The sequence below is a fragment of the Pteropus medius genome, unplaced genomic scaffold (assembly GCF_902729225.1).
Source record: "Pteropus medius unplaced genomic scaffold, Ma_sr-lr_union100, whole genome shotgun sequence".
Lineage (NCBI taxonomy): Eukaryota > Metazoa > Chordata > Mammalia > Chiroptera > Pteropodidae > Pteropus > Pteropus medius.
In genome coordinates, this window is record NW_024350325.1 from 2,401,771 (window position 1) to 2,462,718 (window position 60,948).

Sequence of the window (60,948 nt, forward strand, 5' to 3'; positions counted from 1 at the left end):
ACATTTTAATACATCTGTAACAGAACATTACATATCCATTAAAAGTAGTATATTTAAAAAATAATGAATTTAGAAAATGTTTGTTAATATATAATGCCTATAATAAAAAACTATAAAATTTACATATTGAACTACTCTGTCCAGTGTGATAGCCACTAGCCACATGTGGCTTTTGAACATTTGGACTGTGGCTAGTCTGAATTTTACACACACACACATATTTTTATGTTCCATGTTTAACTTTCTTTCTCTCAGTTTTTAACATTTGTTTATTTTATTTATCTGAAGAATTGCCCTGAAATCTGGCTATGGAAAATACCTTGGTATAAATTCAGATGGACTTGTTGTTGGGCGTTCAGATGCAATTGGACCAAGAGAACAATGGGAACCGGTCTTTCAAGATGTAAGTGCTAGTAATTATAAAAGTTGCTTGTCAATTTAATTAAGAGAAAGTCAAATTACTCTAGACTAGTGATTACTAGTCGGGTAGGGGAAGAGCGGGGAGATGGGTGGGGTAAAGGGAGTCAAATACAGGGTTTAGGGGCAGGGTGAAGTGGGTAAAGGGGATCAAATATATGGTAGCGGAAGGAAACTGGACTTTGGGTGGTAAACACACAATAGAATATACAGATGTCAAATGATAATGTACACCTGAAAATTATATAATTGTATTAACCAATGTTACCCCAATAAACTTAAAAATTTTTAAAAAGAAAGTCAAATATTATTCAGTCATAAGAAAAGTTGAAATACTGCCATTTACAACAACATGGATGGATCCTGAGATTATCATGCTAAGCAAAATATGTCAGATTGAAAAAGTTGAGAACCATATGATTTTACGCATATGTGGAATATAAAACTGAGCAACAAAAACAAGACAAACAAAAATTCATAAACACAGATAACAGTTTAATGGTTATCAGAGGGAAAGGCGGGGGAGGCAGATAAGATTAAAGAGGTCAAATATATGGGAACAGAAGGATATTTGGGTGGTGAACACAAAATTCAGTATGCATGTGATGTATTATTGAACTATACACTTGAAACCTATATAATTTTATTAAACAATGTCACCCCCAATAAATTTAATTTAAATAAATAAGAAAAAAACCAATGTGAACTCATAACCTTAAAAAGATCTCCAAAAATAGTGCAACAAAAATAGCAGTAGTACTTTTGCTTATCATCATTTGTGTCCACCCTTAATACCTAGATTTGGGTCTCTTATTTTCTATTAAACAACCAGGACTCATTAGAGGGTGGCCAATTTTACATCTTGGAGAAGGAAATATCTTAGCAGAAATTAAGTATACTTTTATAAACATTAGAGACTGTGATAGTTCAGGAATATCTTAACAGAAATTAAGTATACTTTTATAAACATTAGAGACTGTATTAAGAGGACACAGCTTAAGTGGGCGGCCGCTGGCCAGGTTATGATAGTTTGTGCATAAAATAATAAATAGTGATAATAATTCATTGAAATTAATTTAGTCTGTAAACATTTTTGAGTTATAATGAAGCTCAAAGAGAAAAGCACATGGTATAGAAAAAATAGTTTTAATACAAAAGAAGGAATAAGATATTAATTTTTGTTAATTTTAGTAAGCAGGCAAGTTCTAAGATACTGGAATTTTGTTTTAAGTCTATGTCTGTTTATTTAGAATACATAAGTTCTTTTTTCTATTTGTGTAAGCAGTAAAGATTGAACAAAAATATATGAGAGCTAAACAATCCCCTAAAAGGTAGATACTATATCAAGAACAGGAAGGACCAGTGGGCACCAAGTGGAACAAGAGTTTGGTAGTGGGGTAGCAGCAGTGGTAATATACAATTACAAATGCAAAATAGATGATAAATTAGCCAAGATGATAAATTAGCCAAGCAAACCCCCTCCCCCACCAAAAAAAAAGACTTAATTACTTAGGTTTATTCCCTCATCCCCTAGGATAAAATCTCTGGTCACTAACTTTTAAACTCTTTTGACTCCAGTTCACTGAGAAAAACAATTTTACATGTAGCCCAGTAATACACGTATGTATAAATGAAGCAAGGGTTGTACTTAACAATACTTATTTAACTATATGTTATATACTCTACTATTTTCTATTCTGTTTTACCTCTCTTTCTGTCTCCCCGCCCCCATTCTGGTCAAAGACCTACTAAATTGATTTCATGAACCACTCATAGATTGCAACCCTTTGTAAATGATCCTACTAAATTACTGAGATACTTATGATAAAAATTATATCAACAGAAAAGGCCGTTATAAGGTCAGGATGATGAGTCACATATTACCACTCATTCAGAACTTAAGGGAAGTTCATTTCACTTTATGTTTGGGAAAGACACTAAGTTTTAAAAATTTAAATTAAATAAATGAAAGCAACTTAAAAGTCCCTGACGTGACAAGTAAAATTTTATTGCAAAAAGTGACTCAGCTGAAAGGTCATCAGCCGAGGTTTAAATCACCTTGGACTATATAGCTCATATCTAAGCTCACTAAGAGTCATCGGATGACAGAAAACCCAGCCCTTGCCACCTTGAATAAGAAATTAAGTCAGATACATGTTATTACCATTTTTGTTACTGGATATAAGGTTATTAATACATTTTGTAATAATTGCATTTTAATATTTTGTCTGAAGTTCCAAGTTATGCAAAGTTTTCCAAAAGAATCAACCATGTACAAGTTAATAATTAAACCTTGTTTTGTAAGAGAGTTTAATTAATCAAATTTATAATCTAGGTTTAGATACACAAGAAACTTAGTTTTCAAAGTTTTATTTATCAGAATCAGTATAATACATTGAACATTAAACAACTAAAAAAGATATGAGTATTTCCATACACAAAAGTCCCTCAGACATTGATTCTTAAAGTTCTGAGCAGTAAATTAAAGGCACTAAAGACTAGCTTTTATATGATATATTCTTATCTTGTCTAATTATTAAGAAAAATTCTACTTAAAACAACTATTTGTATAAAGTATTGTGCATTATATTATAATTTTACATTGTCTTTAAAGCTAATTTTTTTCAAACTCAACTAAATTAGTTATATCCTCCATAGATCTTTTAAACCAAAAGAAAGAATTTTATTTTATCTAGTTAGATTTTAGTCCTACTAATAGAATATACTAAAAACATTTATTGTGGTTATCTTTGAGTAATAAGATTATAGGTGATTTTAGTTTTCTACATGTTTATTTTCCAGGTTTTCTCCAAATTCTTTTATCCTGATTACTTTTAGACTCATGGAGAAAAAAATTAATTTAGTCTCAAAACATAAGAATTCTTTTGCAGGTATTCTCATAACTATTTTTTGTTTTTATTTTATTTAGGGGAAAATGGCTTTATTGGCCTCAAATAGTTGCTTTATTAGATGCAATGAAGCAGGTGATATAGAAGCAAAAAGTAAAACAGCAGGAGAAGAAGAAATGATAAAGGTAATCATGACATTTTTCTATAGACTAATACATATCTCCCATATGGTATGACTGTAGCTCTTTAAAATCTTGAATAGTCATTTACTATCACTTTAAAGGTTTATTTTATAACTTTTTATAGTATACTCCAAATAAACCCTTTTTTAAAGTATAAATCCTAAAACTGATGGCTTATTTGCACCATGTGGTAGAAAAATTACCACATCTGTGAGCTACCTTGCTATTATTTCCATGTATTAGTATGTTTTTTCTGAATAGTTCCACATGCTTTTTAGGCCTATATTTTTTTCTTGCCTGCATTTTAAAATTTAATTTTTTAAGTAAATGATATGGTCATATAGTTCAAAAATTTTTCAATATATGTATATATAAACATGTTTCCCATCTCCTACAGGCTTTTAGAGTTTCTGTACAAAAATATGAATATGTTGTAATTTTCTACTTTTTTACACTAAGTTAACTTCCTTTAGACATACTTTTAGACATTGATTTTTTTTCCTTAACATTATATCTTCGAGATTTTCCTTTATCATTATGTAGAAAGTTTTCTCTCTTCCTTTTTATTAGCTACATAATAGTCCATTTTAGGGATGTACCATAATTTAATCAATTCTTTATAAATGGAAATTTAGGTTATTTCCAGTGTTTTGCTGTTACAAACAATGCTGCAACACATAACTTTGAAAATGCATCATTTTGTAGATGTGCAAGTATATCTGAGGATAAATTCCCAGAAGCAGAATTACAGGGTCAAGAAGTATAAGCATTTGTAATTTTGTTAAATACTGCCAAAATGCCCTCCGTATGGGGTTGTACTAACTTACACTCCCAACATGTATGAGAAGGTGACTAGGTTGTTTTGAGTTTAATACTTGAGCATCTTTATTGCTATACAGTTTAAAATATAAAAGTCATAGAACTTTCAGAACTTTAGCCCGCAAATTCTGGATCTTTTGATGAATAAGTCAGTCTTTTTTTTACATGAGGAGAAACATGAAGCACAGAAAACAAATCCTTTTAATATATCAGTCACTAAGCCGGAAATAGAAGTCCTTTATTCCAGGCTAAATTCCCTAATCCTATTAGTTTTACTTCATTATAAAAAGTCGTATAGACATCTTCATATCAAGGTAAAATTCTGAATAAAACTGCAAAGTGGATAAATCAGGTAGTTAACTGGAATTTGATGAAAGCCTTTAAGGTTCAATAACTGCCACCTCTTTAACGCACTGTTTTTTCTTTTTCTTAGCATTCCAATACTGAGCATTATGAACCACACCTCATTTGACTCTGCTGGAGAGTCACAGGTTGCAGCTTGTCTGATCCAAATCTACTGTGTGCAATGCATTAGAGAGGGCCAGAGGAAGACTCAAATAAATTGGGAGGCGGGGTTTCCTTTTCTGAAGTGGCCTTAATCCTTATAAGTAAAACGTAAAAATCCATGTTGCATTTTTCTCTGCTACCAGCATAATTTGAAAGCATCTGTCAAGTGTCTGTATATGCTTTGTGTTAAATTCCATGTCATATATTTGATTTTACTTTTTAAATGTCCCTGATTTTCATAATAGTCAGTTTTAGTCTTATAGTATTCTTTTTACTTTGCAAAATATCAATTATCTTTTTAAAGAAGAATGATAATACCAGTAATTCTTCATCATTTAGCATTGATTGATGGAGAAAGAAATACCACTCTAGACAGCACGAAAATTAGAAATTTCAGTATTATATCTTCCGTAGTTTTCTCAAAAGACATTTTGCCACCAGGGTCACAAGTAATTTTCATCTAAAACTTAGATAATCCTGTTATATTTTGAAAAGTCTAAGTCATAATATTTTTCAGGTACAGAAACAAAACTAAAGTAGCTGCAGACACTTTGCTGAATGGAGCACATGCACTACCTTCTTTAATCATAATGTTCTGTGAGATGGCTATTTCTTTTGAACTCCACAGACGAGGAAACAGCCTTTGCCCTTCCTTACATCTACACCTGTTTTAACCAGTCAGTTCATGAAAGTCACACAGCTAGTTATGGTAGAGACAGGATGTGTTCCCAGGCCCAACTAACTCTAGAAACTACTCTGACATTTCATACTGCTCTGCTTCTCAGGTCATTAGAAAAATGCTGGTGGATTTCTAACTTACCTATTTTTAATTTTATTTATTTATATTTGATTTTATTGTATCTTGTTTAAATTATTTTTCATCTGGATTACATTATAAAAGTATGATTACCAAAGACACAATGCAAATATATGTGCCGTACTTTGCACTTATATGGGGGGAAAAAAACACTGTGCTGTATTTATCATGAATTACAACCATTTTTTTATGTGAAGTATTTATCTATTTCCCTGGGTCTGTTTGGTTAATCAAGTACCTAGAAGCTCTGAGCCATGATAATCCAGGACTCTTTCCGCATTGCAGGCTCTGCTGGTGTTTCAGCCGTCCACCTTTATGGTGTGGCCTTATCTATAAGAACACGTTTCTTCTTGCCGAAAGTGGTGTGTCACAAGCCCTGGCCTGGAATTTCTCCAGGTCTTCTAGGACTGCTCTAACCAAAACTGTCGTACACATATAACTGGCACATGCATTATTGGTCACCGCTTTCTAAGCACTCTTGGAATTGAACTCTGAACTGCAAAGATCACTTTGGATATGTGGGTACTTTGGATTGCAAATTGCCAGTTTAAAAGACCTAAATACCGTCCCCTTCCTTGCCTTACTCAGTTAATCCTAATTACTGTATCTGTATCCATTTATGGCATGTGATAGTAAATATCAGTCAAAACTTATGAGGATATAAGGAGGATATAAAACAAATTTTGTTATGTTAAATGTTTTAATGTATTTGGTAATAGCTTATGCAAAGTAAAATAGATACTATCAAACTTTCAGTATTATAAAATAAACACTAATAGGGATAACTTGGTCCTAAATTTACTTTGAGGCCAAAATTAATTAGTTCAATTATTGCCAAATTACTCAGCAGGATCTGATCTGTAAAACGTTTTTCAAATAATTTTTCTGTAGTGTTTCTGATGCAAGGGCTCTAGAGAAACATATCATAGTAATTATTTATACAAATTATATATATATAAATACATCTAGAACCTGTCTTTTTCTGAATCTAATTGCTCAGTAAGTTAATTCTCTTTTGCATAAGAAATCACCTAGAATGTTTTTATGTAATAAGTAAAGTGAGGAAGGAGTAAGATAAATGTGTCACTTGTTGGGTTCTCATCTTGAATATCCAGATTAGATCCTGTGCTGAAAGAGAAACTAAGAAAAAAGATGATATTCCTGAAGAAGACAAAGGAAATGTTAAACAGTGTGAAATCAATTATGTGTATGTATTCTTTTCCTTTTAAACCTCCAGATTTGACAGGGAAGTGCTTCTCGGGGAGCCTAAAATACAATACCTGAAGGACAGGAAGAGACAGCAGAATGTAAACTCTAGAACAAAGCACCGAGCTAAATGCTTTCCTTTTCTCAAGCCTTCAGTTTCCCTAATTATCCTGCTAGCTTTCAAAGCTAAAGTCACTTGAGTTAGTCTATTCTTCCTATTAATTAATAGAATGGCTATAACTTAATGTCAGTACATAATGCCAACCACATACTGTTCCATAGCCAGGACACAGGGGACTCCAGCCAACATTCCCTGGTAGAAGTGAGGCTTTGTTTCTTCGGGGAAGAAGACACAGTGATGAATCTTGGACATAAGCAGAATATTGCCTTTGGAAAGAAGAGAAAATTAAGGAAACTAACATATAACATTTGAATGTCCTGTTAATGACTCAACTTCTGTGACAGATGTTTTATATATCTCATTGACATCTGATATTTAAAGACAAGATGTCCAGTTTAATTAATTGAATATTTTCTACTTTACTTCTTGAATAATTTAATCAGTTGTTTATTCTATGCTATATGGATTATGCTGCCCACTATTAAATATTTTTATTTCTTAAAAAAAAAGAAATCGAGGCTTTGTACAGCTACCCAAACAGCTGCCCTTTTGATGCACACTAAGGTCATCTTTGTAGTTGAAAAGCTCTATATTTTTAAAGAAATACAATTAGATGTTTTTTAATAAATGAAAAACATTTTTAAATTTTAAGTTCATTAGTAAACATGTAATCAAAGTTTGAGATATTTTTCAAGAAAGACATTTTCTTAACAGGAAGAAATTTCAAAGCTTCCAAGACCACAAACTTAAAATAAGTAAAGAAGACAGTAAAATTCTTAAAAAGGCCCGGAAAGATGGATTTTTGCATGAAACACTTCTGGATAGGTAGGTATATTTTTACTTATTTTCAGCTACTTTCAGTAGCCAGTAGAAGTGGTATATATAAAAACGATGTTCTTTTTGGATTATTATAGTTTTCAAATTTTTGTCTTTATTTCTAATTTGTGAATATAGTAATATTACCTAAAAATGACATAAGTTTGGGAAAAGACAACCAAAAAAGAATATATAAAAAAGCCAGATTCCAAGTACTTACATATTTTGCTATAAGAAATTAAGATTTAACTGATCTTCATAACTTTATTTTGATATTGCCATCATCTTTTTATAACTATTAGAACAAGGGCTAGGAAGAAGTAGTTTGACAAATTTCAAAATTCAGTGGGTTCTATTAGAATAGTAGAGTTCTTAAAAATTAAATGGAAATAGTTTTAATATTAGTAAGTGTAAAATTAAATAAATGAAAGTGAAGCACTTTTATTAAGTTGAATTCAGATGTGCGAAGGATAGTTATCCTAGTACATTATTAATATTTATTTATTACTATTTCTATTTAGGTAAGTAATGTCCTAGATTAAACATAAAAAAAAAATAGGTTTAGCTGTGAGCTTACAACTATAAATCAAATAAGTGCCAAATTGAAAGAGAATTTGGTAATCTCCTGCCACTTATTCAAGTCCTGTGTTGCAAAATTAGCCCTTTAAAACATTTCTTTACATTACTTGATAAAGACAATGCTTTATCATATATTCCTGTTAACTAGTTGATCAAATTTTTACCTTAAGTCAGTAAATGATGTAAGAATTTTTTCCACTTCAGCAAATTAGCATGTAGTATCTAGTTCTAAGAAATCAAGAAAGGGATATAAAAATAATCAGGTTATAGACTCAAAAGAAATAGGAGATCTGTGTCCTATAACTTTTATCACTTATGAAAATATAACATTGCCACTCTTTTAAATAGAAGTTGAGGGCATGCTTAAATTCAGAGGTAATTAAAATTGCTATTGTGATTGAAAAAAGTCCTTAGGCTATATTTGTTGGAGATTAGGAAAAGAATTTCATAAGAATAGAATCCATTTAGTATAAAACATAAAATTGAAAGGTAAAATTTTAATTAAAATATTTTAATATAAATGTTATAGTAATATAGTAACCAAAGTTGAGAACAGTTTCTAAACATGAATTTAGCAGCAATTGACTATATATAGCATGTTTTACATAGATTAATTTTTATTATTTGTCTTTGTTTAAACAGGAGAGCCAAATTGAAAGCTGATAGATACTGCAAATGACCTGGATTTTTATGGGTTTTTTTCTTTCTTTCTTTCTTTTCTGAATAAAATAATCATTGGAAATGTTTTTGCAGAGTTCTTGGGTTGTTATGGAATTATTGCTGAACTAATAGCTAGTTTAACCAAGATTAATCAACTTTAATTGAGATTCTCCATGGGTGTACTTTTTAGTTAATATGGAAATGAAACTTAGAATACACACTTAAAATCCCACAGTTTTTTCTTTTCTGGATTTCCTGTCATAAATGAGGTGCTACTCTATGAAACATGTTTCTTGTGCAGCTTACTTCTGGAATCCATCTTAACTGCTTTACAGTCTTCCTTTATATTACTTGATACAATAGATGCTTAATCGGTACCTTTAAAAGAAAGTGAGAAACTCCCAGTCCAGTTAGCTAGCAGGCTTTGATTCTACCTCTTAAATATTGCCCAATTCACATACAAGCCAAAAAAATATGAGAACAAATGGGCTGAGCAGAGAGAAAGAAATCAGACATTAGGCAGTGAAATGGGAACAGAAAATATTACAAAAGAGCGAGTAGGCTCAGAATGGAGGATGAGAGTAAAATTAAGGAAATCCCCTACTTAGGACAGTTGAGCCACAATGGACTTTTATGTACTCAATGCTCTCATACTCGTGTGGGATGGGACAGGAGCTATTAAAGAGTTTCAGACACGAAGCATTGTTGACGTCTGCTACGCCAACCCTGTTTTATTCCTAGCCTGTCTTTCTGAGCCCCTGAACACAGTATTCCAGATGTCATCTAACTCTGTGAGTGTTTCAGATTCCAGATTGTGTATCAGATGATGCCTAGACTTCTGATATACAACCTGGATTCTGCTTCAGGAGGACTTAGGTTAGCTGAAGCACCTGTATGTTTTCACAATTTCACATTCAGCCAGTGCACAGCTGGGATTGAGAGCTGGCCTGAGCTGCCAGACCTTGTCTAGTTCTCAGCCTTTATATTTTATCTGTCACCAGCTCCAGTTACATGGCCTCTCTACAGCAAGATAGCTAAGCTACCAATATCAACCTTATAAAGCAGCTCTTGCCCGAATTGGCCATCTAGCCTGAATTGGCACTCCAGTTCCAATAGCTGGATATTCCTCCATTTGTGTTCTTTTTCTGATTCTTAGATTGGGGACATGTTTACTCCTCTGACCCTCCAACCCAGTGGTTCTCAACCAGGGGCGATTTTGTCTCCCAGGGAACATTTCACAATGTCTGAAGACATTTTTGGTTGTCACAGCTAGGAGAAGAGATTCTATTAGCATCTAGAGAGTTAGAGACTAGGGATGCTGCTAAACATCCTACAATGTACAGAACCGTATCTCCCCACAACAAAGAATTATCCAGCCCACAATGCCAATATTGCCAAGGTTGTAAAACCTGCCCTAGGGCTTAGTCTACTCTTTGCTTCTGCCAGATCCCCCGCCCCTAAAAATAAATAGTAGTTCAAATTTATACACCTAAGAATCACCTAGGGTACCCGTAGATTTCCAAGACCCATCCCTACGGATAGAGGCTTAGCCAGTCCAGGATTGAGCCCCAAAACTGACATTGTAACAAGGTAATTCTGAAGCAAGTGACCTAAACCAGACTTTGAGAAACACTACCCTCAAGAGATTGAAGTCTTGTCTCCAACACTAGCTCGGTCCCTAAGGCCATCTGCTACTGATCGATTTCCCTGGAACAAACATTCTGTCTGGATTTCTGAATATAGTGCATTCCTGGATTTCTTGTTACCATGCTTGCCTTCCTATTCCCCCAGTTCCTGCACCCATTCCAGAGAGCAGAATTATTTACAGAACTGATTCCTGACAACTAGGAAGATAACATTTAAAATATGCATTGCCTGCCCTCATGGAGTTTATACACTAGTGAAGGAGGACAACAAATGAATAAAAAAAATTGCAGGTGACAGATAAGTGTTCCTTCTCTGTTTATATCATTGCACTTTATACAAACCTCAGTCATAGCACTGAAGTCATTCTGGGAGAGTGGCAGAGGTCAGGAATGAATGCATATAATATTTATATACCATCTGGCCACATTTTTCCATCTTATACATGAGATGGAAATTTTGTTTAAAGCACTATCAAAATTTGGCTAACCATTGTCCTGATTTACCAGTCCGCTAACCTTATCTAAAAGAAGGTTATGCAGGGAAAGACAAATACCACGTTATTTCACTTAAATGTGGTATCTAAGAAACAAAGTGAAACAAGACGCATACAGAGAACAAACATGGTTGGCAGGGGAAAGGGAGTAGGAAGGAAAAGTGAAATAGGTGAAGGTTATTAAGAGGTACAAACTTCCTGTTATAAATAAGTCATGGGGATGTAATGCACAATGTAGGGAATACAGTCAATAATATAATAATATCGTGACAGTTGATAAAGAAATTAAATATGGTAACGACTTATGGTAATCATTTTGTAATGTATGAAAGTATTGAATCACTATGTTGTACACCTGAAACTAATATGATATTGTATGTCAATTATAATTTCAATTTTTTAATTAATATATAATGAAAGCACTAACCAAAGAAAAACTTCCTCACACCCAACTTTGCTCACATTTTTCAGATTAGATGATTTCAGTTTTTCTATCTTCGGGTTAACTGACCTACTATCTTACCATCTTCAAACTGCTGTAAAACTCATCTGGTGATTCTTTTCATTTCAGACACTTTTTCACTTCTAGAATCCATTTTATCCTGTTGTTATTGTCATAGTTTCCTTTTCTCTGCGGAAACTTCTTATTCATTCATTGGGAAGGTTTGGGGAGGGTTGTTTTTGTTTGGGGGCAGAGTTATAATAGCTACTTTAAAAATCCTTGTCCACTAATTCCCACATCTGAGTCATCTAGGGGTCAGTCTCCACCGATTGCCTTTTGAGTGTGTTTCTTCATATGTCTGATATAACTAGATTGTATTCTGGACATTGTGAATAATATGTTGTAGAAACTGGATTCTGCTTTGTTCTTCAGAAGAATTTTTTGTTTTTTGTTTGTATAATAGGCAGTTAATTTGGTTGATCTCAAGCTCCAAATTCTGATTTCCCCAATGATGGGCAACAGCTGAAATCTCTATTCAGTTCTTTTTGTTTTAGCAGGGCTGGTTGAAGTCTTCCCCAAGGATGAGATCGGTGAGAGATTTGGACAATGTGGCTACACTGTGGCTCTCTCCTATTCAGGATTTCCTCCTCCCTTTCCAGATTCTTTGGTCGCTCCAAACGAACTCTTTCCTCTGATTCCTCAACTAGTAAAACTTAAAGTTTCTATATGAGTTTTAATTATTCTTAGTGGCAGTGGTTGGAGCCTGTTCTAAGTTGAAAAGAGTTAAAAAAAAAAAATACAATTCCCTTCCTAGTGGAGTTAACTCCACTCAAGTTCTGCAAGCTTTTGTTCACTCTTCATTCCCTTTAGATAATTTGAAATATTTTGTCCAAAGTTTAAGTTTTTGTATGAGAAGGTGAGTGTAGTACAACCTACTCCGCCGTGACTCGCTCAGACTCTTCATCAGTTCCTTGCCCTCTCCTCCCCAAATTAAGCACCTGCCTGCACTTTCCTAGATACAGATACAAAACTCTAACATCATACACAAAGTTAATTTAAAAATTATTAAAATAAATGAATACATTCATAGATCATAAAATAGGCCTGAATTTCTCAAACGCATTCATCAAACGAGATAACCCAGAAGCCACCAAAATACTATGGATTTCCTGGGCCAGCCCTAGTACAGATGCTAAACAGTTCATGGCTTCAACTCACTATTAAGGGAATTGTATTTATTCAGTTATTCTAAATGCTATGAGACAGAAGAACATATTAAAATGTGTAGCTTAATACCATATTTTATTAACCATACTATTATGACATGATAGTTTTCATAACAAATGAGAAATCAAAAATAACTTTCTTTTCATGACATTATTCTTTCATGGTATTGTCATAATAATATTAGCCATCAATAATATTAGCCTGTGAGGCTTAATGCAGGTAAGCTCCATTAAAATTTTTTCTGGCTCATACATATTGAAATCCACTTCATTTAATGAAAAATTAGAAACAAATGAAAAAAAGAAAAATTCCATATTTCCCCTTTCCTCACCCACCTATTAGTTACAATGTTTTTGAAAGTGTGTATTTCATTAAGGGAATTTGGTGGTATTAAGGCAGGTTTTGCTTTTTGACATTTCTTCTGTACTATACCCCAAGAAAATATCTAGCACTATTTGTTGCACTTCTGTTTAATTTTATGCCACTGGGATACTTGTCTTAAATATTATTGAGGCTTATTTTCTATGATGGAGAAACAGTATGCATTCTTTCTATGTAGCCTTGTGTTTCAACACTGCCTTTGTATTTTATAAAAAATATATGAAATACATTTTCAATATTTCTTTTCAGAGTATATACCAAGAACTTATAAATTAAAATCTGCAGGTGTTTTTCTTACAGTGCTTTACAAATCTAATAAGGTTTTGCAATCCTGTCCTGAGTGCTGCTACTAGAAAACCAGGACTGTAGCACTACTTGTTCGGTTTATTCTTCCATCATGCAGTTTCCTCATTCCGCTGGTCCTTAGGTACTAAGTGGAATTGTAAGGAGAGAACAAAGAAAACAGAGCACATTTCTTTATTTCTTTAGAAAAGTAGAGACTTAAATATAAGTAAGACTCCAGAGTAAAGGAATGGAGTCATAACCTCTAACCTTAATTCCCTGCCACCTGACAAATACATAGAAAATGTATATCGCCGCAGTCAATTACATAGAAAATGAATAGCAATGCTTTAAGTGTCTGAAGTCTTATTTTTTTCTTTATTATCCCTTATGTTCGTATCACTAAGTATTAGTCCCTATTTTCTTGTCCTGCTGCTAAATATATTTCCCCCAAAGCACTTTTTTCTTTTTTTCTTTCTTTTTTTCTTTCTTTCTCTCTCTCTCTCTCTCTCTCTCTCTCTCTCTCTCTCTCTCTCTCTCTCCACCCTTCCTTTCCTTTTCTTTCTTTCTTCTTTCTTTTCTTTCTTTCTTTCTTTCTTTTTCTTTCTTTCTTTCTTTCTTTTTGCTTTCTTTCTCTTTCTTTCTTTCTTCTTCCTTACACTGCTTTCTTTTTCTTTTCTTTCTCTTTCTTTCTTCCTTTTTTCTTTCTTTTTTCTTTCTTTTTCTTTCTTTCTTTCTTTCTTCTTTCTTTCTTTTTTCTTTCTTTCTCTTTCTTTCCTTCTTTTCTTTTTTCTTTTCTTTCTTCTTTCTTTTTTTACCCTGATACCAGAAAAAAACTTAGGGCTATACCTAGGTTCAGGAGAACTCTAAAGTAAGATACTAGTTTAGCCCAACATAAGCACTCATTCAGTCTGAAGTTACCTGTGTATGTAAATGGCTTTCTAACATGTGATGACTTTTTTGGAAATGACGTAGGTTGTTCTATAATTCCTCAGCCCATAAATTCTAGTTTAGATCAGCTTTAAAGCAGAGCAGCAGGAATTATTTAAGTGTATCCCCTCTTATTGTTTAGGAAAATAATTTCCCCTACAGAAACAGAACATATCTCCTTGTTCTTCATTTTTAGCCCAAAAATCCTCTCTAGAAGGTGTTCTATATATCCTATCCACCTGGGATACTTGTCTTAAATACCTCTTCCACCTCTGCACCTATGATTACCAACTTTTCTTTATCCATGTTTCTTTACTGCCACAACCTCATTGCACCCCTGTGTGCTCTTACACAATGTAGAAAAATAGGCAAAGATTTAAGCATTTAGCAGAAAGGTAAACAAAAATTTCCAATAAACAAATTTCTTCTTGACTCTGCCATGAAAATGTACCTTCTGGTTTTTTCCAAGCTGAATTCAGCACGCATTCCAGTGCACCCAGAGTTGGACAATCATCTACCATGTCTCTAAGCACCAGTTTTGAAACTCCTCATTATTCCCACACATGAACTCAGGCCTTGAAGCACATAACCATCCACACCCATCACTATTGCAATTCTGTACTGCTCTTCGTCGGTGTCCTCAACCCACCTGAAACCTGGTTCATAGTCTTTCTCTTAACTGAGTGTCCCATTCTCAGATTCACTGACTTCTGCATTCACAGTTTTGACCTTACACTCAGCTCCCTTAAAAATTTTGTCACCTCAGCTTATCTTTTACTCCACCTTAAATTAACTACAGACCAGCTAGGTTATATGTTTTGCTTTTGCTATACCTTCTTCCTAGATTAGAAATCCTCACCTCTAACTCTGAATGACTCACTTGGAGCATGTTGTTCATCCCTTTACACAGTGCACTTTTCATTTGAAAAAGTTTTGAAATGTGCTTTCTCAGTTTTAATCCCTCTCTGTTTTTATTAGATTTAATCTTCTTGCAGTTAGTATTTTATTTCTAAACTGAATATATTATTTTCTTTTTAATACATTATATAATTTAAATTATTGAGTTCACAAACTATAAAGTATCATTTTCGATCCAATGTTAATGTTTTCCTGTGTAACAAACAAATCACCTCTAAGAAATTCTACATCTTGCCCTGTTCCAATTGTAATCAGGATCCTCGGTTTTCTCTTAAACATTAGAAAATTGCTGATCGATTTGCCATATAGTGTAAATAAGAAATGAAAGATGAAAAGTCATCTTACATGTCTGGGGACACATTTACAATTCCTTCTTCTTATCTCCATCTCCATTACTGCAAGTCATTGGAGGGGCGGGGGTGGAGGGATGGTACTGCTAGACTCACCACTTAACTGCATAGTTACAAACTAATAAGTGCTAAATGCACCCAACTTCTCTTTTTTCTCTTTCCTGGGATTTCTCCTCTCATGCAACTCAAACCCAGCAGAAGTGGGGGAGTTTCGCCTTGATTTCACAAAACCAGGGCTTCCTGGTTTTGTAAGATACTGTGAGTGGCACTCCTTATTAAAACAACTAATACACTGGATAAAATATTTCAAAATATCTTTTTAAATACCACTCATCTACATCAAGGAAAGGAATCTACAGATACTGAAGAAAGGGAAAAGCAGGAATCCTCAGAGACAGATGAGTACCAAAGCTAGCTGTCACCTGAAAGTTTCTGCCAAATCCTAGAGACTTTGAACTTTTGCTTTGACAAGCACCTAATATATGGAAGGTAGGAACCTGGACTCACCCAGAAAGAAATGAATGACTACCTTCAGGGTAACAGTGAAAGAAATCTTTTGCACAGAGTGGGGTAATAAAGACATGTTTTGTGCTTGGCACTGAATGGAGGGGAAGGGGAAAAAAATCTTCCCTAGATGTAACCACAAGTGGATTTGTGATCCCAAATTATAGTACATCTGATTTAAAAAGGAAAAAAAAAATCTCAAAAGAATTCAATTTAAAGTTATCTCAGTTGGTTTTGCCTTTCTGACCTTAAATCCTACCCCAAAAAAATTTCAAAGAAAATAAGCTCACAATCAAAATTAAAAATACACATAGAAACAAGGCATCATTTGTGAGAACCAGGAGAAACACCAAAAATAAAAAATAAAAAAACATTAAATGCAGAATATTAAATAATCATACTTAATATGTTTAAAGAAATAAAACTTAGGCCAGAACATAAACAGGAAATATGAGATTATAAAAAGACTAGCAGATTTGAATGAAAAAAAATAAGAACTTCAAAAAATAGAGATGCCAGAAGAAATGTTAAGCAAAGATGTTGAAGATTTTAAGATAATAATTGGAAAAGCTAAGCAAAACTGACTATATCTAAAAGAATAATAATAATGCTTAATTTGTAGAAGGGATGTTAAAACTAAAATATTACACAATAGCATATAATTGGGGGGTTGGACTTAAATCATTATAAGGTCATTGATTTGTTCAAGAGGAAAAAAACTGTTGGCTAACTTTGTTAAGTAAACAAATTAAAATAGGGTAACCACTAAAAGAAGACAAAGAACATATATCATCCAACAAGCAAATGAAAAAAAAAAACAAAAGAAGGCAAAGAAGAGAAAATATAGAGAAAGGCACATAATGACAGAAATAAATGTAAAAATGTTAGTCATCATAATGAAGGCAAATGATCTAAGTGTTCCAAAATTTTTTAATTGGATTTTTAAATATCGAGCAAAAATTGTTTTTTAAAAATATAAGAATTCAGAAAGTCAACAAATGGCAAAAAGATATTCTAACAAAAATGTATTACAGCTATGTTAGTTACAATTTCAAAACAGAAGGAATTACTAGAAGCAAACCAGGTTACTATAAAATGATAAAAGAGTGATTTCACTATGAAGATAAAACAGTTCTAAACTTGTATACATCTAATAACAACCTCAAAATGTATAAGCAAAACTTGAGAACTATAAGGAAAAACTGGCAAATCTATCAGCATAGTAAATATGTAGCAAACTTCTCAATAATTAATAAATCAAGCAGATAAAACTCAGAGAATTGAATAGCATAATCATAAAGGGTAACCTAATGGATTTGCAAAGAACATTTCCCATAAGACAATTTATATTACTTTCAGGCACATGGAACATATACAAAAATTGACTCCATGCCTAGCCATAAAGTTAGCCTTCAAAAATAAAATAACATATACTCTTCAAAATGAAATGAATTATTGAGAAACCATAACAAAAGATAACTTACAAAGTTAACTGATATTTTGTGAGAGATACCTCTTATCTACATAAAGTCGCCTCTGTTGGAATTTATGAAAGAGTACTAATTTCTTTACCGTTCTCCAACCTACTAACCATAAAAGAAATAAATCCCACATAGAGAAAATCATCAAAAATATAAAAACTACTCCCTCTTGGAATTTATATTACATAAATTAAAACAGAACTAAGGAAGACAGAAAGTTCAAGCACACGTGGAGTGTTTTTAAAAGATAAATTTAAAAGTATACATATTTGGAAAATCTTTTAAATATACATTTTTAAAAACATAGGTCAAAGAAGAAATCAAATAAAAATTATAAAGTAATCCAAATTATTATCATGAAAATATTATATATCAGAACATTAGGGAGGTAGCAAAAGCAGAAATTACAACTTTAATTAATTTAGTTAAATTCATTAAATATATATAGCCTTTCTACTTATAGTAGAAAAGAAAAATATTCCAAATTAATAAGCTAAGCATCCAACTTATAAAGTTGGGGAAAATTTGAAATAAATCCAAAAGAAGTAGAAGGGAATAAATAGAAATACTGAAGTAAGAAACGCAAAATTTTTTTACAGGCTAAACAAAGCTAAAATTGGGTTCTTTGAGATTTATAAAGTAGACAAATCTCTGCTTCCTATATCTTTACTAGGAAAAAAAAATCCCTAAAACTTTACTTTAGAGCCTAGAGAAGAGGGAGAAAGCTTATCTCAGAGATACTCTGAGTTAAAAGCCTGATCCCCAAGGTGTCTCACCCTAACTTGATCCCTTAGGTGTCCTTGACCCAGTCTTTCCAGAATTCACTTCTTCAATGCCCATCACAAATTGGAGACTTTCTACAGAAAGGCTAGAGACGATGAATAACATTTCTGTGTGTAGGAAAAGAGCAAGAGAGAGAGGGAAAATGAAAGAAGAATGGTTGAGGAAAGAAGAGAGAAGAGGACAGCCTTGTAGAACCCCAGTTAGAACCTGAATGCATTTTCCCACAAAGCACTGTTATTTAGGGGTTAGGATCCTGAGCTCTATAAGTAATCAATCAATTAATCATCATACATTCATTATACACCAGTGCATGTCAGGCATTGTGCTAAATACTGCAGATAACAGTGATAACATAGACATGGTCCCTGTCTTGAGAGAGTTTACAGGTTAAGGAAGGCAAACTTTAAACAAGTAATAAATAATCAAATGATTATAAATGTGCAAAGTACTGACAAGAAAAAGTATAGGATATCTGAGAATTGATAAATATGGTGACTAATCTTTGGAAAAATGTTGGTCAGGGAAGGTTTCTCTAAGGAGGACATAAATTAAGCTGAATTGTAAGGGATGAGTAGGAGTTATATGTGAGAAGGTGTGCGTGGGAAAAAATATTCCATGCACAGGAAACCAATTAGCAGGAATATTGAGGCAAGAGAGAGCATGGTGTTTTGGAAGAATTGCTTTGGCTTAAAGAGAATGACTGAAGAATAGTGATGATCAATAAAAGCCGGAGAGGAATTCAGAAGCAATTCAGCTTCTGAGAAGAGCCTTCTGAGCCATATTGAGAATTCTGGAATTGGCTCTAAGGGTAATGGAAAATCAGTGAAAGGTGTTAAGCAAGTAAGTGAGAGTATTAAATTTGCATTTCTAAAAGACCATGCCGATTGCAGTTTAGAGGATGTTTTAGAGAAGAGCAAGAGAGAAAACTATGAGTCCAGGTAGAAAGAAATTGCAGTGGTGGAAGCAAGAAATTATGTTAGCCTGAACCAGGGTATTGGCAGTGACGGTGGAGAGAGGATGATGGATTTCGGAATTGTTTAAAACATAATTAACTGTCTTCACAATTAAGATTAAATATAAGAGATAAGGAATGAGAGGAGTCAAGCGCAACTCCTGAATTTCTGGCTTGAGTATTAGAGTGCGCGGTGAAGCCACTTACTGAGATGGAGGAAGAGCTGATTTAGGGAGAGGAGAAAAACCTGATGAGCTCAGTTCCTGGCTTGTCATGAGATGCCTATGCAATACTATGTGGCACTGTCAGATACAGAATCCAGACATAGGAGCCATAAGAGGGAATGAGATCACCTTGGAGACAGCGTAGAATAAGACAAGTACATAGGACAGAGACCTAAGATTTCCAAAAGTTATGCAGCTTACAGGAGGAGCTGGCAAAAGATTGAGAAAAGGAAGTCAAGGAAGGATTCATAAAACCAGTAGAATATAGTATAACAGAAGCCATAAAAAGGGGGCTTTTTAAGAAACAGGGAGTGGTCAGTTTTACCTAACACACTGGAAAACCTAGTGAAATAAAATTGTCTTTTGCAGTATAGAGCTCATTGGGTACCTCACTAAGAGCATTTTTGGTTTGATATCCAAATTAGGGTGAGTGAGAGGTTAGGAGATAGATATAACAAAGTGGGTTCTACACTTTTTAATTTAAAGGGACGGTAATAAATGCAAAAGAATTTTCTATTATTTAGAGGGATTAGCAAGTTTTTGTTTTGCCAAGCAGAAATATTTTTAAAAGTTTATGGACTAGCACCATCATTTTATAAAAGAGCATTAAATTTCAAATAAAAAAAAGTCGGAAGGCTATAACATCAAAATAAAATACAGTCCTCAGAAGAAGACAATTGGTAACCTTAATCTCCATATACATCTAAATAGAGAGACATGAATAGTCTTATTTGTTTCTTATTTTACCACAGATGCATAAACATCTCCTGATGATCTGATCCTAGTCCATAGATTAGTGTTTGGGAATTTACAACGTATTACTCTTTTGAGGGCTTTGGTCACAGAGGACAGTGAGATTAGCAACAGGATCCAAGGGAGAATTTTTTTCTTTATATATAGAAGAGACCTGAATATGCTTAACTGCTAACGTCAAGAAACCAATAGAGAAGATGAGGTTGAAAATGCAAGAGAGAGAAGTCATAATTTATAGCATGGTATTCCTGAAAAGGAAGTAGAGGCAAGAACCTAGAAGACAAGTAGAAAGTCTGGACTTAAATAAGAAGGATAGCCTCTCCAATGTAGCAAGAAAGAAAAAGAATGGGGATAGGTATATACGTAGATTTGGCAGCAGAGAAGTGATGTAGTTTCTTTCTGAAATCTATATTTTCTTCATGAAGAAGATAAGGTAATCTAAAAATAATGGAAGAAATAGTAGGTAATCAAAGTTTTGAGAAAAGGGTTTGAAAGAGTTAAGTGAGAGATAAAGTGAATGAGAATCACAGATTTGCTACATAGTATTAAGGACCAGTAGATTTTAATTGTTTGTTTTTTAATGACAATCTGCTGAGCAGAACTCAGCACCTCAGGTGCAGGTACATAGAAGATATAGTTGTATTCATCCGGGGTTGGAGTTTTAATGATGGGCAATGAAAGGACAAAAAATGAGAACATTTAATATATTGGCAAGTGAATGATTGAAATGATGGACCATGGAATCTAAGCGGGAGAAGGGAGGATAGCAACAAAACAGGGAGGCCGATGAATAGGACGAAAGCAGATAGGATGAAGAAAGCAGAAATGCCTATCAAAGACAAGGTGTAGTTGAGTGGACAATCTAGAAAGGTAGGATGTCAACCTAGACTCTAAATATAGCTATTCTAAAAGATAGGAGTCTTCTATTGTAGTCCTTCCTTTTTATAGGATACTTTAACAGAACTATGTGACTTACAGAAGGTGTTGTGATCTGGCCTGGGAATTTAGTCTAGTGGTTAGGTATACATGCCTTGGGATCAGAAACCTAAGCATAGTCACTTAACCTAAGCCTCAGATTTCTCAACCAAAAGATGGGAATAATAATAGCACCTACTTCATATTCTTATGGAAAAATGCATATTGATTTCCAAACACCTGACTTAGAAAATTTCAAAACAGTCCATTCGTAATTTGGTTATACCTTATATTATTTTAAATACCATTTGGTACCTGATATTAATGCAGTTCTTTTAGTTATTTTATTTATTCAATAAATATTTATTTCTTATTGAGTGCAATTATGTGCCAGACATTGTTCTAAGTGCAGAGAATAAGGAGTAAACAAAACAAAATTCCCGCCCTCATGGAGCTTACATTCTGGTCAGAAGGAGGCAGATGCTAAATAAATAAAAAAGTAAATATGTATAATGCCAGAGTGTAATGACGTTTGGACTCAGGTCAAGTGTGGAAAAGATAGGGAGAACCCATAGAGACTTATATTATATATGATGCTGTATGAAGACCTCTTTATTAAGGAGCCATTTGAGCATTTGCATAAGCCACATAGGTATCTGGGGAAAAACATTCCAGAGAGAGGGAGCAGTAAGTAAGAAGTTTCTCAGGTGGCGCATACTTGACATGTTTGATGTGGAAGACCAATGTGGCTAGAGAATCATGAGGAAAGGTGATGCTGGTAGGATATGAGATCAGAGCAGTAGCAGGAGGTTAGTCAGATCATAAGTGGCCTTGTAGGCCATGGTAAGAACATTGGCTTTCATTCCAAATTAGGTAGGAAGTCACTAGAGGATTCTGAGGAGAGGACTGACATGATCTGATTTATATGGAGATTAGATGAGTGATGAGAAAAAGCAGGGATATCAATTACAAGGTTATTGCAATAATCCAGATGAGAGTAATTTGGACCAAGGCAGAAGTAGAGGTGGTGAGAAGTGGTTGGATTCTTCATATAATATATTTTGAAGGTAGAGCCAATAGGATTTGCTGGTGTGCTGGGTATGTGGTAAGAAAGAGAAAAGTCAAATGAAACCAAGATCTTTGGTCTAAGCAAACTAGAAAACAGAAGTGCCATTTACTAAGATAGGGAAGATTGAGAAAGAGACAGCGTGGGTTGAGACAGAGAGAAGAGTTCATTTTTAGACACTATAAGTTTAGGATCCTATTAGAAATCCCAAGTAGATGATGTTGAGAAGACAGCTAGGTATAAGAGTCTGAGTTCAGAAGATAGGTCTGAGTTAGTAACATGAGAGTCATAGAGAAGGCATTAAAGTCATGAGATCAGATGAGATCACAAAAGGGGTGAGCATAGTTAAAGAAAAAAAAGACATCTGAAGGCAGAGCCTATGGAACCCCTGCATATGGAGGTCAGCCAATGAGGAGAAATCAACAGAAGATATACAAGAGGTGGCCAGTGAGGAAGAGAAGAATCAAAAGAGAGTAGTATTACAAAGCAAAATGAAGTTAAGTGTTCCAATGTCTAAGATAAGACCATGGAATTAGATATTTCAGGTAAAAAGGACCAAAAACATTACAACAGAAGAGATCAAGAAGCCAAGAAAATGGAATTTTGGAAAGACTGTATTTGTGGATATTTTAATCACCAAGAATGCTGACTGAAATCATATTAGAAATAGTGACAATCAGCCAGGTGTGAAAAATCTACAAGATGTGAGGGGAAGCAGGAGCCACTAGAGGTCTACAGATATCTTCGGTGTGATAGTACCAGCTTCAAGTCAAGTCATATAATTGTGAATGTTTTGGGTGTTGGTAACATTAGGTTGGCCATCTGCAAGTGTTCATATTCGACTACTTTTTAACCAAGAACTGACAATTTCATATGGTTCAACCTAATATAACTAAACATAGATAAAATGTTTGAGATTGGCTTCAAAAGTTGATATATATTTATGTTAGTGCTATTGTCTTTTTCTGTTGTAAACTCCTTGAGATCAAGAATTCATATATATAAAAAAAGAATTCATATTTTACCACTTATGTCTTTCATGTCACCTAGTTCTCTGCTTGGTACTTTTAGTTGGCCATTTAATAATTTTCATACGTATATTATTACAATTGCTATTGCTGGCTTCTGCTGCCATTTCAGAATTGCTGACTTCTGTTGTCAATTCATAATTCTCCTCATCACTCCAAGTTGGGAAATAATTGAGGAATATACACAGACATCAGATGGGGATCAATATCAGCTATTGCTGATCAAGCAGAAATAGAGAAAACAGCTTGAACATAAGTCTGAGATGGGATACCAACTCTTCCACCTCTGGAATGAATTTACACAGTCATTTGACAAATGCAAACTGCTTCCCAAGGGCACTGCCAGTTTCTAACATGAAGGGGAATAAACAGAGGTCAGGATAAGGCTGGGCTGGCGGGGCAGCAGATGCAAGTACTTACAGAAGGCTCCAGTCCTTCATTACCTTCTCTCCACATCTCCCAAAACCAGTCTTTCATGATGCTTTCTTCAGAATCTTTGCAGCCATCATGTGGCAAAGGCAGCAAGTATCTCACCCACCACTCTTGTCATTCAAGGCTTGCTTCAGTGAGCTTACCACTGTAGGCAGGCAGGTCTGAATGACAGAGCCAGAGAGCCCAGGCCACACATGTGCAATAACCCTTCCAGCTATTTACCAATTAGGTAAGTCACTCCTTCCCTAGGGAGCCATGAATTGAGAAGATTGGAGAACATCTGATGGTAGTTCCAGGTTTGTGAGGCCTGAAGCTTATATAATTTGGATGGTGCTCTTTAATGAAAAGAATTATAAGTGTAAAATTAAGTAGAAGGATTGGAAGAGGCATGGGCAAGGAAGGCCCTGAAACTTAAGTGTTATAGCTCTATATTCTGGTCTTGAGAAGGTAGAAATACCTATTTTAGTGTGTACATCTGTGAAGATGCCCTCAGGTACAATAAATTAACTTGCAAGCAAACCGACTTGACCTAGCTTAAATAATAAAGAAGATTAGTAATTCACATTAATAAAGAGTCCAGTTGTCGGATAGGCTCCGTGATTGGTAGATTTAGTGCTTAATAATGTTATAATGACCCAGTTTCTTTCCATCTCTCCTGTGCTGTCCACAGCATCTATTCATCCTTAGGTGGCTCTCTTCAAGTTCACAGCATGAATTCCGGCAGCAATGGAGACTACTAACTTATTCTCTCCTATTAGAAGAGAAAGCACCTCAATCATGGAGCCAAAGCCCATAGCCTCAAACCATGGCCTGTTGGATTCAAAAGTCCAAATGACTAAAGCTGAAGTCAAGCACTAGGGTGAGAGGGATAGGGTAACTTTAAACATCAGGCCAACTAGGGAGAGCCAACCTCGACGTAAGACTAAGGATGAGGATATGGCTCATCCAAAGCATGTGGCTGCTACATAATGGAGGCGTAGAACTGAGGTTGGTGAAACATCCACAATATTAAAACAGGTTAGAATGTGGAGTAATGAGCTAAATGTATTGAAACTTTTCAAGATATTCATCTAGTTTACACTTTCACCACCATCTCCATTATTCTCCACCATAAGACTGAAAGCCCCAGGAAGGCAGAGATCATTTGTTGATTGGTTACCAAGCACCTAGAGTAAGTGCTCAAAATTTATTGAGGGAATACATGAATTACCATAAACTTATGAGAAATGACTGGTTGCAGCATTAACTATAATGGTGTATGTAAAATGTAACTAGGGAGGAATACGAAGTCAAAAGAACAAGAAGATTTAGGGATTATTGTATTTGAGCTGAAATGACAAATAATTTTCAGGTCAGAACCATGTCTTATCAAAGATAGTGGAAATAGGATAGATACATGGCTCTTCAAACTCTCACATGTCAGAAATTCAATTAAGACATCAAAAATGTTTCACAAAGAAACAGAAAGATAAAAGTGAAGGATAATTAAGATAACTATTTTATTTTGCCACTATATGGGGGGCGGGTAATTAGATTAAATGTGAGCACTAAATTTGTAGGCGTGTAATGGAACACCTTGAGCCGAAGGTAATGATTTAACACTTTTTCTTACTGTGGTAAAGTTATTGGAGAAAAAGAATCATGTAACAATTTTGCATGACCTGATATTCTATTTTTTACAACTTTTATTCTCCTGAAAAGATGGACAAAAATCTAAGTTCTGAAACTCAGATTACATTTTAAAAATACTAAGCCTTTAAAAAAATTACAAAACTCATTAGTAAATACTCTGGTAAATGTTTATTTTTAGAACTGAAATATTATCTCCATATTTCTTGATCTTCCAGCACAAATTTTTGAATATTCAATTTTATAAATCAAGTCATACCTGTTCTGGGCAATTGTGGTGTTATATGTGGTAGACTTCATTTAGGGTGGGGTGGTTAGATTCCAATGATTTTAAAACAAGGCTCCACCTCAGGAACCCAGGAATGTTAGGTAGGAGATTAGAAAAGGTCCACAGCTTGCAAAGAACTTCAGCTATTCTGATAAACAATTTGATTACTGATGCTGACGCTTGCATACTAAACAGGTTATCCAAGTGTTATACTTGATTCTTGCTATGAAGGTAGTATTTGAACCACCCTTTCCACTGACACAGTCACCTATTTGTACATTTAAATACCATTTTCTATGAATATGTCGGTATGCTACAAACCATGGCAAAACTTCCTATGACCGCATGCCTTGCCTTGGCTTTCTGTACATTTCTAGTATTGAAGAATGGAGTAGTTAAAAAAAAAAAAAAAAGATGTGTAAGAAAAAACACACATACAATGGTATAATTTTAGGGAAATATATTAAAATTTTTAATTTGTCTGAAAATAGAATCAACATACATAAAAGGCTTTTGAAAGTTAATGCAAAATTATATGAAAATTGTGCCTAAAAATATTATGCCAGCTCTTTTCCTCCCTGGCTGCTTAAGGGTTGGCAGCCATCATGAATGACATGGTAACTATCTGGACCAGGCAGTTCATGACCAATAGACTATTTCAACAGAAACAAATGGTCACTGACATCCTTCATCCTGGAAAGGCAACAGTACCTAAGACAGAAATTCGAGAAAAACTAGCCAAAACGTACAAAACCACACCAGAAGTTATCCTTGTATTTGGATTCTGAACCCATTTCAGTGGTGGCAAGACAACTGGCTTTGGCATGATTTACGATTCCTTGGATTATGCAAAGAAAAATGAACCCAAACATAGACTTGCAAGACATGGCCCGTATGAGAAGAAAAGACCTCAAGAAAACAGTGAAAGGAATGCAAAAACAGAATGAAGAAACGGGGGCTGCAAAGGCCAATGTTGATGCTGGCAAAAAGTGAGGTTGAGATTGGACAACAGAAGGAGTAAAGATTCGTCCGTGACTTTATGTGGTGACTGAGAAGATTTTTCATGAGAAGACTACTAAACTAAGAACTTTTATGTTAAAAAAGGGAATATTATGCCAATCGACATAAGTTTTCTGCATAAAGAATCTGAGTTTTCCACACAACCTAACTACCAATTAATATACTTTTGTAGGGAAAAAATATATTTGGTGGCATGTTTAAAGTAACTTTAGTAGTATTTAAGGCAAATAATGTTCAAACCAATAGCTATTTATATGTTAAAAGATGGGAATCCTCTACTGACAGTTATTTTAAGGTCCACGTTCATTCGACCTATCTACACATTACACCTTTGTCCAGAATGAAGCCCAGGTATTTACAATGGCTCCTAATGGCCAATGTAATCTGCTCTACACTCCTTACTTCTCAGACTTCATCTATTTCTTTTCCCCTCTTCCTTCTGCTTCAGCCATCTTGACTTCCTTGCTTTAGCTGAATATGCCAGGTACACTCTCACATTTAAGCCTTTGTACCAGCTGCTCCCTCTGTCTGGAATACTCTTTCTTAGGCATCCATAAGACTACCTTCCTCACCTCCTTCAGATCTCTGCTCAAAGGTCAATTTCTCCATTAATGCCTATCCTGTCCATCTTCTTTAACATTGTGACTCCCTCCACTCTTAATTTCCCTTACTCTGCTTTTTCTTCATAACATTTATCACCTTCTAATATCCTATATAAATTTTCTTATGTATGATGTTTTTGTACATTTCTCATCTAGATTATAAACCTTGTGAGGGCAGAGCTCTTCCCTGCTTATTCTCAGTTGTCTGGAGAAATGCTTGTCACATGGTAGGTCAACGATAAATATATTTTGAATTAATGAACATTTCTGTGATCTGCTTGCTTACTGTTGAATCGGAACCACTTTATGTTTCAAAAGTCTAACTTCCTCCTCAAAGGAATGCTATCACCTACCAAAAAAAGTCTAAAATCAAAAATACGAAAAACCCCAAAACATCAAATTCTCATTTCCCAATCTCCAATGGAAGATTGTTTTACTAAGGAAGTATTACAAATGGGTAAAATTGCAATTTCACACACACACACACACACACACACAAGAGAAAAATAAATATATAAAATTGTTAGTGACAGTATTCTGGATTTTACAGAAACATTAAAAAAAAAAATGCTAGTTAGAATGTCAAAGAGACTCACTCAATCAGAAAGTGGAACCCAGAGAGGATTTCCTGTTGGGTTTTTAAGTAACTCATCTTCCCAGGGCGACATCGTCAATAGACGACAGAAATACGAAACAAATACATCTGTAAGTCTACTTGTTTTTCAGATGCAGGCTACCCTCCTCCCAGGTTTATCTCTGCTCTGTCAACCAAAAGCCCTTCAGAGTTAGGTGAAAGCACACAGCCACTGAATGGCTGAATACATCAGTGAAGGAAAGTTCGCAGTTCTATCTGGTCATTCCACCTGTGTGCAAGCGCGAGCAATTGAAGCCTAAATTCTGTGATTTGTCAGCTCTGCTGTGAAAGCCTAAATGGGTAATTCACAGCCTTGGGTATCCGTGGGATTAGGGAGGATTAACCCCGCTCCCGGCCCCTGACACCTGAGCCTGTCAGGATGAATAACCTCACTCACTTCAGACCTGCTTTCCTCCTGCTCCGGGAAAAGATGGATCGGAGTAGCAGGTCAGGCCGCATTTTAAGAATCCTTGAGAGCTGGGTCCGTTTCATGAGCATTTGGCACAGAGTAGCCTGAGCGCAGACCTTGCCCTGGGCCGTTTGGGGACGCTGCACAGGCGGCTCCAGCCCCAGAGAGGTACGGGATCTGCCACCTCCGTGTCACTCTCGGCCAGGACCTGAGGGAGCCCCCACCCCTAGGTTTCGAGGTCCAGCGCGGAGATCAGCAGGGCACGACCCCGAGAGGAGAAGTTCCTCAACCACACCCGCGGGGCGGGGCTCTGGCTCGGCCCAACTACTGCCCGCGGGAGGGGGGTGTCTGGCTAACAGCACGGGCCTAACGCGAGCGCCGACTGCCATCCTGCGGGTCCCTCCTCCACCCCGCGGGACCCTCCTCCATCCCGAAGGCTCCCCTGCTCCTGCCGCCCTTTCCGCGACACTGAAATGTCCCGTCCTCTTCTTCCTTTCCCGTATCCTCTGAGCCCTGCCCACCTCCCGCCTCGCGTGGTGCGGTCCTGGTCCCAGGTCACACGGCGGCGTGGGCGCGGCCTGCTCCGGGCCGGGAGGTTCCTCTCGCTGCTGGAGCAAACATTTTGGAGCGGCGTTTGTGGCTGGGACGATGCTGCCCTGCAGTCGCCTAACCTTCATCTTTCTGACCGTGGCCGTGCCCTGCGCCCTGTCGCAGCACGCGCCGCCGGTGAGTGAGCTCCTGACCAAGGCGCGGAGAGTGGTGTGCAGGGGTGGAGGGCGCAGGTGCGCGCGCGGCGGGGAGAGGGTTGACGTCGGGAACACCTGCTGCAGGCAGCATCCTTACTGGGGTCTGTGGTTTCCTGCGCCGGGGTCTGGGCGAACCTCAGCCGGAATTGATTCAATACAGCTGAAAGAAGAAAACCTTTTAGGGAAATCCTAATTTCTGCAGAATGTTGGTTGTGATTTACACACCCCCAAATTTCGGGGATTACACTTGTTCTACCAGTTCCAGGCTCGCGCATCCTGAACTGCTGGGAGAAAAAGTTCCAGTCGACTTGTGTACACAACTCAATTAAGCGACGGACTGCTTGATGACATTGGCATTCTCTGCCTGTTGACGAGGTGCAGCTAAGGATCCTGAGGGCCCTGGGAAAGGCTGAGGCCTCACCAGGCAGGGCAGTGGGATCAGCCCACACAGGCCCCATGTGGCTGCTGTGGCCTTCACCCCAAGTCATGTGAACGCCTATCTCGTGCCTCTGTCCCCGCAAGGAAGTCGCAGGAACACAGACTTGATAACTGCAAGAAGCAGTGAGATACTGGGCTGACTTACTTTACAGAGGAAATAAACTGAGAAAATGTCTAGCCAGAGGTCACACTTCTGATTACTGCAGCATGCCTGAACTCAAGCCTCTTGACGCCCAGTCTCATGTCCTTTCATAATTCTCTTCTTTAAATCCAACGAGACTACATTTTTCTTTGACAGATGATTGGATATAAGAACTTGAGTGCATCCGACCTGAGGCTAGATGAGAAAGATTTTGAATATCTTAGGTAGGATATTGACAGTGGGAGCAAGTTGTGCTTTCTCTTATTTCTTTAAGGAGAAATGCTTGAATAATAAAATGGTGGAATATTATTAAGCCATTAAAAGTTAATATAATGTTAAGCAAGTAAAAGCAAAATACAAATATTATGTACAATGATTTTAGTAACAAGAATGCACAGTATGTACATGTGTGCAAGGATTGGAAGAGTATGAGGAAAAATAAAATTAGTTTGCTTTAGTGCGTGTAGGAAGTACCTTGATACCATCAATGCCCTTCAGCCAATCCCACCAGGAACTAAAACTAGTAGTTGAACAAATTACTGACTCTGCAGTGAGGGGGAATGCACACCAAGGGCCATTGTGGGGCCTCTCAGTAAAGAGAATTAGGAAATACTAATTTCATAATTTGTATTTTGGTTGTGTTAAATCTAACACAAATCTAACACAATTTGTACTTTGGTTGAGGTAAATCTAAAGAACTGGAGGCTCTAGGTTTTAGAAAGTAGGGCAGTTCTATGATTGGGTAAGAAAGAAACAGTCATTTATCAAGAGAAGGGATGTTTAATATTTTGTGGGTTGCATATTACCCTTATTTTGTCTGTGTTTAGACAGAATCATGAGTGGCCTTGCTCTGTCTCATTTTATCTTGTCTCAGAATAGCTTAACTGAGGTAAATATTCTGTGAGATTTGTTATATTCGACAGGAGAACAAAAATGGCCTGGCTGTGAGTGTCAGACCAACTTGTGATAATACTGAGGTCTAGTTGTAAACCTAAGAGAAGTTTCAGATGTCAGGGGCTGCCTTTTTTTTTTTTTCTTCTTTCTCAATACTTTACTTTTTCAAGCAAAAGTATTTTAAAGGCCGTTTTTAGAATAAGAAGGATCAGTAGTCTCCATGAATTTAATAGTTCTTATCTAGAACAGTGGTTGTCAAAATCTAGTCCAGCCACTGGTATCAGTTTAGGGAAGCTACTTTCACAAGTCTTTAATGAGGAAAATGAGGGCATAAAATTAAAATTCAGTTAAAATGTTAGCTTTTATTCTGATTTTATGGCCATCCATAATGTCCTTTCTTTCTTTTATGTGTATGGGTTTTTGTTTTGTTTATTTTGCTTTGTTTTAACATCTGCACTTAGAATAAAAATTTGGATTCCCCTGTGCTGGGCCCCTCTTAATTTTTTTTATTTATATGGAAAATTCTGGGAGCCACTGCCTGAAAGGATCTTTGGAACCTCACAGAAGTTTAGTGACCTCACTCTCTGACAAGAGTAAGCAGTTTTTCACTTTGAATCATTTTATATAATCAACTGTTTGTAACCTACAAGGCAACAAAAGATATGTCAAAACTACTTATGATAAATATGAATAATGAGGCCAGCTTTAAATAACAAACAAAAGTCCTTGGATTTGGAATGTCTGTGGGCTTTGTTTTGTTTTGTTTTGTTTTGTTTTTGATGCTTTCCAGAATATGGCATATTTTAAGGTCTTCCTGAGTCATTCTTTACTATTGATTCTATTAAAAGACCTATTAAGAGGTGGTGGTGACAGGAGTGGTACAAAAAAGTCTGGAGAGAGATGGAGACAGCTTCATCCAGGGCTCTGCAGACCTTGTTAAAGATTTTGGCCTAAAAACAACAGGAAGCCGTTGGACGGTTTTAAACAAGATAGGACGAGATAACTTTTTCACTTTAGAGAGATCATTTTGGATTTGAAGGGAGCAAGGGTGGTTGTGACTAGTCCAGGGGAGAAAACAGGGTAAATTACAGGTGGGTGGTGCCAGTGGAGAAGGAGAGAAGTAGATGGTTCTAGAGAAAATTAGGAGATAGAATGAACAGAATGAAGGATTGGATGAGGATGAGGGACAGGCACCTTTCTGAGGTGCTCTGCCGGGTGAATGGTGGTATTACTGCCAGGGAATACACAAAGGGAAAAATTGGGGGATGGAAGAGTAAAGATCATTTTCATTCAGGTTAAGCAAATTGCAGGGGGCACCAAGATATCCATCAGGCTTTTGAGACTGGAGCACAGAAGAGAGATATTTGGAGTATTAGGCATATTATTTGAAGCCACTGAAGCAGGTGAACATTGAGCAGATAGAAGATATAGAAAGGGAGGAAGAGAAGAGGCTTAGGCTAGGGCCAGGTGTCAGATAGAGAAGAAGTGACAAAGTTAAAGCAGCAGCCCAAATGGGAGAGTGTTGTGGAAGCTGAGAGAGTGAGACGGGTTACCTTTATTGAATGCCACTGTGATGTCAAGTGTCTGTTGTTCTTGGCAACTGGAGGGCTTTGGTGACCTTGACCAGAGCAGTGTTTGGAGCAGATAGGCTGAGGAGTGATCATAAGGAAAGGAATTGGAGTGGGAGAAATGACTGTTCTCAGTAAGAAATCTAGAATGATTTCTAGAATGTGTAAAACTGAAATATAATGATGGGTCGGTAATTAATTGCTGAATTGAACTTATTTTTATGCATCATCTTCTCGTATGAATAATGACATTGTTGGCATGAGCTACTGAATCAGCTTTTAGCAACAATTTCCACAAAGTTTCCAAAAATCACAAAAAACCCATCTGGCCTGCCCACTTTTATTGTAATGCATCTGCTTTTAACGTGTTGATGAACAATTTAGAAAGGTTCTTGCTCTTGTGGAGGGTTTATTAACATTCTTTTTACTTAAATACCTGTAATTTAATAGGGTGCCATCCCATCAAAGGTCAGAAAACAAGTGAAAAACTTTGCATGCTCATTTGAATTTGCTATATATGCAAGAAACATGCGTTTTCTTATTTGTTAGGTGTGTATCTGCTCTGTTGTACATAGAGAACATTTTAAGATAAATCATATTTAGAAAATAGTTGTTGAGTTAAAATTGTCTTGCTAGAATTGTTCAGCTCCTCTTCTGATGATACAAACACTGGTGTCTGTGATGTAATTTCTTAAATTACCTTTCATTGCCTTTTTCTGGGTATGTGAATAAGAATCACACGAGGGCTTCCTGAACTTTTTTTTTGTACAATCTTTTCATTGAGGTTCTCACTAATTCTGCAGGACTCAAATATTTTAAGGAGCTTTACTAGTTATTTCATTTCTTTTAGGTTTGGAGCCTTCAGATCGCTAATGGAAGAATTTTCGCTTTATTATTTCCCCAAACATAGTATATCTAGCAGCTCTATTATTAGTTTTTCTTAATGAGTGCGGAGGACATAAAGACTGATTAATTTCAAAGAGGTTCAAGTTTCTGTCAAGTAATCAGAATGATCAGAGAATTCACTGACCCAGAAAGTGTTTACAAAATGTTTTACAGAGATTTTCACCTCTTTCTCTGGCCTTAGGAAGCAAAAATGAGAAAGCATGTGAGAAAGATTGATTGAGATTCTAAATTGATTGTGTTTTTTCCCCTGTGACATAGTAGCACAGTAATAACAAGCAGACAACGTAATATCCCTAACTTATCTGTTTATAATCTTTACCTCTCATCTATTTAAATTTGTTCTTACCTTGATAAGGTTGTCTATTATTTAAAACCATAGGTAGTTAAATTTGGAGACAGTAAGAAATTTTAAATAGGAAATTAGTTCATTGTAATTCTATTTTAAGCCTGTACATAGATTTTGAAGCTGTCTTTCCTTGTAGAAGTCTCCCTTTTAGGCGATGATGTAGCTATCTCCAGTTTATTCCCAAATCTAACCTGTTTAAAATGACTTAACCTTTTATTCTTACGGCCAGATTCTATGCAGATTTCATGTCTGTATATTTCATGTTTATCTATTGCTGCTGGGATTATCATAGTAAAATGCCTCATCGACTTCAGACTCCTACATGTGTGATGACTGGGTTGCTCACTTAACCTCTGGGGCAGGTTGAATATTCTTTTAAGACTTGACAGCACTTTTTACTTCCCTCACAGTTGTCTTGTAAGAAATAAGACTTGTTGTTTGATTTTTATATTGGCTTTGGAACCCCTGTCATGCAAATATAATTGTTAAGGAGAGATGAGCATCATTATGTTTCATTTACTTCCAACGATTATCAAAAGCCCTGAAAGAAGTGCAGATTGTACCCTAGGAATTGAATTGAAGCATTGTCTTTATTGTTATCTTTGTAGGGAGCTATGAAAGAGCAGGGGAAGCTGGGAGTGGGGGTATAGAGACTGGTTCTGTCACCCACTGTGTAACCTAATCACTAATGGTGCTGCATCCAGAACATGACCCTGAAGTTCCTGATAACTTGTGTCAAACGAAGTCAAAAAGAGTCAGGAGGCTTTAGTTAGAGATAAACGGTAAAGATTTATTTAAAGGTCTTAGAGTCTGCAAACCATAAACACTAGGCAGTACCCAGAGAAGACAGAAAAGCTAAGAGTTCTTATTAAAAAAAAAAAAAAATGTACATTCTTGAGAAGAGTCAGTCCTGCACTCTCAGCCTCTGGATTGGGCTGCGATGGTGACGCTCTAGACCACCAGTGGCCTGGATACGTAGACATTCTTTCCTTAGCCGTTAAGGGAGGGGTAATCAGAGGGTTATATGGAGGCTTGATGTATATCCACACACTGACACAACCAGAAAGTTCAAAAGTTTAAGTTCCCAGGCTGGGCAAAACGAGAGCAGAGTTGTTTCCACATTCCCCAGCCTACTGGCTTTAGTGATTTAGCAGCTTGATGATAGTGGCTTCATTTTATTTCTTCACTCTGTTCTTCACTTGAAATTCGGTAAAAGGGGATAAATTGGATTTTTGCAAATCAAATCAATAAACTAACCAAAAGTTCTGATATGTAGAAGAATCTTATGGTGAATAAGTCAGAATGAAGTACAAGTTGCATTTCTAAAGTTAATTGCCCTTATTAAATTATGAGTTTGGAAAATTCATAGTTGTAAATTGAGACTTTCTTAGCTAGAGTGCTACTTTTTGGTGTCCATTTCCAACTTTACTAAACAGGGACTAGTAAATTTAGAGTACCTTGCCCTCTATTGCAGTTATATGTTGCTACTTAAATATAATTTTAGATAATGACAGCTAAAAACACATTTAAAAGTGGCAAAAAATCACTGTCTGAAAATCCTCCACATAATGTAAATGAAAATGTGCAACTTTAAAATTTAATATTTTAGAATTTCTATCGAGATGTACATAGTTAAAGAAAATCAAGTAATATAGACAGGCTTCTGATGAAAAGCAGCATTCTCCTGCTTTGTTCCTTCTATTCCATCCGCCTCCTCTAGAAACACTTTTAACTGTAATGAGGCGATATTCAACCAGAATCTCTACTGTTACTAGTTTGCAGCTCAGTGTGTTTTGATTAATTGGTGCCCATGCCATATCGGTGTAAAAAGTTTTTATAGTATCACCCCTGGTTATCTTTATGAATATCACTATTGATGATATATTTATGCTGAATTTTTCTGAATCAACTTTAGGCATTGTCTATGCTCATACTGCAATGATGGATACAAATTTAGCTTACTTTTAACAATCTTCCTTATGCCTTTTTTCTTTTTTAACAGTTTTATTGAGATATAATTCACATACAGTTCACCCACCAAAAGTATAAATTTAATGGCTTCAGTATATTCACAGAGTTGCACTACCATCACTGCAGTCGGTATTAGAACATTTTCATCACCACCCCCGCCGCCCCACTTACCCTGAAACCTACCCCTCAGCCCTAGGTAACCACTAATATTCTTTCTGTCTCTATAGATTTTCCTATACTGGACATATTACATAAAGGGGATCATACAGTATGTGGTCCTTTGTGACTGGCTTCTTTCACTTAGCATGATGTTTTCAGAGTTCGTCCATATTGTAGTATGTATCAGTACTTCATTCCCTTTTTCGACTGGATAACATTCCATTGTGTGGATGCACCACGTTTTGTTTATCCATTCATTGGTTAATGGAAATTTGGGATGTTTCCACTTTTGGCTATTGTGTGTAATGCTGCTATGAACATTTGTGTATAATTTTTTGTGTGCACACATGTTTTCGCATCTTTAGGTTTATACCTAGGAGTGGAATTGCTGGGTCACATGATAACTATGTTTAACTGTTTGATGAACTGCTAGACTTTTCCAGAGTAGCTGCATTATTTTGCATTCCCATCAGCAGTGTATGACATTCCAGTTTCTCTACATCCATACCAGCACTTGTTTTATTATTTTTATTAATTATTGCCAACCTAATGGGTGTGAAGTGGTATCTCATTGTGGTTTTGATTTGCATTTCCCTATTGGAAAATGTTTTTATTTGTATCTTCTCATGTGCTTATTGACTTACATCTGTTTTGGAGAAATGTCTATTAAGATCTTTTGCCTATTTTTTAATTGAGTTGTAAGATTTTTGTATATTGTAGATACAAATCTCTTATTAAATATATGCAGTTGGCGTAAATATGAGAGTTCATTTCCAGACGCTCAATTCTTTTTCATTGATTTTTGTCTAACTTTATGCTTGTACTGTTCTGTCTTAATTATTATAACTTTGATAGTAAGTTTTAAAATCAGGATGTGTCAGTCCTCCTTTTTCAATATTATTCTTTTTCAGGATTGTTTTGTCTTTTCTCAATCCCTTGAATTTTAGGGTGACTTGTCTTTTTCTATAAAGAAACCAGCTAATATTTGATAGGTATTGCATCAAATCTGTAGCTCAGTTTAGGGAGTATTGGCATCTTAACAATATTAAGTCATCCAGTCTATGAACATGTTGTCTTTCCATTTATTTAGGTCTTTAATTTCTTTCTACAAGGTTTTATTGTTTTCAGTGTACAAGTCTTGCACTGCTTTGGTTACATTTATTCATAGGTATTTTATTCTTCGGATGCTATTGTAAATGAAATTGTTTTCTTAATTTCATTTTCAGTGTGCTCATTGCCTCTGTCTAGAAATACGATTGATTTTTGTACATTGATCTTGTATCCTGCAATCTTGCCAAACTCATTATTTTTTAAGCTTTTAGTGGAATCCTTAATATTTTCTATATAAGATTATGTCATCTGAAGGTCAGACAGTTTTACTTCTTTTCCAATTTGGATGCCTTTTAAATTTAATTTTCTTGCCTAGTTGCCCTGGAAGGGTACTTCAGCACCATATCGAAGTGATGCAAGTAGACATCCTTGACCCCTCTGCTTGTTCCTCCCTTTTCTTCTTCTGTTCTTTACACTTTTACTCTTGCCCAGTAAACATTGATAACATTATCGTAATGCTAATTGAGTCATCCATGTATTGTCTCTATGCCTCCTTTGAAAAAATAAGAACAATAAACAACATTTAAAGTAGATTTGCAAATACCTGTCATTGCTCAGTCTACTATGATTATATTTCCTTTTCTCTATAAAGCCAAAACTCTAATGGCACTGAAAGAATATTCAAAAATGTTCTCTACCAAATACCACATTATAGTTTGCTCCATATTTATATCATGCCTTTCCTATACAGATTTTTTTCCCCTTGGAGTTTCTAATTGCTTTCTTTTTATTTCAGTATAAGAAGAAACCAAACTGATGCCATCATCACTATATCCCATATATTTTTCAGCTTCTGACTTATTCTCTCAATATTTCTTCTATTCATTCTTCTTGAAACCTACTGAATTTCTGTTCCAGTTGGGACTGTTTTCTTTTTATTTGTACCATACTTTTCTAATATTCAGTTTCCCCCAATAGTTTCTGATTGTTTTTCTTACATTTCATGCTCTGGCTCAGACTAGTGGTTATTTTGGAGAATAACAATAGTAAGTGTGGATGAAAGGAAAATTAAATGAGGGGCCAGAAAATAGCGCTTGTCCCGGTCTCTGCATGCAGAACCGCATATGACATTGTTGCTAGGCAAACAACTAAACCCACACAATCTCTCTCCCTCTCCTCTCTCTCTCTCTCTCTTTTCCCCACACATGCACAGCACAGTGAAAGATATTCCTCTGAAGAAGCTGAATAAATAGTCCAGAAAAACCAAGGGCAACCTGTATGGGTGTGTTGGTGCCCTTGAGCAGCGGTTGGCAAACAGCAGCCAGCAGGCCAGAGCCGGCTCCACCTGTTTTTGTAAGGCCTTGTGAGCTAAGAATGTATTTTTTATTTTTAAAATGTTGAGGGAGATCAAAAGAAGATTAATATTCTGTTCCATGTAAAAATTAAACAAAAGTCACATGTGGGTGCCCATAAACAGACTTGTACGGGAGCACAGCCACACTTGCTTGATGATTGTTTAGATCATGGCCCTTGGGTTGTTCCAACAGAGCGGGTCTGTGGTGTGCTCATGGTTATTCACGGCTGCTTGGGGCACTTCACGCGACAGACAGTATGTAATTATAACTCAGTAGCACTTTAATTGCCACATGTATCAATGTACATGTTATTTTAATCTTTAAAAAAATTACCATTGCAAATGTATCATGGCAAAACTAGGAAAGAGTGAAAATGTTCTCGAGGCAAAGTGGAGTATAGATTATCTTGTTATAGATTTGATGGTAAAGTATTGTGTTTATTATGTAATGACACTATAGTTGTGATAAAGAATACATTATATATGACATTACAAGATTAAGTAGTCATCACAATATTCCTAACTCCTAGGAAAAAATGTGATCAGGAAAATAAGAAAATTTAAACCAGAGTATCTCATCATAGCTGAATTTATTTACAAATTTTAAAAAGTAAAATGAAGTTGCAACCAAAGTCAGTCTCCAAGTAGCTCATTGGTTAGCAAAGCAAGGAAAGCCATTTACCAGTGGTGACTTAAATTTCATTTAATTGCAGCACAGAAGAAATGTGTCCTGAAAAAATTTGTTTCACACTCATAGCTTTTAGATGAGAGCAGTTGCCCAGGATTTTGGCAACAACATCAATATCAGTTAAATGGCAAGGCAAATGATTCCCAGCTCTTTTTTTTAGCTCTTGAAGTTACTGATCAGTTATTGATACTTATTAAAGCATCAATGCCAAGTTTGAGACTAAAGACTTAATCTCTATGAATAGTCTGTATGACACTACTACAGGCAAGGATGTTTTCAAAAAAGTTGAGAATTTAGTGGAATCTCTTATGATGTGTAACAACTAACAGTAGAGCAGAAAAATGTACAAAATATATAAATGTATAAATCTTGCGAAAATGCAAGGTATTTAAAGCTTGTGGTTATTCATTATATTATTGGTTGGCAGGTACGTTAAAGAAAATACTTGGCTCTTTCATGTGTTATTGAATGAATAATGTCAACCATGAATTTCTTTTGTTCTGGTAGACTTAACCATCATTGTTTCTGTGAAGTTTCTGAAGAAATAGATGCTGACTTCCCCTACCACACAGCAGTTAATAGATTAGCAGCAATAAAGTTTTCCTGTGATTTTTGAATTCAGAGCTGAGACTGAAATTTTTTTAAACAAGAACCACCCTCAACCATTATTATTGAATGGCTTTGTAAATTAGCTTTGCTAAGTTGATACTGAATTATCAAATTAATATTTAATATCAAATATTTTATATTGTAATAGTTTACAAATAGAATTTAAATTCTAATGATTGAATTAGCTTTTGATAATTTGATAGTTGATACTGTTTTTTAATAAAATCAACCTAAAATTACAAGGTAAAACAGCACTTAAACAAGAAACTTATACTGTAGTAAAGTTATTTTGACAATTAACGTTTGAATGGCAGGTAATGCCAAGCTACCTTTTATACTTCCCATACTATTAAAAGTTAAGAAAAGATGTAAGAACTCTATTCTCACACAAATTTGCTCAGATGACACTTCTAGTAGTTTCCTTCCCTACTCTACCTTCCACTTATTGTGAATTATTATTTTTAAAAATTATTGTACTTTTATAATAGTGGGTCTTCAGAGGAAAGAAGGTCAACATGCTTGCTATCTTGAACTAGCAATAAAGGAATCATAAACCTATGTGGACTAAGCTTGGACAACCCTTCCCTAAGCCTCATCCATTCATTGCCTCAACCCAAGGAGCACAGTGTTTGGTAGTGAGGAGAGATACAAACAAATAATTATAGAACAATGTCATAAATATGGTAATAGAGATGTGTACAGATGTTGTGGGTGTATAGACGAGGAGTATAGACTATTTGCATAAGGGAAGTAGATGAAGATGCCACAGAAAAGACAGTATTTGAACTGGATCTTAGAAATTAAAGCCAAAAGTTCACTAGGTAGAGAACGGGCATTCTGGGTGAATGCACAGGCATGGAAGGGTGAGAGATCATAGGATCTCTCATGTGGCTATATGTAATAGGGGGAGTGGCAGGAGAGAAGGCTGAGGTGGTAAATTATGGCAGGTTATGAAGGGCCTTGGATGGTATGCCCTGAAAATCTGGTTTGGGATGCAAATTTCTATTGGCTCATAAATTCAAGTAACACATCAAGTAATTTTGTGATAAATTAACCTAGTGAAATAAACATTTTTCATCTCCTTTCTTCATTTCCTTTTTACTCAATATATTTGCAATAGAGAAGCCAAATTACAACACCAGGCACTAGTGTAAATTGAATTGAGACTGAAAATGCACTTACGTTTGAGATTTTAGAAGTTCTTGTGTGAAGAGAAGACTTTTAAGAGGTATTGAAATTGTCTAAAAGGGAAAATCATTACCTGATTTTGTCTTCATAAACTTTAACTGTTTTTTTGCAAATTGCTTATTCAATTTGTTATTTCCTGCAACTTTAAATTTTCTTTGTTTTTTAGTGGACAGAAGACTGCAGAAAATCAACCTACCCTCCTTCTGGACCAACGTGAGTAAACTTCAGATGACCAAAACTCAGTTTAACCTTTGTGGAGATTTTTCCCTATGTAATGATCTCGTAAAAATAACGATAGTGAATGAAAACTTAAGTCATGTCCTCTGTCCTTAGAATGGCATAATTTTTTCCTTCAGGTTTGTATATTATGCATTTCACTAAGACTCTGAACAAGTATGAAAATACCCCATGATTAAAAATGTCTGTTTCTAGCCTATCAAAATCATAGGAAAAAAATAAGATTTCCATCTAAATTCTATCTACCACTAAGCATTTTACTCATCTTGACAAATGCAGAGTTGACATGTGATTTCTGGGGTGCCTGAGTATAAACTACCAGATTATATTAGAACGGAAAAGTGTAGGGTCTTATGTGTGAAACATTCAAGAAATAAACCCTGACGTGATAATCAAAGGTATCAAAGGAAAAGCAGGACTAGAAAATATAAGGGAAGGGCCAGTAGTATGTTTTAGTGTATTTAACATTAATATTTTTAGGCTAGGCATATGTATGTGGCCTTTTCAAATCCTCTATGGCTACACGAGTCTGTGAGAAAGAATAAGAAGAGCCCACCAGCACAGAGGGTACCAGGATGTGGAAAAGAAAGAAAAGGTATAAGGAAGGGTAATCTTTTTTGCCCTGTTCTTCCCTCTCACTGAAAGTAGCCTGCTGGGGGTAGGAGAAAGCAGAGTACAGCTTTAATCGGTAATATCAAGATGATAATCTGTTTTTGCAGCACTTCAGTTATGTATTTTGTATTGCACTTGCCTAAATTATGTATCCTAAATAGTCTCTATTCCGGATACAATCAAACTGTAATAAACGAAGTTCTTTTGATGTACTCACCTTTCTGTAGAAGGAGGCAAATATTTGGCAGGAAGTAATTTAGAAGTAATCAGTTTGTATGCTGTTCTGAAGCTAGTACATATTCCAGCCCTCTCTCTAATGTCTTGCTCTCTTGAGGTTTTCCTTTTGGCCACCACAGACGCCATATTAGTCTTCAGTGCTTTATTGATTGTGTGTGTTTCTTGGCTGGTCTCACTGCCCCAATTCATCATTTAATGAATACCTTCCATGCTTAAGGCTTTTTTTTACTCTCTTTTATGTGTACCTTATATATGTCTATGAATTGACTGCCCACCAAACCATCCCTGCTTTTAACTGGTTCCAAATTGCTGTGTGTGTGTGTGTGATGTTTGTGTATGTGTGTACATGTGTATATATACATACATATACAAATAAACACATTTTTCTTATATTTATACATCTAACATAATGTAAATATTTTTGCCCCGGTATTTCTGCTGGATTCCTTCCTACCTCCCTAGCCTGTTCCGGACACAGAAATCCTCATCTCCACTTTGATCCTTCTCTTCTCTAAACTATAAATGGATCTTGAGATGTGGAAGAGAAGTGTCGTGTTCGTATACCTTTGAATGATAACCAGTCTTCTTCCTGTACCTTTCAGGACATCCTTTTTGATCAAGTCTGTAGTTTCTGGAGGTATGAGTGGGCAGTTGTGAGGGAGGAAAGAAACACCTGTTTATCCAGCCATACCAATCATTTGAATGCTAGATGTCAAGGGACTGACAGCCAGAGCACCCCTGAATCCATCTAAATCCAATTAGCCTTTCTTTTCTACTGCTCACTGGTGCTTAGCATCTGCTCTGTTATTTGTGTGGGTGTGTGTCATGCCCATTGGACTAGTTTCCAAACCACCCGGTGAGCCAGGTGGATTCAGTCAATGCTTAATATTGATGAAGATGTTCTGGGCACAGTAGCTACTAAGTCTCAAAAATAATTTACTGTCTACTGTTTGTAGTAAAGTAGGAAAATATTCTATAGTAATTGAATACCAATGCTGCTAAGTATTCTTTGCATATTTCATGTAATCCTCATTGCTGTCATAGGGTAGATATATATTTCTCCAGGAAATATATATCTACCCTATGATATATATTTCCTGGAGAAATATATATCATAGAAATATATATATTGAGGTACAGATGTTCAGTACTGAGATATTTTAGAAAAATGTTTAGTGAGAAGTAAAATATGAGATTACGGCTAAGCTTTAGTTATTAAAATAATTTTGTTAAGCAGATTAACAGTTCTTTCACAGATTATGATTAGTGGAGGTTTTACTGTAGAAAGTTTTCGAGGGTGTCCCCATCATCACTTAATTTCATCTTCTACTGTAACAATTTCATTTCCTTTCCATTTCTTCTTTGGAATCCTTGAGGTTCTAGACTGAAAAAGGAATCAGGAGTTTAGGGCAGATATAGGAGCATGGTTTTAGTTTTATTGGATGTTATCGGAGAGGAGCAAGTGGTTGAAGTTCACCGCTAGAACACATATCTTAAGACAGTGCCACTGGTATGCATAGATCCAAGGGTCCTCTGATGTATCTTTGCTATTAGACATGGAAATAAAACGCACACTGGCGGGGAAGGGAGTAGGTTAGTAGCACCTGCCTGTAATAGGATGAAAATAATTATTTTATTGAATCGTAGGACAGAATTTTGCATGTGAAATTACGATCAGTCAGAAATGGAATTAATTTGTCTTTATACAAAGCTTTTCTGGAAGTAAATATAGTATTTAATATAGATATCAGCTACTAAGGAAATGGGATTTTGAAAATGCTTTGAGAAGAAAAAAATTCATTCATTGTGCTTTTTGTAATGTGTATTTCTAAAATCTAGTATTATTCCTTTTCTATCTGAGGGACAACACAAGCAGCTGCTGGTTAACAGCTTCATAAAACCTTATACATACACCCAGGTCCCAAGTAAGCAGCATTATTTAGAGACTCCAATAATTATTCATGACAAAAGAAGTATAAATAGGACCACAACTCTGACTTTTAGGAACTAACCCATCTCTGCTGTAGACATAAGTCTGGATAACATTTTAATTTAACAGCTTGGTAAGCTTGTCACATGCACCAGTGTACACCTTATGCTTCTCTGGAGCAGAGCAATAATGGAGCAAATGCTGACTATTTTTAGGCATAGTCTTAAGCTGATAAATCACCGAATTGCACATCCTTACAGACTATTTCAGTTTAGTAACAAGTGCCAGAAGATAATGTTTCCAGAGTGACAGAGAATAGTTGTAGAGGTCACCTACCAGAAATATGGCCCAGGTCCATTGATAAGGGATGGATGTGGATGTTGCTGTCTCCTCATAGCAAACATTGCTGCATGTAAATTGAGTAATAGAAAGTTGGGAAGTGGGTATGATCAAACAGTGCTTGAGCTTGGACTTACTGCAGAAGAATAAAAAGAGAGAATATAGTAGGAACAGTAAGATGGCTGAGTGAATAGTGAAGATTCTTGAAGCCAGTCATGAGAAGCTAATGCATGTTGCTTCTCTTGGGTCTTAAAAGGTGACCTTTCTGACGCCAACACTAGAGAAAATGATTTGGCAATAGTGTTATATTATCTAAGAGGGAATTCTGACTGGGGAACCAATCAGAGAAGTGTCCAAGCTTAGACTAAAACTTTGCAGAAATTAGAAGGAAAAAAAAGGCAGGTATTTCCTAGCAGTGATATTCAGGTTACATATAACTCGAGTCAAAATTGATTATCATGTCACCAATTTACATTAACCTTCTCGAATGTATAATTCAATTCTAAGATTTATGAAACTACTTATGATTATCTATACAACATTGGGCAGAAATGCTAAAAAATGAGCTTTTGCAAATTTTGGTTTGAGTACCAACTTCTATATTGTTATGAAGAGTAGTATATCTCTAACATATCCATATAGATGTAACTAACCCCCATCAAAAAACTGCTTTTAACATTTTAAGATGGTACATCTCTCATTACAGCTATAGGGGTCCAGTGCCATGGTACACCATAAATCTTGATTTACCACCCTATAAGAGATGGCAAGAATTGATCACTGACAAGGCTCCAGCGGTATGCTATGATTATTAAGTTTTCTATTTCTGACTTTACTAAATAGAATTGCATTTATAAATGAATACTTCATGAAATTACATACAAAATATTTTAAGAAAGCACTTTTGATTCCTCTCTGCTACTTACAATAAATGATAGTAGAGGAAAAAATGTTTTTGTAGCTTCTTCCTTTTTTCATTGTATCATGTATCTCCATCTAACTAGTTAATCATGTTAAACATGTATTGTGTTTATACATTTATTGAAAATATTTTCAAATAGTACTCTATTTAGCTACATACGGGTAAATCAAAAGGTCTGTAAATGCTTTCATTATACCAATATTAATCTTAAATGTCAATACTTTATATCTCTTAATTTTTCAGCTAAAGGTTATCGTGAATTCCCTGAAGGATGTAGTAAATGCATTTGTCCCAAGTGGAAAAATTATGCAGATAGTGGATCAAAAGTTGGTAAGAAATGTTGTTTTCCACAATAAAATTTAAACACACACATATACACAGTTCAGAAAAGGCTTAAAATTTTGGAGCTTGGTAATATTAGAGTAACAGGACATAAAATTGTATGGCAAATATTGGCAGTTAACTGATCTTTAATGTTTTCTAAAAGTATAGACAATTTTATAGAGCTTTAGGCAAAACATACATATTTCATCTGAGAGTATGGCATTTCCTTCCCCTTATATATACTCGGGTTTGCAAGTTCACTATTGAAAATTCAGTTTTTTTCTTAAATGCTTCGCGTGAGTATCTCAGGGCACCTAGAGGTTTTTCCTAGCCAGCCCTGTATTTCATGGAGTCCGTCAGTAGCTGTGACCGTTGAAACTCACATGGGTTGCATGTGTCTTGTAGTTACACCTCATCAAACCATTTCGTTTCCCTCCTGCTCATGCAGGAAGACTCCATTTCTCAGCCCCTTTTTTTGTTTTGGTGGAACCCATGGAAAATCTAGGGCCTGGCCCCTAGGGCCTCCTGAGAGATCCTCATCACCCTCTTTCAGTCTTTGCTCTGGGGCCCTCACTGGCCTGCAGAGTGCAAAGGATTGGGGAGGACACTGAGGCCCTATGGCAGATGTGTTAACCTCAGCACTAATGACATTTGGGATTAGATGATACTTTGCTGTGGAGGGCTGTCTGTGCATTGAAGGATGTTTGGCAGCATCCCTGACCTCTACCTACTGGATGCCAGTAGCACCCCTTCAGTTGTGACAACCAAAAATGTCTCTAGATATCACCATGTCTACTGTGGTTGTGGGGGGTGCAAAGCTACGCCTGGTTGAGAATCATTCTAGAGACTGGATACTCTAAGCAAATCATTCCTATGACATTTGCACCTGCTAACCACCAGGCTTGCTATCCCTTACATTTATGCTCTTTGAGCCTTTCGTTAAGGCTCTCCTTTGTGGTCATACTAACCAGACTTCCCCAAAATACATATGTTAGCAGGAGCAGCAGCAGAAGAGACCAGGGAAGGCAGCATGCAAAGGGTGTCCAAGTTTTATAATCAGACAACATTGGGGGTTGGGTTTTGTTTGTTCTTTAAACACTGGATTTTAAAGTTGGATCAATCACATACTAGCTGTGAGTCCTTTGACAAGTTTCTTAACTTACAAAACTTCTCTCTCATCAAGGAGGATTTACTAAGATGTATTTTATATGGTGGTTGTAAGGATTAAATGACACTGTATGTAAAGCACAGTGCCTGGATATAATAAATGGTTAATAAATGTTTAATAAGTCATTTTTGTTTGTTAACTTGTGGTGCTTTGAATTCCTAGGTAAACACAATATGCTTAGTTAGGTCACATTACATATAAATAGCAAGCTGGTGAAAAATGAGACTTGAAAATTTTAAACACCTTATCTTAGAAAGAGGCTGTTAGTTTAAATCTTGATCTCATTGTTAGCAAATGGTTGCACTTGATGATAAAAGTATGATGTCCACCATTGAATTTGCATATGTGCTCATTGTTTGCTAATGGGATGCAGTAATACATCTTAGCCCAAGATCATCTGTTAACCATGACAAAAGGTTTCATGAATGACTAAAATACAGATTTTTGCTATGTGTAGGAAGGAAATAATAAAGAGAGTGTAATGCCAGTGGCCCAAGGGTGAATTTGAGTTGAGAACTAAGGAGTGCTTATGGTAATGTTCCTGTGTTGTGGTCTTACTAGGTTATCCACATGGAATTATTCCAGTTTCCTGCCTCTCCGGATATGAACAATCTGAGAATCATTAGAACAAATGAGCTGAAGAGTACAAAACAAGAGTTCTAGTATTAATCAATTTTTTAGAAATACACGATATAAAAGTATCTTTAAAAATAACAGATCACCTATTGTGGCAGCAGTATATAGAACAAATTATATGTAAAAGAACCAAATCTCAAAACAGGGCTTCAGGGCTTTAGGTCAAATGATTGTTAATTTATTTGGTGAATGATCGTTAATTTATTTGGTTTTCAGCCTGGTCTACTTGGCAACTTTCCTGGCCCTTATGAGGAGGAAATGAAGGGGGTTGCAGATATTACTGGCATACCTTTAGGTAAAGTTCATTTTTCAGCTTTTAAAAAATTTAATAAAGCACTTAAAATTTTTCTGTTGCGGTATGGTATACATACAGTAAAGTGCACAGATCTTAAGTACAGCTCAGTAGAGTTTTAAAAATGTATACATGCATAGAATAGCAACTCAAATCAAGATAAAGAAAATTCCAGCCATCCAGAATGCTCCATCGCCCCATCATGCCCCTTCACTGATAATATCAAGTTCTCAGGTGACAGCTGTTCTGACTTCACCATAGATTAGTTTTGCCTCTTGAACTATTTATAAATAGAACTGAACAATATGAACTGTTGTGTCTGATTTCTTGTACTTATCATTATAGGTAGTATGCTATTGTATGAATAGGATATTTGAGTTGTTTCCACATTTTGGATATTAAGAATAAAGCAGTTATGAACATTCTTGTACATGTCTTTTGATGAGCATATGCCCTTGTTACTCTTGGGTATTATATACCTGGGGTATAGGGTAGCCGTATGTTTGTTCAGCCTTATAAATTCTTCCATCCAAAGTGATTGTATCCATTGACAGTCAGAAAAGTATAAGAGTTTTAGTTTTCTTCACTTGATACTTCTCCACTTGATAGGCAGCCTTTTTATTTGAGCCATCTTGTTGAGTGTGTTATGGTATCCCATTATTGTTTCATTTACATTTCCCTAATGACTAATGAGACTGAACAGTTTATTGACCTTTTCCTTCCTTCCTTGTGCTTGTGAAAATCTTATGGCCATTTTTTTTGGTTAGGAAGAATTCTTTATATATTCTGAATTAAACCCCTTTGTCAGATATACGTATTCCAGATATCTTCTCCCAGTCTGTAGCTTTCTTTTTTATTATCTTATTGGTGCCTTCTGATGAATAGAAATTCTTAATTTTAATGAAGTCCAATTTCTCATTTTTTTAACAGGGAATGTTTTTTGTGTCCATTTAAGAAAGCTTTGCATACTTCAAGGTCATGAAAATGTTCTTCTGTCTCCTAGATGTTTTATGTTTACTTTTTATGTGTAGGCCTATGATCTACTTTAAATTAACTTTTGTGTATGGTATGAGTTAGGGGTCAAGTTGCAGTTTTTTTCCATATGGAATATCCAACTGACTAAACATCATTTATTAGAAAGACTATACTTCCCTTAGTAAGTTGCAGTGGTGCCCTTGATTTAAATCAGATGATTCTATATATCTGATTCTTTTCGGGGACTTTCTGTTAAGTTTCATTTATCTATTTGTCTTTCCTTATACCAATACTATGCTCCTGCAATCACTAAAGCTTTATAGTAAGTCTTAAAGTTATGCAGTATAAGTTTTCTAACTTTTTCTTCAAAATTCTCTTAGCTATTCTAGACCATTTGTATTTCTATATAAATTTTAGAATCAGCCTATCAACTTTGACAAAAGAGCCTACTGATATTTTGAATGGGATTGCAATACTGAGTTTTCTAATCCATGAACATGGTATACGAAATTTCAACATTTATTTCGGTTATTGATTTCTGAGTTGTATTTTTTATTTTTAAGGAGGTGTTCTTGCGTATCATTCATTCATCATATCCTTCATCATATCATTCTTAGGTATTGATGTTTTTGGAAACTATTTTTTAAACTCCATTTCCAATTTGTAACATATAATGAAACAGATTTTTCCTGCTATCCCAAAAGCTTTATTTTTAAGCTACCGAATAATAGAATTATTTTAAATAGCCTGTAGACCTTGGTTTTACAAGAGAAGTGGACTGAGAATTTCAGAAAATTAATAGTATTTTTCAACCAAAGTGGCTAGATTTTTGTTTGTTTTTCCTTCTTTAAAAAAATGACTTAAAAGATAACCAAAACATACAGGAAATATATACTTGTAGCCTATATGAGAAATGTCTCTAATTCCTTTATTATGTAAAGAACTCTAGCAAATAAATACCACATATAAATATCTCAAGGGAAAAATGGATTAAGAAGATTAACAGATGATTCATAATAAAAGAAAATGAGTGGAATTTCACCAAAATAGAAATCAAATGGAAATAAAACATTAGAGTGAAAAAAGAAAAACATGTTAAGCCTGACACATTAACATAAAATGAGACAGAGAAAAAAATGTATATCATTGAATTAAATGCTAAGTGGTACTATTATTATGTAGTTTTAGAAGAACACTCAAAAATTAAAATATTTTACAATGGATTTTCTTAGTAAGCTCTGCACTAATTTTATTAATACTTCCTATATTTCTTAACTTCAAATATTAGTCAAACTCTAAAAATATGGGAAAAATACATTTTCAGGATACAACCAAGAACCAGATATATTAAATTGTCATATTTGAGCCCCTAAAGAAAACTGAAATGAAGTATATTGATGAAAAAATGTGGACATTGTATTGTAGTAGAATTCCAACATGCCCAGATGTTCACCTTGCCCAGTAGCTCCCCCTTCTGGTTCTTGTTTTATCTTTAGTCTACAGAGTGTATACAGGTTGGTATGACACCATCACCTGGCCAGCTAGCTATTCAGGCACATTCAGACTGGTCTGCAGACACTTACGTATGCCAAAGTGAAAACTCACACAGTGATGATGGTTCAAATTTTTCTTAAAAAAGAATTTTCTAACAATGACTTGGTTCCGTATATTAACCAAAAATTTTCCTGTCTTTTCTCATAGGAGAGATTATTTCGTTTAATATTTTCTATGAATTTTTTACCATCTGTACTTCAATAATAGCAGAAGACAAAAAAGGTAAATGGGTACTGAGGGAGGGTGGGCACTGTGGATTACAGAGTAAAAGAAAAATCTTCTAAATGAATGCAATTAGAACTTGTAAAATCTAGGCTTACTAGCAAATTCTGTGGTATGTTGCATATAGTTTTATGGATCTTAGTACATTTTTAAAAGTGTATTGGAAACTATCCCTATTTTAAGACTACCGTAATGCCTATTAACGTTTAATTCAAGGATATCAAAGAACTTGGAAGAAGTGTTTCAGGACTATGAACATTCATACCATTTCTCATATTCTATTTATACTCATCTCCATGATTTGATATAAGTACTTACAGCAGTGCTTCATTATCTTCATATACATAATGATCCCAGACTCTCCTTGAAGCTCAGGACAGATCTTCTCCCATGATTTCCCAGCTAAGGAACCCTTTGTAGACCAGCCTCACTTTCTCATCTTTTTCCTGGAGGATCCCCAGATTACAAGGCACAGGATGATTTACCTTCTCTCTTATTTTTGACCTATACCATGGGTATAAAGTCTGCCTGTACTTAACCCTTGAGGCGTCCAGCTGTAGGTGGCAGTGCCTCAAGGGAAGCTTGTTGGCACGTTATGTTAGATGAGGCTAAAATAGCTATGCCTGGATAAGACTGTGTCATAGTGGACCAAAGAATGATTACTGATCCTTTTCCCTTGTTCTAATCTTACCTGGAACTTTGTGCTCTCAGGGTTTATGGGGGGATCTGGCTGATGTGATAGGGATGGCAGTTTGATCTTGAGACCTTCTGGTATCAGGATGCTGCTTAATTCTTATTGTTGGATTGAACAGTTGTTAATGTCAGTTAACCAAAATTAAGTGCCCAACTTTGATTTAAGATTAATGATGCTATCATAACTGCTACTACAGGTCTCTTTTGCTTACTTTCAATTAGGTCATCTAATACATGGGCGAAACATGGATTTTGGAATATTTCTTGGGTAAGTAAAGAAAATGGTGTGTTTCAGTCCTTAAGAAAAATAGTTGTATTGCATTGATGAAAAGTAAGTCACAAGTATTGCTCCAAGTGTGACCAGAAGGGAAGAGACTGGATTTCTTAGTTTTGAGACAAGATGGGCACACTTTTAGTTATTTGAGAGTTTGTAGAGTTACACCTAGTGAACAGGAATCTGGAGCATGCTTGTAGGCCCCAAAACTAGGCACGTCTAGTTTATTGTTTAAAAGAAAGGATAGCATCCTATTTTATATCTTCTTGACTCTTCTGAAAAAAATTGTAATGGTGTTTAAAATTAGAGACCTAAATTTGAATCTGGAGTTTGCTATTTATAGACTGTTATATTGGGAGAAATACTTATCTTCTCTGAGCCTTAGTTCTGTCATATGAAAAAGTGAGGGTAAAACCACCAATTTTGCAAAGTTTTTGTTAGGGAGAATTAGGGTACTAATTAGGGAGTAGGGTACTCATTAGGGATTAGGTAGATAAAGTACCTAGCATAATGCATGGCCATTATCATCATATTCATCATTATCATCATTGTTTTTAAATGTCCCTGAAATTTGTCTTTCGTAGGTGGAATATAAATAATAATTCCTGGGTTGTAACTGAGGAACTAAAACCTTTAACAGTGAATTTGGACTTCCAAAGAAACAATAAAACTGTCTTCAAGGCTTCAAGCTTTGCTGGCTATGTGGGCGCGTTAACAGGATTCAAACCAGTAAGGAATCTACTGTTACATAATTTTACAGGTAGCTCTGTCCTGTTTTTACTGTGAAGGATGGAATCTAAAGATTGAGGACCAAAGAATATGAAGCCCCAGTTCATCCCTTTGTACTTTTCGTCACCTTCATAACTATGAGCTCTCATAGTAGAGAGGAGTAGAAAGGAAATAAAGGTTTCTCAGCTCATTCTGGGGCAAAAGCATGTGACTGGATGTTGAGGGCTGGGAATATACATCTGAATCTGGTCCCGGGTCAGGCAAGTCAGGCACTAATTCTCTGCACTTCAGTTTCCTTGTCAGAAAGTGTGGCCAGTAACATCCCACCTATTTATCCCATACACTAGATGTAAAAATGCTTTGAACTTGTAAAAAAGCCCTGTTAGTAGGTGATAGAGTCATGGTTTTGATTTATCATCGTATGCCCCATTCCCAAATCTGGGCTTTGATATTCCGTATAAAATACAGTGAGAGGGCCTTAAACAGGGTGGTCTACATTTCTGACTTCACTGCTTTGTCTTTTTCTCAGGGACTATTTAGTCTTACACTAAATGAACGTTTCAGTACCAATGGTGGTTATATGGGTGAGTAGAGGATTCTTAAATAAAATAGGAATTTCATAGATATTTTAAGAGGAAAGCTAGACTCTGCCTTCTGGTTAATAGTCTCACCTTTTCCAGGTCCTGTGACACTGTGCTTGATCTCTTCCAGGTGTCCTAGAATGGATTTTGGGAAAGAAAGATGCCATGTGGATAGGGTTTATCACTAGATCAGTTTTGGAAAATAGCACAAGGTAACTGGGTTGCTTTATCAAATTTAATATTTTAAATTATTGATATAATTGATATATAACATTAGTTTAAGGTGTACAAAAATGTTTTGATATTTGTATATATTGCAATACAATACAGTATTATTAACCGTAGTCACTATGCTATACATTACGTCCCCAGGACTTACTTATTTTAGAACTGAACATTTATCTTTTGACCTCCTTTACCCATTTTCACCTTCCTACATCCCCCTGCCTCTGGCAACCACCATTCTGTTCTCTATGAGTTTTTTCTTTTTTTTTTTCTATGAAAGTGAGATCATATGGTATTTGTCTTTCTCTGATTTATTTCACTTTGCATAACGCCCTCAAGGTCCATCCACATTGTTGGAAATAGCAAAATTTCCTTCTTTGTTATGACAATATATTCCATTGTGTACACACACACCACATTTTCTTTATCCATTCATCCACCGATGGACACTGAAGTTGTTTCCATGTTTTGGCTATTGTAAATAATGATACAGTGAACATAGGGTGCATATATCATTGTGAGGTAGTGTTTTCATTTTCATAATCTAAATGCCCAGAAGTGGAATTGCTGGATCATATGGTAGATCTATTTTTAGTTTTTCAAGGAACCACCATACTGTTTTCCATAGTGACTGCACCAATATATATTCCTACTCACAGTGCACAAGGGTTTCCTTTTCTCCCCAAGCTTACTATCACTTGTTATCTTTTGTCTTTTTGATAATAGCCATTCTAACAAGTGTAAGGTGGTATCTCGTAATTTTGATTTGTGTTTCCCTGATTAGTGAGGTTAAGCACCTTTTCATGTACTTGTTAACCATCTGTATGTCTTCTTTTGAAAAATGTTAGAACTACTGCCCATATTTTTAAATGGATTTTTTTGCTGTTGAATTGTATGAGTTCTTTATATATTTTGCATAGTATCCCCTTGTCAGATATACAATTTACAAATATTTTCTCCCATTTAGTAGGTTTCCTTTTTATTTTGTTGGTAGTTTTCTTTCCCGTGAAGAAACTTTTTATTTTGATGTCGTTTATTTTCGTTTTTGTTGCCTTTTGGTGTCAAATCCAAAAAATTATAGCCAAGACCAATGGCTACGGGCTTACCACCTATGTTTTCTTCTAGGCATTTTATGGTTTCAGATCTTATGTTCAGGTCTTTAATCCATTTTGAGTTGATTTTTGTGTCTGGTGTAAGATACTGGTCCACTTTCATCCTTTTGCATGTGGCTCTCCAGTTTCCCAACGTTTATTGACGAGACTGTCCTTTCCTTATTGTGTATTGTTGGCTCCTTTGTCATAAATTAATTGACCATATTTGCATGGGTTTATTTCTGGGCTCTCTATTCCATTCCACTGATTTATGTGTCTGTTTTTATGCCGGTACTATACTGTTTTGATTACTATGGCTTTGTAGTATAGTTTGAAATTAGGAGGCGTGATGCCTCCAGGTTTGTTCTTCTTTCTCAAGATTGCATTTGCTATTCAGGGTTCTGTTTCTGTTTGTTTGTTTGTTTTCATTCCATATAAATTTTAGGATTGTTTTATTTTACTTCTGTGAAAAATGCCATTAGAATTTTGACAGGTATCGCATCGAATCTGTAGATTGCTTTGTGTAGTATGAACATTTTAACAATATTAATTTCCCAATCCATGAGCATGTCTCTCCATTTATTTGAGTCTTCCATTTCTTTCATCAGTGCCTTACAGTTTTCAGTGTACAGGTCTTTCTCTTCCTGGGTTAAATTTATTCCTTGGTGTTTTAGTCTTTATGTTGCAATTGTAAATGGGATTGTTTTCTTAATTTCTCTTTCTGATAGTTCATTATTAGTGCATAGCAACTGATTTTCGTATATTGATTTTGTATCCTGCAACTTTACTGAATTTGTTTACTCTGACAGTTTTGTAGTAAAATCTTTAGGGTTTTCTATATATAATATCATGTCATCTGCAAATAGCAACAGTTTTACTTCTTACTTTCTGATTTGGATACCTTTTATTTCTTTTTCTTGCCTAATTGCTCTGGCTGGTACTGCCAGTACTATACTGAGTAAAAAGAGAGTGGGCATCTTTGTCTTGTTCCTAATCTTAGAGGAAAAGCATTCAGCTTTTCATCTTTGAGTATATTAGGTGTGGGCTTGTCATATATGGCCTTTATTATGTTGAGGTACATTACCTCTATACCCACTTAAGAGAGTTTTATTATAAATGGATGTTGAATTTTGTCAGTGCTTTTTCTGCATCTATCGAGATTATCATACAATTTTTATCCTTCATTTTGTTAATGTGGTGTATCACATTGATTGATTTGTAGTTGTTGAACCATCCCTTCATCCTTGGAATAAATCCCACTTGATCATGGTGTATGTTCTTTTCAGTGTGTTATAGTTTATTTTAAATTATTCATATTAAAATATAAAAATATTTTCTTGCACGTCTTCCATTGAAGAACTATTTCAGAATTTCTTAGGTGAACCTCATGGAATTCTAACATTCGTGTGTGTGTGTCTGTGTCTGTGTTTAAAGCAAGGAAATAAATTGATGTTTAAAAAGTGCTAGAGATACTGCCACTATGAAGGGCACCTGTGAGTTTTTCTTGATGTCAAAAAAAATCACCCATACACAAAATAAAAATTAAACAATAAAATTTACCTGCACAGTGTAAATATATATATGCTTTACTGTTAAAGTGTACAGATGAAACTATTGGAAATCATTAACCAATGTCACCATAAAAAATTAATTAAAGAGGAAAAAAAGAAAACAAGTAATAGAAAATTTAAAAATCAATCAGTTGATCAATCCTAATACCTTTTAACCTAGAAGTTATATTTTGTGCTGGCGCAGAAATCTTATAATAGCAAAACTGCCTTTATCTGCACTATATCAAAATGACCTAGGATAAATGAGCATCAACCCTATTTTTCAATACTTTCCAGGTTTACTGTCCCTTACCTCCTATACGTGGTGATTAATACTGTCTCCCTTGTTCTCCTTTTGGGTGAAAGGCATAGACAGTAAGGGAGGAAGGTGATCTCTTGAGACTGTTCTGTTTGTCCTTCAGACCAGAGGGAGCATCTCACATCTCAGTGTTTTACCGCATACGAGTCAGGAATTGCTCCTTCCTGATCCACTGTTTATCACTTCTTTTTAAAAAACATGTCCCTCAGATATTTGTTTTTGCTTGGTTTCTACAGGCAAAATATTTGTATTCCAAGTCAACTAAAAATGTTTCCTTTTTAAAAAATGTTTCTGTGTAGTTATGAAGAAGCCAAGAATATATTGACCAAAACGAAGATATTGGCCCCAGCATACTTTATCCTGGGAGGCAACAAGTCTGGGGAGGGCTGTGTGATTACACGAGGCAGAAAAAAATCTTTGGATGTATATGAGTAAGTACATTTGTTAAACAAAATAAGTAGAAACTAAAGCATAGACTGACACATGTACAGGTTTAGGGCATGAAGCCTGAGAGGAGTCTCTCTTTTTGTATCTAGACTTGACTCCAAGGAGGGTAGATGGTATGTGGTGGAAACTAATTATGACCGTTGGAAAAATCCCTTCTTTCTTGATGATCGCAGAACAGCTGCAAAGATGTGTTTAAACCAGACGACCCAAGAGGTAAAATTCACAATGCCATATGTAGAAAGAAATGGTGACCATTAAAGATTAGTTCTGGCATCTTCCTTTGGCCTTTATAAACCTCCTATTCTTTGGTATCTCTGGACAGTCCCCACTGAGTTTTTTGTTCTTTTTAATTTAAAGAACAGAATTTTGCTGTACTTCCCTTTCTGATCTAATGCTGGATAACACTCAGTGAAGTTGAATGAGAAACAGGCAAGACTTAAAGAGGGGAGGAAGAGAGAAAAAGTGATTCATTTGAACCATTACTTCTGTTTCTAACAGTGACCCCAAGGGAAATTCATTTAGGGGGTTGGAGGGAGGTTGGTTGAAGAATGTACTGGTTTCTAATGACCCATTTGTGTGGATAAGGCTACTGACATCTGTCTTTAACCTACTGAACAAAACTATTTTTGTGTTTTAGAATATCTCATTACCAACCATATATGATATCCTGTCAACCAAACCTGTCCTCAACAAGGTATTTTAAAACTATATACATGTGTGTGTGTGTGTGTGTGTGTGTGTGTGTATTTGCTTTTAGGGAAAGAATTTGGTCCAGTGTTTTATCTTTCCCTATTATTTTGGATAAATCAGAGCTAGAATCCCAAGTCACATTCAGCTTAAGACTGATTTATTTAAATGTTTTTGTGTGGCTAAAATAGTAACTGTTGGGATGTGACAAACTGATCACTGTGGCTTGATGTCCAGTTTGGTCAGCTTAGTGTTTCTAGTTTTACTTACATGGCCTTGAATTGAGAGTAGTATTTTAGTCTTGACTTCTCCCTATCAGAAATCTTATTCTGTACACTACAACTAACATCTAAAACTTGACAAAACAAAGTCTGAAGTCCATTTTAAGTCAGAGCTTTGTGTCTTGGTGGATTAGGGTTTCTCTTAAACTTCATTACATCCTTTTATCTTTTCCCCACGCTATAGCTAAAGAATTCAACAAGTTTCCTAATCATTCAATTTGCTCGTAGTCCCCCCTTGTGTATTCTGGGTATATTCACCCTGATTTTCCCATTTGTTCCTTCTATTCTTTGGTTCTTTTTCCTAACCTTCCCTAAAATCAGCGTGCCTCCATTACTTCTGCCAGAACAAACTCCTTCTGCACATTACTGTTTGGATCAGAACCTGGCTCCTGCAAGAAGCCTTCCTTAAGCCCACTGACCCTGCCATACTTCTTGTTTGCCCGCACCATCTTCGTGGGAGCTCACAGTGGTTATTTACGTTCTGTGGGCTTCCATGAGTGTGGGAGCCTTGCAACCTGTGTGCCTGCCTAGTGTCCCTCACTGTACATGCTTTATAGAGAAGGATAGCCAAAGCTAAACTGTTCATACTCCACAGTATACTGTTAGGCTTTGCATGACTGCAGATTATACATTGAAGAGGGCTAAGTCTTAAAGCATTGGAGAAACAGTGTACTGCTCAGGAATAAAACCTTGTAAAGAATTGAAGATTCTCTCCCAAGCCTATTTATATTCATGACCTAGAATGTCAGTTGTTTTTATTATCACTGACTTATTATTATTATTTGTATCTTTATGTTACATATTTATTTTTACATCTTCTGCATAATACTATATATTATTTAATATTAAGTATCTTCATAAAGCAGTTCCACAAGTAAAGAAATGCTAATATTGAAAACATTCTTAAAGTAAAAATAACTTTTCTTTCAGCTGACTGTATTCACAACCTTGATGGACGTTACCAAAGGTCAATTTGAAACTTACCTGCGGGATTGCCCAGACCCTTGTATAGGTTGGTGAACACACACCTGGCCTACAGAATGCGCTCTCTGACATGAAGCAGGCCGCTCACGTGTGGCCAACCAGGGCAGCCATCTGATCTCTGTCCAAAGACTAAGACCCAGGCAGGGCAGGTTCTCTTTAAGGCATGAGCTTGTTCTTCTTGGTATGTTTACAAATCTTAGGCTATTTTTTGCCATAACAGTTGATTTTATTTATAGATAATTTACATGAAGTACAGCAATCATTTAGAATTTGCCGAGTTTCATTTCACTTTTGACATTTGGGGGCGGGGATGGGCAATTAAACTATTGTGGGACCCACTTCCATGGAATGAATAAAGCAAGATTCTCTGTGGGCACTGAATCCAGTATGTCCACATAATAGTAACAGTAAATAGTCCACATTATTTTCACTTTTATCTACATATTTGTATTTTTTTCTGCATAGCAGTCTTTTTCTCTTGGTCTGCTACTAAAATCAATATACTACTGTCTTTGCTGTTTTTGACAGCAATGTAATTTCACTAACTGATTAGAGGGAGATGAGACAGACATTCAACTGTGTATTTCCCTTAATGCTCAATGCCCGCACCTTTGACTCTGATTAGTACTTTTTGGGGTTCGTGAAGTAATCAGTATGCAAAGCAGTCTTTTATACACAGAATTGAAGTGTTTCCTTTTTCGTAATTACCCTACCTCCCAGCAACCCCAGGAAGTTAACTTCAAAAACTGAGTCCCAGGTTCTGTGAATGAATAGTAAACAGGTCAAAGAATTGTAGAAAATTGGAAGCGTACCCGTGATTTTAAAATCTCCTAAGTATCATTTATTTAATAAATAGGTTTTGAGTTTTCCTTCCGATCAAAATGTATTTTTTAAAAATGTTTTTCAGAAGTGTATTTATGAAAAGGGCTAATCAGTCAAACTTGTTAACCTTTCACATGTTCAGAGTCAACTGAAATGCATGTCAATTGTGTACAACTGTATCCACTTCATTTAATGTCATTTGTATTCATGACATTCAATAAAGTCATTGGAAGCAGTGTCAGCAGTCTTGTATACTGATTGTCTACCTGAGTGTTAGTTTGAGGGTGGGGGTTATTATGGAGAAATCAAAGCTATTTGAATGTAATATCTAAATTAAATTACAAGAGTTATATGTAAGAGGGTTATTCAACTTATGACTAAATGGTCACAATGTTACATGACTAATCCTTACCACCTCTTAACCCACTGTTATCAGTGCAGTGTGCAGGTGTTCAAAGGCAGCTTTTCCTGTTTATTTATTTTTTCTTTTTTTGCTTCTTCATAACTATAGTGATACCAGTATTATCTTATGCAAGAATTACAAGAGAGTTTGTGTTAAAATAGGATTTGATTAATTTAAAAAACTTTACTGGGGATTTTGTCCCTTTTAGAAAAACGAAGTGAGGTAAACCTGTATTATTTTTCTAAAGTAGCCTTTGCTATGCACAGTAAAGAGGTGAGATGCTAATTTGTTTCAGACTGATTCCTCAGGACATCAAAGCATTTGGAGGAAAGAACTGGAATTAAAACGTGAGGTAGGACTGTTAGTGATAAAAAGCAGGTTATAATATAGGATATACTGTAAGCCTAATTATATAATACTTTATACATGTACTTATACATATACATCTAGGATACAGAAAGATATTGAGGAAGATGTTTACTAACAATTCCCCTTGGATAGTGATATTAATTGCTATTTTAATTTGGAGTGGACATTAATGAGGCTATATTTTTAGAAATACTGGATAAAATGTCAGGTTGGATCCAAACCATGGGCTATATAATTTTCCTCACCTAGTTTTAAGGACTCTGAGTCAACCTACATTCCTTCACACATGTAGCTCTAATAATAGCTAACTACCATAAAGAACTTACTATATGTCAGGACTTACGATGCATGCTTCACATATATCCTCTTATTTCATCTTCTCAACAAACTGTAGTTATACTTGTAATCTAACTTTCTCAAAGTCAAACTGACAGATGGTGTTTGCACCCGGTCTGCTTTTTGGGGTGGGTGGGGATTAGTATTCCCTAGTGTCTTTTTCCATCCTTTTAGTTTTTACCTTACAGTATTTTTACATGGTAGATGTGTCTTAAAAGTGCACCTAGCAGTATTTTAAAAATATAAAATCCAACAACCTATGCTTTTTCTGCTAGAGCACTTAGTCTATTTTACGTTTACCATAATTATTGATTTGTTGGCATCTATTTCTACAATCTTAGATCTGTTTCTACTACCTTCTAATTTGCCTTTTTGGAATTATCATTTTTTTAGACATTTTAAAAATTTTTTTTCCTCCAAGAGTTTAGAAAACACGCTATTTCTGTATAGTGGTTATCCTATAAACTGCACCAAGACTATTTACCTTATCAAAGCTTAAAATTACTACCTGGATATTATTCCATTCGAATACAAAAGGACTTAAAATACTTTAATTCAATTTACTTATCTACTAACTTATATCCTATTTGTATTTTGTTTTATCTGAACCCAAAAAGACATGAGTATTGTTTCACATGGTGACTACTGTTTGGACATAAACACATATTTACTATATTCCTACTCACCACTTTCCTTTCCACCTGGGATAATTTTCCTTCTGATAAATGAAAATTTTATTTAGCTATAGTGCCTATTGACAAAAACAACTTTCAGACTCTGGAAGCGTCTTTACTTTGAAGGAAATTTTTGCTGAGCACATGGTTCTAGATTAAACTTATTCTCACTGATATCATTGCTGAGAAGCTGTCAGTCTAATTATTATTCATTTGAAGCCATTGTCTTTTCATTCTGCTTTTAGGGTCTTTGTTTTTTCTTTGTAGTTCTGAGGTTTCTGGATATTAATTTTTCAATATTTTTCTTATTTAGAATTTGTTGGATTTGTTGATCTGTGGATGGTTTATTTTTCATTATTCTGGATATTCTCAGCCATTCTCTCTTCAAATGTTTCTCTTTTCCTTCTGAAACTCCAATTAGATGCATGTCAAACCTCCTCGTTCCATTTTCTAAGTCATTCATCTATCTTCATACTTTCCATATCTGTATCTTTAATTCTCTATTTCTTTAAGTCTGTCTTCCAGTTAAGTAACTCTGATTTTGCTGTGGCAAATCTGCTGTTTAAGCCTTTCACAGTTTCTAATTTCAATTTTGGTTTTTTATATATTGAATATTTGGCTGTTTTACAGATC

The 60,948-nt window shown here is 35.4% G+C and overlaps 2 protein-coding genes and 1 pseudogene across 2 annotated transcripts in view; all 3 read left to right on the forward strand.

Moving 5' to 3' along the window:
* The window catches only part of FRG1 (FSHD region gene 1), a 16,310-nt gene extending 7,243 nt beyond the window's left edge, over positions 1-9,067 (forward strand). Inside the window, exons 5-9 of the mRNA XM_039839287.1 lie at positions 289-403; positions 3,347-3,451; positions 6,707-6,798; positions 7,633-7,743; positions 8,956-9,067. Of these exons, the coding sequence (XP_039695221.1) occupies positions 289-403; positions 3,347-3,451; positions 6,707-6,798; positions 7,633-7,743; positions 8,956-8,992 (460 nt within the window). The 3' untranslated portion in view covers positions 8,993-9,067. The remainder of the gene's footprint in view (positions 1-288; positions 404-3,346; positions 3,452-6,706; positions 6,799-7,632; positions 7,744-8,955) is intronic.
* A 17,034-nt stretch (positions 9,068-26,101) lies between these two features.
* Positions 26,102-26,671, forward strand: LOC120583822 (40S ribosomal protein S24-like; annotated as a pseudogene).
* Positions 26,672-28,788: 2,117 nt separating this feature from the next.
* ASAH1 (N-acylsphingosine amidohydrolase 1) lies at positions 28,789-58,774 on the forward strand. The gene is made up of 14 exons (XM_039839286.1): positions 28,789-29,069; positions 40,569-40,615; positions 44,464-44,554; positions 44,923-45,009; positions 47,024-47,102; positions 49,776-49,850; positions 50,766-50,811; positions 51,402-51,546; positions 52,076-52,130; positions 52,258-52,339; positions 55,612-55,743; positions 55,849-55,972; positions 56,397-56,453; positions 57,658-58,774. Exons 1-14 carry the CDS (start codon positions 28,992-28,994, stop codon positions 57,745-57,747), a joined length of 1,188 nt encoding a protein of 395 aa, XP_039695220.1. The 5' UTR covers positions 28,789-28,991; the 3' UTR covers positions 57,748-58,774.
* The last annotated feature ends 2,174 nt before the right edge of the window (positions 58,775-60,948 follow it).

Excerpts from the sequence above, each read along its gene's own strand:
- ASAH1 (XM_039839286.1), top strand. The coding sequence starts at position 28,992 with ATGCTGCCCTGCAGTCGCCTAACCTTCATCTTTCTGACCGTGGCCGTG. Across the intron at positions 40,616-44,463 it reads TACCCTCCTTCTGGACCAAC|CTATAGGGGTCCAGTGCCAT; the intron begins GTGAGTAAACTT and ends CTCTCATTACAG. Across the intron at positions 47,103-49,775 it reads TATTACTGGCATACCTTTAG|GAGAGATTATTTCGTTTAAT; the intron begins GTAAAGTTCATT and ends CTTTTCTCATAG.